At 39.3% G+C, this 72,089-nt stretch overlaps 2 protein-coding genes across 3 annotated transcripts; one reads left to right on the top strand and one right to left on the bottom strand.

Annotated features, from left to right (window-relative positions):
• Nucleotides 1-6,495: 6,495 nt before the first annotated feature.
• Nucleotides 6,496-22,108, bottom strand: map3k8 (mitogen-activated protein kinase kinase kinase 8). Its single transcript, XM_063003691.1, has 8 exons — nucleotides 22,054-22,108; nucleotides 20,171-20,501; nucleotides 18,783-18,953; nucleotides 17,462-17,723; nucleotides 14,862-14,968; nucleotides 12,584-12,736; nucleotides 8,774-9,020; nucleotides 6,496-8,679 (listed from the first exon to the last, which is right to left on the bottom strand). The coding sequence occupies exons 2-8, from the start codon at nucleotides 20,480-20,482 to the stop codon at nucleotides 8,552-8,554; spliced, it is 1,380 nt and encodes a 459-aa protein (XP_062859761.1). The 5' UTR covers nucleotides 20,483-20,501; nucleotides 22,054-22,108; the 3' UTR covers nucleotides 6,496-8,551.
• Nucleotides 22,109-31,269: 9,161 nt separating this feature from the next.
• Nucleotides 31,270-45,703, top strand: mtpap (mitochondrial poly(A) polymerase). 2 transcript variants are annotated; one of them, XM_063003689.1, is made up of 9 exons: nucleotides 31,270-31,423; nucleotides 33,286-33,452; nucleotides 34,311-34,544; nucleotides 34,980-35,204; nucleotides 36,158-36,366; nucleotides 37,924-38,150; nucleotides 40,685-40,777; nucleotides 41,348-41,421; nucleotides 44,307-45,703. In XM_063003689.1, the coding sequence occupies exons 1-9, from the start codon at nucleotides 31,270-31,272 to the stop codon at nucleotides 44,676-44,678; spliced, it is 1,755 nt and encodes a 584-aa protein (XP_062859759.1). In that variant the 3' UTR covers nucleotides 44,679-45,703. The 2 variants fall into 2 exon arrangements, with proteins under 2 accessions (XP_062859759.1, XP_062859760.1); XM_063003690.1 differs by lacking the exons at nucleotides 31,270-31,423; nucleotides 33,286-33,452 and adding an exon at nucleotides 33,713-34,035 and having other exon boundaries at nucleotides 44,307-45,700.
• The last annotated feature ends 26,386 nt before the right edge of the window (nucleotides 45,704-72,089 follow it).

Genomic DNA, 72,089 nt, shown 5'->3' with positions numbered 1-72,089 from the left:
TTACTGTCACACATTTAACCATAAAAACACATCAATGTAAACGATTGATGAAAACAAGAAGTCATTGTTCAGTCAGCTGCTAACTGTTATTTAAAATAAGAGCCACTGATCTTACACTTATTAGTGCTGTAGATTTTAACACACTAAGCATGCAGGCACAGAAACACCAGGGTACCAGGTTCCAAAAACGGGTGTGATGCTGAACTTTCTGCCTCAGTTTTCATAATTGTTTGGAAGAACTTATTCAAACAGGAAAACTACATAGTAATGCACTGGTTGGTTGCCATATGTGGATTAAGAAAGTATTCAGACCCCTTCCACAGGGGCCTCAATAAATGAAAATTAGCAGTTTACCACAACCCTGAACTTTTCTAGAGTTGGTCATCTAGCTAAATTGGGCATCCAGACAGGAAGGTCGTCGCGAAGGCAAGGAAGAACCCAATAAAGGAAGAGACTTCCAAGGAAAGGAAGACCCCAAAATATTAGAAAAGATAACCCAAGCAACCCAAAAAAAAGCAAATCCAGGAAGTCACAAAAGAACCCAGACAAACATTTAAAGAACTGCAGGTCTCACTTGCTTTAGTAAGAACCACATTTTAGCATAAGAGCATCAACATAGTGGTGGTAGTGTGTTTTGGACCTTAAATGGGCAGTTCATGGTCAAAAACTCAGATGTAGCCCAATTAAAACAAATCTGCAAAGAGCTGGTCAAAGTTCCTCCACAGCAGTGTAAAAGATTGTATGCTATCTCAAACGTTTGATTGCAGTTGTTACTGCGAAGGGTGGTACAACCAGAAGGACAATTACTTTTTCAAACGGGTGTAAATCTTTATTCTAAATGAATAGCACGATCATTTAAAAGCTGCATTTTGTGTTTTCTCATGTTGTCTTTATCTTATATTAAAATTTGGTAAGAAACGAAATGTTTAAATGTGACAAAGTTAGCAAAAATAGAATAAATAGATTGGGGCCAAATACTTTTTCACAGCTTAATCAGGTGTGCACAGAAACTATACCTGATTCATAGCATCCACTTTGTGGACTAGAACCTAAACTCGTTTTAACAAACAGTTTAATGACAAGTATTTCTGGGCGTATTCCCAACCCCATAATTAGCCTACAGCAGCCTGTTAATTATGAATGCAGTGCCATCTAATGCACTCAAAGGTCACTGGCTTTTATAATGACTGTTTGAATAGTAGAGTACAGGCGAAATAATGAAATTCCTTGCAATCTTGTTGAGAAACATTCTTAAATTGTAGGACAGTTTTTTGTAACTAGACCGCACTGTTTTGCAGACAGGTTTTATTGTAAGTGGAACTGACTGCCAAGGCCCCTTGGTATAATAAATTATAAAAACACTGTGTGCTTGATTCCACTAAACTTCAGAATATGTGGATAAAGTTTATAAAGGTTAAGGGAGACAGAACAGTTACACGAGAACTATGACTTTTACCTTATGTCAAGTTGTGACTAACTATACCTATTTTTCATCATGGTAAAACCATAACCTCTTCTTATTACATCAAAGATATTAAATTAACAATCCTCTGGAAATCCCTAAATCTTTAAGTGTTGACCTAATTTGTTTATATGCCAAACCTGACAGATGTTAAATGTCAGAAGTGACACATAATTAAATTGGTTTATCTTTAAATGAAGAAGTAGTGAGGTCAGGGAATACCTTACCAGGCTCACGTCCTTTTACAGTTACCATGACGCCAGCGGAAGACGATAGGGGAACCCACTTCCCTTTACGCTCTAGTCTACTAAATACGCAGCTCTCTCTTGGTCGCACTTTCTCACAAACATTCAAGGTACTTCTGAAAATGTAAATTAAGGTGTAAGTAAGACTTTTACTAAGGGGTATAAGTTTGGTTTGTCTTTAACTTATTAAATTTGCATATTTTTACATTTTATAAAAAAGAAAAAAAGTTGTTTTGTTAATGTGGGTTATCAACCATATCTCCACCTGTCATCTGTCTGTCACAGGTGCACAAGAGTGAGATTTTAGACAGACTTTATTAATCTCAAAGGAAATAGGCCTCAGTAGCTAGTTGCATAGATCAAAATTAATAGTACACACTATAAAGATTCACAGTACACAAACAAGTACCTGCATAATAACTACAACAGGGCCTATGGGTACATGCACTGATCAGCCATAACATTAAAACCACCTCCTTGTTTCTACACTCACTGTCCATTTTATCAGCTCCACTTACCATATAGAAGCACTTTGTAGTTCTACAATTACTGACTAGTCCATCTGTTTCTCTACATATCTTTTCAGCCTGCTTTCACCCTGTACTTCAATGGTCAGGACCCACACAGGATCACCACAGAGCAGGTATTATTTAGGTGGTGGATGAATCTCAGCATTGCAGTGACACTGACATGGTGGTGGTGTGTTAGTGTGTGTTGTGCTGGTATGAGTGGATCAGACACAGCAGCACTGCTGGATTTTTTAAATACCGTGTCCACTTACTGTCCACTCTATTAGACACTCCATCCTAGTTGGTCCACCTTGTAGATGTAAAGTCAGAGACGATCGTTCATCTATTGCTGCTGTTTGAGTTGGTCATCTTCTAGACCTTCATCAGTGGTCACAAGACGCTGCCAATGGGGCGCTGTTGGCTGGATATTTTTGGTTGGTGGACTATTCTCAGTTCAGCAGTGACAGTGAGGTGTTTAAAAACTCCATCAGCATTGATGTGTCTGATTCACTCAAACCAGCACAACACACACTAACACACCACCACCATGTCAGTGTCACTGCAGTGCTGAGAATGACCCACCATCGAAATAATACCTACTCTGTAGTGGTCCTGGGAGAGTTCTGACCATTGAAGAACAGCATGAAAGGGGCTAACAAAGCATGCAGAGAAACAGATGGACTACAGTCAGTAATTGTAGAACTACAAAGTGCTTCTATATGGTAAGTGAAGCTGATAAAATGGACAGTGAGTGTAAAAACAAGAAGGTGGTTTTAATGTTATGGCTAATTGGTGTATAAGGATGCAATTTGGAATACATTGTGAAGTAGGTATAAATTGTAAAGTGGGGGTGGCACAGTGGCTCAATGGGTAGCACTGTCACCTCACAGCAAAAAGGTCTTGGGTTCGATTCCCAGGTGGGGCAGTCCGGGTCCTTTCTGTGTGGAGTTTGCATGTTCTTCCTGTGTCTGCTTGGGTTTCCTCTGGGAGCTCCGGTTTCCTCCCACAGTCCAAAGACATGCAAGTGAGGTGAATTAGAGATACTAAATTGTCCATGACTGTGTTTGACATTAAACTTGTGAATCTTGTGTAACAAGTAGTTACATTCATGACAGAAACAGTAGTTAAAGTGTAAAAACATGACGTTAAAATCCTAATAAACAACTGTAAAGTGGTCTAATAATTAGTGGGTAAATACATTTACATAACAATATTAAATAGTAGTTTTAGTGCAATGTTAAAAAAAATTATAGAATTTAACATAAACACTTCACACTTGCACAGCAATGCACAGAACTGTTTGAAAACAACATAAACATCCATTTTGGCTGGTTTCACATTGCATGCAACTGCAGTAAACTTTATGTTGAGTTGTATATGGCATCAATACCTTGAAACACACTACAATGCCTTGCAAAAGTATTCGGCCCCCTTGAACTTTTCAACCTTTTGCCACATTTCAGGCTTCAAACATAACGATATGAAATTGTAATTTTTTGTGAAGAATCAACAACAAGTGGGACACAATCGTGAAGTGGAACGAAATTTATTGGATATTTTAAACTTTTTTTTAGAAATAAAAAACTAAAAAGTGGGGCGTGCAATATTATTCGGCCCCTTTACTTTCAGTGCAGCAAACTCACTCCAGAAGTTCAGTGAGGATCTCTGAATGATCCAATGTTGACCTAAATGACTGATGGTGATAAATAGAATCCACCTGTGTGTAATCAAGTCTCCGTATAAATGCACCTGCTCTGTGATAGTCTCAGAGTTCTGTTTAAAGCGCAGAGAGCATCATGAAGACCAAGGAACACACCAGGCAGGTCCGAGATACTGTTGTGGAGAAGTTTAAAGCCGGATTTGGATACAAAAAGATTTCCCAAGCTTTAAACATCTCAAGGAGCACTGTGCAAGCGATCATATTGAAATGGAAGCAGTATCAGACCACTGCAAATCTACCAACACCCGGCCGTCCCTCTAAACTTTCAGCTCAAACAAGGAGAAGACTGATCAGAGATGCAGCCAAGAGGCCCATAATCACTCTGAATGAACTGCAGAGATCTACAGCTGAGGTGGGAGACTCTGTCCATAGGACACAATCAGTCGTACACTGCACAAATCTGGCCTTTATGGAAGAATGGCAAGAAGAAAGCCATTTCTCAAAGATATCCATAAAAAGTCACCTGGGAGGCACACCAAACATGTGGAAGAAGGTGCTCTGGTCAGATGAAACCAAAATCGAACTTTTTGGCCACAATGCAAAACATTATGTTTGGCGTAAAAGCAACACAGCTCATCACCCTGAACACACCATCCCCACTGTCAAACATGGTGGTGGCAGCATCATGGTATGGGCCTGCTTTTCTTCAGCAGGGACAGGGAAGATGGTTAAAATTGATGGGAAGATGGATGGAGCCAAATACAGGACCATTCTGGAAGAAAACCTGTTGCAGTCTGCAAAAGACCTGAGACTGGGACGGAGATTTATCTTCCAACAAGACAATGAACCAAAACATAAAGCAAAATCTACAATGGAATGGTTCACAAATAAACGTATCCAGGTGTTAGAATGGCCAAGTCAAAGTCCAGACCTGAATCCCATCGAGAATCTGTGGAAAGAGCTGAAAACTGCTGTTCACAAACGCTCTCCATCCAACCTCACTGAGCTCGAGCTGTTTTGCAAGGAAGAATGGGCAAAAATTTCTGTCTCTCGATGTGCAAAACTGATAGAGACATACCCCAAGCGACTTGCAGCTGTAATCGCAGCAAAAGGTGGCGCTACAAAGTATTAACGCAAGGGGGCCGAATAATATTGCACGCCCCACTTTTCAGTTTTTTATTTCTAAAAAAAGTTTAAAATATCCAATAAATTTCGTTCCACTTCACGATTGTGTCCCACTTGTTGTTGATTCTTCACAAAAAATTACAATTTCATATCGTTATGTTTGAAGCCTGAAATGTGGCAAAAGGTTGAAAAGTTCAAGGGGGCCGAATACTTTTGCAAGGCACTGTATGTACTTTAGTTTACAGATCATTATCAGGTAGGATGCTTTATTAACTGCTAATAAGATAAGTGAATAAGTATATGTATGTTTGTTTTTAATTGTGCAAAAGTGGTCATTTGAGGCACCACAGTGGCTCAGTGGGTAGCATTGTCACCTGTTGATTATTTAAAATCTAGGACTGTGAGGACCATTCCAGAGATTAGGTTTGTGTGTTTTAAAGTAGTTGATGTTTTTGTAGTTATGGTAATGTGGACTATTGTACTGTTGTGGAACTCAGACCTTTTTCAGCCTTTTGCTGTCAGTGCAATTTATTCTTCCTCCCAAGGTACATTTTCTGTGGCTTGCCAAACAACCCCAAAGAATAATAAAACAGTGTTCAATGGGTAACAGAGAATGGGCTATAACCACAAAGTCCACCTGTATGGTAGGTGTAATTGTGAGTGTAGGTGTAAAAGTGATATGTAAGTGTATAAACCGATCAGCCATAACATTAAAACCACCTCCTTGTTTCTACACTCACTGTCCATTTTATCAGCACACTCCAAGGACCACTACAGAGCAGGTATTATTTGTGTGGTGGGTCAGTCTCAGCATTACAGTTACAATGACATGGTGGTGGTGTGTTAGTGTGTGTTGTGCTGGTATGAGTGGATCAGACACAGCAGCGCTGCTGGAGTTTTTAAATACCTTGTCCACTCTATTAGACACTCCTACCTAGTTGGTTCACCTTGTAGATGTAAAGTCAGAGATGATCGCTCATCTGTTGCTGCTGTTTGAGTTGGTCATCTTCTATAGCTTCATCTGTGGTCACAGGACGCTGCCCATGGGGCGCTGTTGGCTGGATATTTTTGGTTGGTGGACTATTCTCAGTCCAGCAATGACAGTGAGGTGTTTAAAACTCCATCACTACAGTCAGTAACTGTAGAACTACAAAGTGCTTCTATATGGTAAGAGAAGCCGATAAAATGGAGTGTGTGTAGAAACAAGGAGGTGGTTTTAATGTTATGGCTGATCGGTGTATATTCTACGTCTGTAGACAAACGTCTGTGGACATCCCTCTTAATTACTGGACTCAGGTATTTCACATATTGTATATAAATGAATTAAGATATTCAACTTTGTGAAAACACCTTTAAAATGTCCACTGCAGGCCAGGCTTTCTCTTTTCTTACACACAATCTGTACTCTTCCATTAAAATTAGTCTTGGCCATGGTGTACACAATAACCACATAACTGTTTACACATTGAAAAATAATGATACATGACAGTGCACTTCCAGAAATATATTTCATTTTATTTGAAGTAATAGAAAATAAACTGAACAATCATTTGCATAGCTGGTTAACCGAAACGTCGTTTCAGACAGAACAGTCAGGATTGTGTACATACCACTACAGCTGTGATGTATGGTTTAATCCTAAGTACATGATTTAATGTAATCTATTGCACTGCAACTACTTAAGAAATAAACATTCCACAGGAACAAAGTTGCATTTTCCACATCTGAAAAAAACAACAGTACCAAAAACACATATTAAATGTTTACAAATACCCATCACTTAGTTAAGCAAGTAATTGTTCCAAAGCTAACATTTTATAATCATATTTTTAAGACACGTAAACTTCACATTATAGGTGAAACCACAGCCATGGTTAGACAAAAAGTTGAAGCTGAATACAAAGCTGCAACCCTACATTTTTAGACATAAAAAATACAGGTATATATATGTTATTAATGCAAGATTTTCATTTAAGTTCACTTCTTAATCTTTAATGTAAACATATTAAAGTCTATGCCTCTACTGTGCATTATATTATAGTATACAGTACAGCTACTTTTGTAAAACTGTAAAAATGGTTAAATATAGATATTAGCACAGTTCTTTTTCTATTTCTTTTTAAAATGCATGATTACACACTGTAAGACATAAGAATAAAGTCAAATAAAGTATAAGAATATGGCGCCACTATAATAAATTAAGCTGCATTTTCCAGAAACACAGTTAAAAATTTATTAATGTTTTTACATGCTGAGAATATAAACTGAACTGATGGGTCAGCATTGTTACAGCTACATGTTACCAGTTGATAAAAAAAGCATGCATTACTGTACAGTAATACATAAAAAAAGCAGTCTGCACCCGCATGTGCTGCAGACAGAAAGTGACCCATGTGCCACAGATTAAAACCCAATTTACAACCTGAACCATATTAAAGCTAAGCTTTTGTTAACACTTAAGTATTTCTTACATTTTTTACATTTTTAAAACTACCTGCTTGTTTTCTAGTGTATGATCTATATATGTATAGTCTATAATTTCTTAATCATCTTTAATAAAACCAATGGATTTTATAACTCCACTGATGCTCTTGTTGGTTATATGCTGTGGTTTCACAGATAAACCTTCTGTATGGAGCATCATTTACATACAAATGTCTTTTTTACTTGGCCACACTTACAAAAGAAAAAACAGAAGTGAGTTCCTATACATTTTCCAGAGACAATAAGTCACTATTCTTCCTGTATGTGGGTAATAAATCAGGATTTAATTAGATAAACCACTAACATACTGATCTAAGTCTGTGCTATGATCTAGCAATAAACAAATGTCTATCTTTGCATTACATTATGTAGCATCATAAACTATTTTGTACACGTCTACATGAGTACATATATGAGCACTGCTTTGTTTATCTTTTACTGGCACAAAGGCAGTCTACAAGTACGTATCTTACTATGCAGTCACTGCATTTCCTATTAATGCTGCTAACCACTGCTGATGGAAACTCTAGTTTTTATATGAAACGGTTCTTTGGAGAACCATTAACATTTTCTCTTTTATTTGCCCACAAAAAGGCCTTTTCTTGTGGTTGCAGTGTAAAAATTAGTACATTTTTAACACAGTACTGTTATATGCAAAATGTTTTCTGCTTTATATTGCTTTACATCCTTTTCAGCCATTTAACTGTACCTAACTTAAAATATTTCTTATGATACCTTAATGTACAGTTTAAAGTCTCCTCATGCTGGGCTAATTCATCTCCTTTCTATATCTGACTTTCAAAAATAGACATGTGAACTCCAGCCTGTTAGCAACCAAATAAGGCTTTTCAATCCCTCCATGCCACTTGACAAATGACTGGACTGTCAGTGGTGATGAAATAAAGCACTTAATGTAGGTGCCCTGTTTTCATAAGAGTCCACATCACATGCAAATCACATGCACATCACATGCATCCTCAGGACTTTGCTTCCTCAAACGTCCCACGAGGCCTAAAAATGTAAGTGTGCACATAGATAAACATCTGGTTCCTTATTTGGCTTTGCTTTAACCATATTCGGTTGTCGGTGGCCCCCTGACAAAGTTATAGTAGCCAGCTAGAGCTCCAAGATCCACGTAGAGGGAACCTTTCCTCTTGCAAGGCCCGGAGTCTTCAGTATACAGTGAAGAGGAGTCTGAAATGACAGGAGAAAAGGTCAAGTCATGTTAATTAATTGTTTTACATGACATGTTTGTCAGGATTTGTTGGCATGTGTGGGTGATTGTTACCTTGTGTGCTGTCTGACATGTGACTTTGTTGGCGTAGAAGTGGGTGTGTTCCCTCTCCAAGAGCAGAGTCCAGACTCCAGCAGCGAGGCTGGTCTTCTCGTGAAGGGTGAAGGGCTTCCTCGTTCAGAAGCTCTGTGGCAGAGCTCCTACGCGATGGGACCCTCTCCAGAGCCCGCTCCAGGAGGCCTCGCATTGCGGGACTGCAGTCCTCAGATATGTCCTCCAAAGGAGGGGCCTGCTTATGGATCTACAGAGAGGAAGATTATGGTGGGTAAGAACATATGACTGATTTCATGGTCATTAAAATGTTGCAAGCACAAAGATTTTACTATTTATGATACCCTTATCTTTATACCAATATGCTACTTTGGATCAACCAATGTCATCCTGCCATCCCCTAATAGCTTCTAGCTAATTGCTAATAAATTACTACATACTTGTATGTATTTAGTATAAATAAAAAAATAATAAATAAGAACAGCACTGTAAATTGCCATATTTAAAAATATTGGTGTGTTCTTAATGTCTTTTTCATTATTATATACTATTATATGTATGTATTATTTTCTGCAAATACAATTCCCACTTTACAATGCAATGTGATCTATTATCAATAAATCTAATAAACTGCTGTACATTTGAATTATGTGCATGAAAAGTTGGACCAGGATGTAAGTAATACTGTAAATTATCAAGGTTAAATTTACATATAACATACTTAGCAAATATTTTTATCCAAAACAACTTACACAAGATTAGCTGCTGCATTAAATTTGTGTAAATGAGGGTTAAGGGTCTTGCTCAGGGGCTCAAAAGTGGCTGTCTGTCAGTTGACCTTCTGATTTCTAGCCTTAATCACTGAGCTACCATTGATATTGATAACACTGCTTGCTTGTATGATGTTCATTGGCAATTCCATATTTATAACTAACTCCATAGCTGATTATATTGCAATATCTGGCAATCAAGAAACAGAAAATTATGCCTTTTCACGTGAGACTGATACCGGCAAAAAAATGTAAAATAACAAAACTTTTGACAACCAATTCTGTGGAAATGTTTTTCAATTAAAGAGGATGCTGAATGGAAAAAGTACCATTTAGGTCATGGAAAGCAGAACTAGTCACACATGCACAAATACAATGACCCAGTGATACTGACTGAAGGAGGAACTCTGATTTTAAGCACTGACAAAATGCTTTATGAGTAAAAGTGAAGTTTGAACCTTTTCATATGTGGCATTTCGGTTTGTGTTATGTGGTTATAGTGTGACGGAGGTATGTAAGGCGAGATCTGACCACAATTCGGAAACAAAAATATATAAGCACAGTTTGAATGTACAGTGTATCACAAAAGTGAGTACACCCCTCACATTTCTGCAGATATTTAAGTATATCTTTTCATGGGACAACACTGACAAAATGACACTTTGACACAATGAAAAGTAGTCTGTGTGCAGCTTATATAACAGTGTAAATTTATTCTTCCCTCAAAATAACTCAATATACAGCCATTAATGTCTAAACCACCGGCAACAAAAGTGAGTACACCCCTTAGTGAAAGTTCCTGAAGTGTCAATATTTTGTGTGGCCACCATTATTTCCCAGAACTGCCTTAACTCTCCTGGGCATGGAGTTTACCAGAGCTTCACAGGTTGCCACTGGAATGCTTTTCCACTCCTCCATGACGACATCACGGAGCTGGCGGATATTCGAGACTTTGCACTCCTCCACCTTCCGCTTGAGGATGCCCCAAAGATGTTCGATTGGGTTTAGGTCTGGAGACATGCTTGGCCAGTCCATCACCTTTACCCTCAGCCTCTTCAATAAAGCAGTGGTCGTCTTAGAGGTGTGTTTGGGGTCATTATCATGCTGGAACACTGCCCTGCGACCCAGTTTCCGGAGGGAGGGGATCATGCTCTGCTCAGTATTTCACAGTACATATTGGAGTTCATGTGTCCCTCAATGAAATGTAACTCCCCAACACCTGCTGCACTCATGCAGCCCCAGACCATGGCATTCCCACCACCATGCTTGACTGTAGGCATGACACACTTATCTTTGTACTCCTCACCTGATTGCCGCCACACATGCTTGAGACCATCTGAACCAAACAAATTAATCTTGGTCTCATCAGACCATAGGACATGGTTCCAGTAATCCATGTCCTTTGTTGACATGTCTTCAGCAAACTGTTTGCGGGCTTTCTTGTGTAGAGACTTCAGAAGAGGCTTCCTTCTGGGGTGACAGCCATGCAGACCAATTTGATGTAGTGTGCGGCGTATGGTCTGAGCACTGACAGGCTGACCCCCCACCTTTTCAATCTCTGCAGCAATGCTGACAGCACTCCTGCGCCTATCTTTCAAAGACAGCAGTTGGATGTGACGCTGAGCACGTGCACTCAGCTTCTTTGGACGACCAATGCGAGGTCTGTTCTGAGTGGACCCTGCTCTTTTAAAACGCTGGATGATCTTGGCCACTGTGCTGCAGCTCAGTTTCAGGGTGTTGGCAATCTTCTTGTAGCCTTGGCCATCTTCATGTAGCGCAACAATTCGTCTTTTAAGATCCTCAGAGAGTTCTTTGCCATGAGGTGCCATGTTGGAACTTTCAGTGACCAGTATGAGAGAGTGTGAGAGCTGTACTACTAAATTGAACACACCTGCTCCCTATGCACACCTGAGACCTAGTAACACTAACAAATCACATGACATTTTGGAGGGAAAATGACAAGCAGTGCTCAATTTGGACATTTAGGGGTGTAGTCTCTTAGGGGTGTACTCACTTTTGTTGCCGGTGGTTTAGACATTAATGGCTGTATATTGAGTTATTTTGAGGGAAGAATACATTTACATTGTTATATAAGCTGCACACAGACTACTTTTCATTGTGTCAAAGTGTCATTTTGTCAGTGTTGTCCCATGAAAAGATATACTTAAATATCTGCAGAAATGTGAGGGGTGTACTCACTTTTGTGATACACTGTATATTTTACACAAAATATTGGACTATAGTGACACTTACATTTTACATTATGTATAACTGGATGTCATTATGTAGGTACAACCTTGCTCTTTAGTGGGACATATTTAAGTTATAAGGTGGCAAATACATTTCTGTCCTATATGACAGAGGACATTGGAGAAAGCTGTCCCATCTGTGCAGCCAACCATCACAAAGCCATGATGGAATGATGACATGACACAAAAATGCAAACCTCTAGAATCAACAGCTATGTGGCAAATCTTTGATCAGAGCTTTATGGATTATTTTATTATAAGTGACACCCAAACCTAAGATAACCATGTGCAATCCTAAGTATCCTCTTGGTTGGTGTAAAACCCACTGCATCTGGACTCTGAAGCAATTAAAAAACACATGCTTTGATTAAAGGTTTGGGCTGAGGTCCTTCATCTAGTGACATATTTTTTGTCTCAAACTTAGTGTAAATAGTTTGGAGAAGGCCCTACTTTGATATAGCAATGCTCCTGTAAAATTGTGGGCTATAAAGAAATTGTCTTCTGAATTTGAGATAAACTGGAACTGAGACAGTCAGGTCGTATAGCTCATTACAACTGCATGTTCTCACTAATGCTCTTGTGGGTGGCAGAATGTAAGTAAACCACTGCCCTGTTCAAAGTCTAGTAGAAAGCATTCCAGAGGAATCAGATCTGTTATTGCAGAACAGAGAGGACCAACTCAAAAATAAATTCTGTCATTTTTAATGTGACATTTGTGTCAGTTGTCCATAAACATGACCATGTGGTGTACAGTATGCATGTTGTTTGTATGTGTACTTAAGTAGTATACTTACTATGTACAGGTAAGAAGGGTATGATGAGCGTGGGTATCTCCTCACCCATGGAGGGCTTGCAGTCTGCATGTGAATAATACTAGTGCCCAGACTGTAGATATCAGTCTTTGTGGTATGTCCTCGACACAGGACCAGCTCTGGACTCATGTACATCTGAAGAGAACGAGAAAATGACACCATGATTGGGGCATGTACAGGAATGCATCTTGTAAAGTAGTGAAACAGTAAGGTGGGCCCCCCCGGTGGGTGGATCACAGGGGAACAACCAGAGAAATAAAATAAACAGAAGAACAAAATATTATAGCTGCATATCTGTCATTGTTATTACTCATAACCTTTGTTCATATGACTTTTTTACATTAAGAGTCTGGATGCAATAGATAAGGATGTTTAACAGTTTTTGTTGACTGACATACTTGGTAAAACAGACAAACCACTGAGAATTTCCAGTAGACCCATTACATACCCAGGGGAAGGACCACTAGTAGTGGAGTGGTGGAATATCAGTTATGATATTGTGATTGTAAATATGCCTAATATAACCCCCCTGTAACAGAAATACCTAAAAATACTTCACCATCACAGTTTAAATACAACTTGAATAATACTGTAAATATCAGCTTGCATGCTAAAAAAAAAAGCTTCATTTACTGACACGCTATGCAGTTTGAAGGGAATGTTTTGCAGATTCTTCTACAGAACAGAGGATGACATCAGCGTTTATAATTTAGTGTGTCATAAATGCTTCAAATGAAAAGCACAATTCCAAACAGACCACTGCTTTATACTCCCAGCCCAGCCTTCAAAACATAACATCCCTCAAACCAATGATGCACTTGTGGAGCAGATGGGGACTTTTAGGCTATTTGTCAACAGAGTCCAAATCATCTGCTCAGTGGACTTTCCAAGCAGGGTCAAACTACTAAGTGTGTGTGTGTCGTTCTGGGATTTTCCCACTAAGACATACAAGTAAAAAGTCATGTGAAGTACAGGAGTGTTTTTCAGAGTGTGTTTGTTCGACCTGTAGCAGCCTGCAGAAATAATGTTAATGTCTTTTAAATAAATACATGTCTCTGTGCCACTCAGGTGGCGCAGCGGTAAAACACGCTAGCACACCAGATGCTAGATTCTCTTCCGTTATGCTAAACATCTTTCTGTTGCACCACTTGGGAGCCAACAAAAACATTTATTTATAAATGCTATATAGTGTACATTTATTATACTTTATAAGTATGTGGACACCTCTGACCATGAGGTTGCCAGACATCCCATTGCAAAACCATGGGCATTTCTATAAAAGGCTTTCCACAAGATCTGTGGAAACTGGTGCCAATTCATTCAAAAGGGCATTCGTAAAATCTGTCCTACAATTACAATTACAATTCGTATGTACATACTGTATATCGAGCCATATAGTGTAGACAGAAAAAAATATATAGAAGATTTTATTTGAGTAGCTATGTCTAACATTCTGACTGTGTGTTAGCATGATTGTAAACAGGGAGTGAACCTGGAGGATGCAGGCACAGACATGTTTGAGTGCCTCTAGCTTCAGGTCTGTCATTAACATGTCTTTAAAACTAAACAGTGCATCCAACTGTATATATAAACTAATGTATTCCAGACATAACAATAACAGAATTGTGGGAAATATTTTCTAGCTGGTTTGGTTATGAGAGATCTAATGTATTGGTGAATGCACTGAACTGATCTGTTTGAGTCTCTAGTTACATATGAATCTCAGTGTTTTCAACATTTAAGTCGCAGACACTTGAGCTGGTTAATGGCGGCACAGTGGCATGTAGTGTCACATAGCATTATGACTCCTGAGGATCTCGGCTTGATCGTTGGTCACTGTCTCTGGGTAGTTTTGCGTATTCTCCCTGTAAGCACGTAGGCTTTTTCCAGGTACAAAAGGTAAATTAGCTGCTCTAAATTGTCCTTAATTTGACCTCACTCTTTTCTTAGTGTGAGTAATGCATGCTAGACAAATTAGTCACTAGTGTGCTGGCCAGTTTGCTGTATTGCTACATAGAAATAATACTTATGACATTTTTTCATAGTTGGCTGGTATTAAAAGAATCACTGAGAATACAGTAACGTATTTAAACACGTCTGTCTAAGTTGGTGTCCCAAATCACATACTGCAAACTACAAATAGAATACCAAAACTACTGGTCATAGGTATTTCAAAACGTTTTATTCTCTGTTGTAAGAAAATCTGATGGATTATGAATGTAATGTGATTTTAATTACTCAACATCAACCACAAATGTACCTCAGTTCCTCTAAGGTCTCTTGGAATGTACACATCCTCCGTCATCTGCACTGTTAGACCAAAGTCCACCATAACAGCTTTAGCAGACATCAGCACAATGTTACTGGCTGTATAGAAAAAAAGAAATATGAAAGAGGAAGATAAATAGGTAGTATGAGATTTAGGCAGTGTAGAATGTCAAGCATATAACAAATTTAATCTGGGAAACACATTCACCAGACTTAAGTCCAACAATACAGGCAAAATATGAGCACTCTGGTACTCTTTTAATCTATCTCTCTTTATTGTTTCTCTTTTCTTTGAATGTTTGTGTCTGGAATTTCCAGCTGTTTAAAGGTTAAGTTTCAGTTCTCAGTTCTGATTGGCTTTTAGCCTGACCTAAAGAGAAAAAAAAATGTTGGTCGTAGCCTTTCACTTCACTATGAGCAATTAAGGCTTCGCTTTTAGACCTTTTAAAAAGCAAAGCACCAACAAAACAAGAGCCAGGAAAAAATACCTTGCAGCTTCCTCCTAACGACCTAGATTTTATTTCCTGCCAGTGTGCTGACCAGCCTTTACCAGACACAGATGCAATCTTATTTACCTGAAGACAGATTTACCAGGTTTCCAGGGTGTTCATATCTGATCTAGGAACAGTCTGTGGTTTAAGACTTCTGTGCGTAAATGCACAAATTGCATGTACTGTATGTTGAGTAACAAAGGTTGTATTTGTACAAGGAGTAATTCATGACTGCACCTCCTACCATAAACTCTACCTTGTATTATAGTTCCTTAATTGGTAACAGAACAAAGCAGACTTTTTTCTGCAAAGCTTAAGGGGAAATTTTGCTGATGCATGTAACATTCTTAGCAAGTAAATTATGCTGAATTACAATGTGAAAAATCTATGGAATTCAGTCATTTTCCTTTCAGTGAATGTAAATCATTTTGAGAAATTTCTTTAGTTATAGGATTTTATAAAGTCACAAGAATATATATGTTATTGAAGGTTTTAAGGTTACCTTAAGGAAAGATATTGTTAGGATGTCAAATGGATCCAAAATATCTCAGAGCCATAGTTCAAATCAAAATATACTAACAATACATAGCAGAGAACTGACAAGTGGAGAAAAAAGGAGCCTGGTACATAAATAGAACAGCTCAGAATGAATGGAATTGGTGCAGTAAATGTCCCCCTTGCAAACACAAGCATAATGTCTGTGTTTCCACAACTTGCAATTTACCCTGCCTCTTCTTAAAAGGCCCTGGGTTCGATCCCCAGGTAGGGCGGTCCTGGTCCTTTCTGTGTGGAGTTTGCATGTTCTCCCTGTGTCCGCGTGGGTGTCATTCGGGTGCTCCGATTTCCTCCCATAGTCCAAAGACATGCAAGTTAGGTGAATTGGAGACACTAAATTGTCCAAAACTGTGTTCGATATAACCTTGTGATCTGATTAACCTTGTGTAATGAGTCGCTACCGTTTCCGTCATGAATGTAACCGGGGTGTGGAACATGACATTAAAATCCTAATAAACAAACAAACAAACACGCTTCTTATTAAAGCACACTGCATCTATAGTACAGATTGTAACTTCACATTCTGCAGTTCCTTGGTCTGTCTAAAATAAACTGGATAAAAACCACAAACACCAAGATAGATAAGACCCCAGATAAACTGGACTTATCAAAGATAATTTTGCTTTCTGGCTATATGAGGTCTCTAATTTTGTTACTCTTTGTTTCTGTAGTTTGTAGCTTCATTAACTCACTGACACTGTGCAACAAGTGAAAACTCAGGGCAGGAGATTTTTACAGATTTACAAATTTAGTGTTAGCTTTACATGCCTAGAAACTCACAGCTATCTCATATTCTATCACTGACTAAACTCTGTTATTACAATAAACTTTGGCTTACATAATGCTTTCTTTACATTCTCATTTATTTCATTTTCTTTTTATTTATTTATTATTTTTACTAATTTGACCCTAATTTATTGTATTTGAATATTGCTACCCAACAAGTTTAACTTACAAGTTTAACATGCAAATAATTACGATCTTTTAATTTGGCTTTTGATTTAGTATGCTTTTGGACAGCAGACAAATTGACGTCATGACCAGGGACAAGGACTGAAGAATGTGGTTAGCATTAGTATGTATTCAGTAACGTTGTTTTTCTCACAGGTGCGTCATGGATCGAAATACTAAGTGGCCTATCGCATCATGAAACAAAAAAGGAACCACCTTTTTGATGCTTTGTTTGCCACCTGGTAATACTTTTGCTTCAAGATGTGGTTTGTTGAGAGGAACAACAAAGCACAAAAAGACCAGTTAATGAGACGTATTTTGACATAGAATACTACAATAAATAATTTAAGTCTCCTAAAAACAATGCTTTTATTGCCACTCTAAATTTTAAACCACCGGTCTTTGGGACTAGGTGAAGACTACACCCCTACATAATGGATTTTATCCTGTTTGACCACTAGCCAGCGTACAGTCAACCAGCCAAACCCTGTTCTCCTGAGTCATGACACCTATCACACTAAACCAATTATACCTGCCTTATTTTTTTAGATATAGATATTACACCATGTGAAATGCTCACAGCACTTGGACTCACGTTTGATGTCATGGTGAATAATGTTGTGCGAGTGAAGGTACTCCAGTCCACGCAGAACCTGCTGTGTGACCCAAATGATCTCGAACTCTCTCATTGGTCCACAGCTTTCCAGCTTTTCCAGAACAGACCCTCCTTCTCCTGCCTCCATGAAGAGGTGCACAGTCTGGTCCCACAGCAGTGCCCCATACAGCTCAGCAATGTTTTCATGATGGAACCGAGCCTGGAACTCCACGTCTGCTGGTTTAAAGTACTCCAAATGGATCTGCAAATGAGAGGGGTAGTGCATTGCTTAAATAAACAGTAATTGGCATAGTCGTTGTGAAGATATTATGCAATTATGTGGTCTCCAGCATGAAGTAATATGCATGCAATAGTAGTCATACTTCCTGCTGGATATTAATGCTTTGCAAACACACATTCATGGTTTCAGGCATATCTGCAAATCTTTTTCAGGAAAACACACTGAGTGGGGCACTCCCAGAGTTCATGTAAAGAACCAGCCGTTCCAGTTTTGCATATACATTTGTCTTTTGTGAAACAAGTCGACAGTTGTGTGGTAGAGTGTAGTTAATTTGGTGGAAATAATAGTACTGAGCATTCTGTAAAATACTTGTTAATATAATTTTGCCATTCTCTGTACCTTAGTAGTATTTTTTTTATTAACACAGAAAAATGTCTATGTTTGTCATATGTTTATAGCTTATCATTTGCCCTAAATGCCCTCCTTACACTGTGTGTTTAAGCAAGGGGAGTTCCTGTCAAGTTTCCTTTCTCGGCTACTGTAGCAGGCTGAAACACTATCTCCCCAAAGACTTTTAGGGAAATAAGGTCCTTTCCTACCACACAGCCCTCTTTCATTTCAAGAAAATATTCTTTCACTGCTGCAATAACTATTTTTGCTGCAGATTTTTTCCTCCCAGACACTTTAATTTCCTGTTTCTTATATCCTCATGACACTTGTGAATGTCTCATGAATAAACACATGATCATACACATGAACAATGTGGCCAAACATGTCAGCCTATTTCAATGTAATGCTTAGATTTCTTTCCACTCTTTGCTGTTATACCTTTAACGACTTTTAATCCCATGTAACATTGTAAAACACTATAAACTGCACCACAAGGTGAAGAAAATGCATATTTGTAAGTATTAAGACATTTCAGTAATCGGTCACAACAGTTACAAACAACTGCAGCTTAACAGGATGTACAGCCATGAGCTGACGGGAAAAACCTGAGTGTCTTTGCCTGGAAGACAAGAACTGACGAATGTAGAATTTGGCAGACAGTGCTAATTTTCCTGGCAGTTCAGGACTCACTCGTTTGCATGCCATTCGCTTGCGTGTTTTGATGTCCTGAGCCAAGTGGACTTTCCCGAAGGAGCCCTTAGGAATGTGGCTCGAGCCTTGAGCCTTGTAGGTCAGCCTCCATGGAAAGAGGAGCACGTCCAAATCAATGCGATAACGCCCCTCCTTAACAATCATGTCGGTCTGCAAGTAGAGGAAAAAGACAGGCCACAAATTAGCTGACAGTAATAGAGTAATGCATTGCAATCCACATGCATAAGCTATACAACATTATTACTCTGGTACAAAAAGTGCTAACCAAACACCACCTTAAACACAATGTTGATTTAAAAACTGTTATACCTACATTTGCATAATTTGTCATTTTCTAAGTCATAATGCATATTAAATGCTTACAACGCACTCATTACCACACTGCACTATAATTAGTTAACGTCATAATGATATAGCATATAGGAAACCCTTGCAGTCAAGATTCCACGTAGGGTTGCCTGAGATTTTACAAAGCATTAACATAGCATCCATCCCCTTTTTTCTTGGTCTGTACCACCTGTCTCTTTCATTGGCCTATAGAGTGTTTTTGGAAAGTTTCGCCATTTTATAAGCCTAAACTAGACACAGAGATAGTCTATAAACCTAAGAATGTCGAGTTATTCGTCCTATTAGCTATGCACATTAAATTTTATTGGTAGTTAGTACCCTATGGGGTTAGGCTACAGTACAGAATCTATACACTTTATTGCAAGTAAGCATCAGTGTGAACACAGCAGATGGACCAACTGTCTGGAACTATGCGTGAGAGCCTTAGCTGCATTTCAATTACAAAATACATAGTATACAAAATAGCATAATTGTAATCTGTACACCTTATTTCAAAACAAATCGATCTCTTTCATTACTCTTTCCCAATTTTATAGCTTAACATTTCTCCTGTCTCATTGAACACAGTACACAGTACAGTATATATACATGTTTTTTTTTTGTGTCTGTGTGGTGGATGACCTTAAAGTTGAAGCGTATGGAGCATAAGCAGAACACTAACTCTACAAGCACTGTGAACTAATTTAAAATATAGTTCATGCTAACCTATTTCAGTGTACTGTGGCATTTTGTAAACACACTGGAAATTCTGCTTAAGGTCATTACTACAAAATGTCAAAGCCACCAAAACAGTGTACTATACAGTAATCAGTTTTGGGACTACATCACCACAATTTGGTGGTTTCCCAGTATACAGTCAACTTATTTAATAAACCAAATAATTACCAGGTTTAACAGGTAAACTGTGCTTAGCTTTGATTCTCAATTACTTGCAATGATGATCCTCACAAAAATTTCAAAACAAGTAATTACCTTAAGTGTCACTATTTTAAATGCATCATCATTTATGGCTAGCTTACCTTGTTCAGCAGCACTCCAATTTCTTCTCTTATCTCGGACAGTTTGGAGGCTGGTGTATTAGAAATCATGTTGATGAAGGCCAGCAGGTCTGTCACATTCCCGTACCTCACTTTCCCATTCTGAATGCCAGAACCATAGTCCCTTGAGGCCAAAACATCTGAGCAATCCAAGTTTTCATCCATTTTTTCCGGTGACAGACACTCTTCGTCGTCTCTCTGAGAGTAGATACGCTCCACTGCCTCAATGATGTCTTCGATATTCATGTGAGCCAGAAGCAGTTCTATACCCACATTGTCGTTCTGGAAATCCATTTTGGAAATGTAGATCAATCTGAAACAGAGAGCATCCTTACTCGCATACAGTTTGTAGAGGGGGAAGGTCTCCTCATTAGATCCTAGTATAATAAATGGCTTTTGGTGAAACCACTTCTTTTTATAAAATATGAAAAGGCTTTTTGCTAAGCCAAAGTTTTTTTCTGCAGTTTAGTAACTAATTTTTTTCAGCACATAGCCAAAACTCATGTAAAATGCCCCAGAAGTTCTTCAAACAGATCTTTAATTCACAGTAAGACAAAGGTTTGAACAAGAAAAAAGCCAAACACATCTAAGCGCACATAGTTACTGCTGAACTAAAGGTATATTCAGAGCCTGTTTGTTGTTTGTTTAACAAATGAGGGGATTTTTTACAAGGAAGGGAAGCCCAAACCAGATCAGCCCACACACACCTGAATCAAACTAACTGTAAATACCACCAATGTTATTGTGTGGAAGTAAATTAAACAAGCAACAGAACTGAAAAATATATTGGTTATCAGGTCACACTATAGTAAAAAAAAGTATATATTTTACTGTTTATAGCATTGTGGTTCAATTTGGCCCATTATTCTCGATACACTGTGCACTATATTGTTATTTTACAATATAGGGACATTAGAAAACAAAGGTGTATGCATTTTAAGGTGAACATGATCCAGTAAAATTGTCTGTTACTTGTTGGCTTCTGTATAAACATGTAAGGCAATCACTGGACTATACAGTTTTTATAACATTTCCAAATTATAATTTCTCCTGCTTTGTACTTAAGAGTCGGCATCATGAATTTAACAACCATCCTGTCATCAGCAGACCATGTTACCCTTTTAAATTGTTTAGGTCACGGTGTCGCCCCACAGCAAGAAAGTCCTGGGATCTATCCCCAGGTGGGGCGGTGGAGTTTGTATGTTCTCCCCATGTCTGCGTGGTTTCCTCTGGGAGCTCCAGTTTCCTCCCACAGTCCAAAGACGTGCAAGTGAGGTGAATTGGATATACAAAATCGTCCATGACTGTGTTTGACATTAAACTTGTGAACTGATTAAACTTGTCTAACGATTAACTACGGTTTATGTCATGAATGTAACCAAAGTGTGTAAAACATGACATTAAAATCCTAATAAATAAATAAATACATTGTTTAGGTAGTTCCTTATACCAAGCTGTACCTCTTGCGCCTTACATCTCAACCCTGTCATTGTTGTAAAGTTTGAAATGTTCACTTTTTTAACTTTATTTGGGTTTTTAACTTAATTTTTTGTTAAAAGTTAGGAAATGTTGTGCTCTTTCAGTGGTCAGTTTTGTGGCTGTACTTTCAGGGCATTTAAGAACTGTCCTGTTTTTGGAGCCACACGTCAGTTGCCTCATGTCAACCTCATAGAACTCATGTCCAAATGTTTCTCATTTCATTTATTTCTTCTATTTTGTCCACCACTTGTGGACAAATGTTTATTTGGTTTATTTGTACACTAACTTCCCCAAATAAAACACACTTAAATAAAAGAACACAGTGAAAGCTTACTGCAGTTCATTAAATAATCAATAATAACTTTAAATGTAAAAACGTCACTTACCTTGACAGCACTGTAGATCACATGGAAACGAGCGCTGTGAACTGATCCATAGTGTAAAATGGTAGGAGTGATACTAGTGCTGAGGTAAAAAGCCCCGTCATTTCTGTGCTTTCCTTCCACTGCCGCCCCCACGCTGCCTCCCCCACGCTGCCGCACTTTCGTTTCCCCTTTCAGACTCCTGTCAGCTTCTCTCTGAGCTCAGCTGCTGCACATGCGCACTACCACAGAGCTGCTCTCCACTGCCTGCTGTACACTCGCTGCCTATTATAGCAATACTGAGTACTACAAAGAGGAATGTGTGAGACGTTCTCAGCGTAAACAACTTTAACCCATACAAAAAACATCCAGTGATAAGAAAAGTAACGAAGATTACAAATACACTAAAACAGCTTACAAACAAGCAACACATAAATACATTTACATTTTCTGCATTAAGCAGAAAAGCGACTTACAGAAGTGTGACAGTTTACTGTCTGAGCAATTGAGGGTTAAGGGCCTTGCTCAAGGGCCCAACAGCAGCAACCTGGCAGTGGTGGGGCTTAAACTAGCAACCTTTTGATTACTAGTCCAGTACCTTAACCACTAAACTACAACTGCCTACAGCAAGAAGGTCCTGGGTTCAATCCCCAGGTGGGGCGGTCCGGGTCCTTTCTGTGTGGAGTTTGCATGTTCTCTCCATGTCTGCATGGGTTTACTCCATGTGCTCCGGTTTCTTCCCACAGTCCAAAGACATGCAGGTAAGGTGAATTGGAGATACTAAATTGTCCATGACTGGGTTTGATATAACCTTGTGAACTGATGAATTTTGTGTAATGAGTAACTACCGTTCCTGTCATGAGTGTAACCAAAAGTGTAAAACGTGACGCTAAAATACTAATAAACAAACAAACAAACCACTGCCTACAAATAAATAAATAAATAACAACAATAATAAAAAGTAATACTACTACAACTACTACTAATAATATTTTTTTCATTCATGTTAAATATAACATGCATGATTGGTTACATAATTATTTTAAACTATCTGTTTAATGCCAGTACCATTTTAAGCCCAATATGGACATCATCTAACATTTTTATATTTTGTATTTTAAGATGAAGTGGAATTGTATTTTTTCACAGTGAAAATTTGATTATATGTGTTCTAAGAATGTCATCATTCAACTATTTCTTTACGTTACTATTTATAACTTATTAAAGACAATCACAAATAAATTAACACTTTTAACCCATCTAAAATGTGTAAATATTAATTCATTTTCATGTTTTACCACCATTATCAGGGTCACAGTAGGTCCAGTTTCCCTAGAATCACCAGCCACAATTCAGTAACACACCTGTAAAAGAAACTTGTTCCTGATTTTGCCCATCCTCGTCTCTCCCAACAAGAATTACAGTACTGTATGTTCATCTCCGCCACCCCCAGCTCCCTCTCCTGTCTTTTTTAGAAGCATCAGATTCTTATTTTATTTATATATAGTTTATACAAAATAGTTTATCAGTCTAAAAACAGTATTGTATTTTTGTAAGTAAAAATAATGTTTAAGTTAATTAACAAATCACAAATTATTGATTTTATTGCATTTTACAAAATGTATTTTCTGGAATTTTCAATATACACTTCAGAGAAGGCTTAACTTTTACAGTATTTGCTGCCTTCCCTTTGACTTGTCCTATAGTGCATCTTGGTGCCGTCACTTTTTTTGGTAAATGATGCAAATACACGAACCTGGTCGTTTACATCTTGGAGAAAACAGGATTTATCAGACTAGTAGGCCTTCTTCCATAGCTCCAAAGTCCAGAACTAATGCCTGTGTGCATGGCTGGATTACTGACCGGGCCAGTGGGGCCAGCGCCCAGGGGCCCTTGAGGTCAGGGGGCCCAAAACATTTTGAGATGCCTATCAACATTTATGATACAATATATTTTTATTTCCGAGGGCCCTCCATTTTAAGGATCCTCTGACAATTAGGGACTTTGACCCCAGGGCCTCTTGGGGGCCCTAGCCATGCTTTTGGGGCCCCTAGCCATGCTTTTGGGGGCCCTAGCCATGCTTTTGGGCCCCTTATGAAAATGGATGAGGCGTTGTGGCACTGCTCTGACTTCGACTTCTGGCTATTAGGGGTCCTAGGAAAGAGGGGGGCATATTTTTAGAGGGCCCTGGTTATGAGAGCCCCTACCAGGGGGCGCTAGAGAAGAGCAGGGCATACCATTAGAGGGCCCTTGATCACGAGCCCTGCAACTCTTTGCCCAGGGGCCCAGACTATCCTTAATCCGTCCTTGCCTGTGTGCCATTTGTAGGTGCTTTCAACAATGGATAGAAGTTAGCATGACTATGCTGTCCCATACACAGAATGCTTTAATGCAATGTGTTTGCATAATGTGTTTGGTGGCACCTTCAGCTCATCACTACTTACAACAATCTGCAATTTGAGCCACAATATTCTTCTGTTGGTCCATCCCAGATGCCATAGCCTTCATGTCATCTGGCATGAACTGAGTCTTGGCCGCACAATGACCTGTCATGTCATCGGGTACTCACCACGCCTTCCTGTGAGCACCCCTTGCTCTTTTGGAGATACTTCAACCAAGTCATCAGCCCATATTTACTTGGCCCATAACAAATCAATCAGGCCTTTGTGGCTACCCATATGTGCTGTATTCAACATGTCCAAAATGTTTCAAAATTTTATTTATTTTTATATTGTTTTAGTTTATCATTATGCAATAGTTACATAGCCAGTATAACAGTTGTTTTAATAAGGTGGCCCATTTTCTTTACAAGGGGTAAAATGGGCAAGTGATTGTGCTGTGGTAATGCTCAGGCCAGGCTAAATAATCAACCAATGTCACATGTAGCAAGAAATTGAAATAAATGAATGCAACTAAATAGTACATTAAAACTGCATAATATGTATTTATAAAAATTTGCGCACACACCAATGCTGATATATATATATATATATATATATATACTGTATATATATATATATATATATATATATATATATATATATATATATATATATATACAGTACAGGCCAAAAGTTTGGACACACCAGCCAAAAGTTTGGACACACCTTCTCTTCAATGTTTTTTCTTGATTATTTTTATTTTCTACATTGTAGATTAATACTGAAGACATCCAAACTATGAAGAATTATGTAGTGAACCAAAAAGTGTTAAACAAACCAGAATATGTTTTATATTTTACCAACTCTACCTCTGCACAACCCAACTGATGGTCTCAAACACATTAAAAAAGCAACAAATTCCAAAAATTCACTCTAGACAAGGCACAAACATTCATTGAAAACCATTCCAGGTGGAAACCTAATAAAGCTGCTTGAGAAAATTTCAAAGAGTGTGCAAATCTGTCATTAAAGCAAAAGATGGCTACTTTGAAGAATCTAAAATATAAAACATATTCTGGTTTGTTTAACACTTTTTTGTTTACTACATAATTCCATATTGTTCCTTCATAGTTTGGACATCTTTAGTATTAATCTACAATGTAGAAAATTTAAAAAAAAATTAAGAAAAACCACAGGAATGAGAAGGTGTGTCCAAACTTTTGGCCTGTACTGTATATATATATACTGTATATATATATATATATATATATATATATATATATATATATATATATATATATATATATATATATACAGTATATATATATACAGTGTATCACAAAAGTGAGTACACCCCTCACATTTCTGCAGATATTTAAGTATATCTTTTCATGGGACAACACTGACAAAATGACACTTTGACACAATGAAAAGTAGTCTGTGTGCAGCTTATATAACAGTGTAAATTTATTCTTCCCTCAAAATAACTCAATATACAGCCATTAATGTCTAAACCACCGGCAACAAAAGTGAGTACACCCCTAAGAGACTACACCCCTAAATGTCCAAATTGAGCACTGCTTGTCATTTTCCCTCCAAAATGTCATGTGATTTGTTAGTGTTACTAGGTCTCAGGTGTGCATAGGGAGCAGGTGTGTTCAATTTAGTAGTACAGCTCTCACACTCTCTCATACTGGTCACTGAAAGTTCCAACATGGCACCTCATGGCAAAGAACTCTCTGAGGATCTTAAAAGATGAATTGTTGCGCTACATGAAGATGGCCAAGGCTACAAGAAGATTGCCAACACCCTGAAACTGAGCTGCAGCACAGTGGCCAAGATCATCCAGCGTTTTAAAAGAGCAGGGTCCACTCAGAACAGACCTCGCGTTGGTCGTCCAAAGAAGCTGAGTGCACGTGCTCAGCGTCACATCCAACTGCTGTCTTTGAAAGATAGGCGCAGGAGTGCTGTCAGCATTGCTGCAGAGATTGAAAAGGTGGGGGGTCAGCCTGTCAGTGCTCAGACCATACGCCGCACACTACATCAAATTGGTCTGCATGGCTGTCACCCCAGAAGGAAGCCTCTTCTGAAGTCTCTACACAAGAAAGCCCGCAAACAGTTTGCTGAAGACATGTCAACAAAGGACATGGATTACTGGAACCATGTCCTATGGTCTGATGAGACCAAGATTAATTTGTTTGGTTCAGATGGTCTCAAGCATGTGTGGCGGCAATCAGGTGAGGAGTACAAAGATAAGTGTGTCATGCCTACAGTCAAGCATGGTGGTGGGAATGCCATGGTCTGTGGCTGCATGAGTGCAGCAGGTGTTGGGGAGTTACATTTCATTGAGGGACACATGAACTCCAATATGTACTGTGAAATACTGAAGCAGAGCATGATCCCCTCCCTCCGGAAACTGGGTCGCAGGGCAGTGTTCCAGCATGATAATGACCCCAAACACACCTCTAAGACGACCACTGCTTTATTGAAGAGGCTGAGGGTAAAGGTGATGGACTGGCCAAGCATGTCTCCAGACCTAAACCCAATAGAACATCTTTGGGGCATCATCAAGCGGAAGGTGGAGGAGCGCAAAGTCTCGAATATCTGCCAGCTCCGTGATGTCGTCATGGAGGAGTGGAAAAGCATTTCAGTGGCAACCTGTGAAGCTCTGGTAAACTCCATGCCCAGGAGAGTTAAGGCAGTTCTGGGAAATAATGGTGGCCACACAAAATATTGACACTTCAGGAACTTTCACTAAGGGGTGTACTCACTTTTGTTGCCGGTGGTTTAGACATTAATGGCTGTATATTGAGTTATTTTGAGGGAAGAATAAATTTACACTGTTATATAAGCTGCACACAGACTACTTTTCATTGTGTCAAAGTGTCATTTTGTCAGTGTTGTCCCATGAAAAGATATACTTAAATATCTGCAGAAATGTGAGGGGTGTACTCACTTTTGTGATACACTGTATATACAGTATATATATACTGTATATATACACATCGATCAACCATAACATTAAAAACACCTCCTTGTTTTCACACTCACTGTCCATTTTATCAGCTCCACTTACCATATAGGATCACTTTGTAGTTCTACAATTACTGACTGTAGTCCACCTATTTCTATACCCCCCACAGGACCACCACAGAGCAGATATTATTTCGGTGGTGGATCATTCTCAGAACTATAGTGACACTGACATGGTGGTGGTGTGTTACTGTGTGTTGTGCTGGTATGAATGGATCAGACACAGCAGTGCTGCTGGAGTTTTTAAAATACCGTGTCCACTCACTGTCCACTCTATTAGACACTCCTACCTAGTCCACCTTGTAGATGTGAAGTCAGAGATCGTTTATCTATTGCTGCTGTTTGAGTTGGTCATCTTTAAGACCTTCATCAGTGGTCACAGGACGCTGCCTACGGGGCGCTGTTGGCTGGATATATTTTTGGTTGGTGGACTATTCTCAGTCCAGCAGTAACAGTGAGGTGTTTAAAAACTCCATCAGCGCTGCTGTGTCTGATCCACTCATAGCAGCACAAAACACACTAACACACCACCACCAGGTCAGTGTCACTGCAGTGCTAAGAATGATCCACCACCCAAATAATACCTGCTCTGTAGTGGTCCTGGAAGAGTCCTGACCATTGAAGAACAGGGTGAAAGGGGGCTAACAAAGCACGAGAGAAACAGATGGACTACAGTCAGTAATTGTAGATTAACTGTAAATTGCTTCTATATGGTAAGTGGAGCTGGTAAAATAGGAGGTGGTTTTAATGTTATGGCTGATCGGTATATATACAGTGTATCACAAAAGTGAGTACACCCCTCACATTTCTGCAGATATTTAAGTATATCTTTTCATGGGACAACACTGACAAAATGACACTTTGACACAATGAAAAGTAGTCTGTGTGCAGCTTATATAACAGTGTAAATTTATTCTTCCCTCAAAATAACTCAATATACAGACATTAATGTCTAAACCACTGGCAACAAAAGTGAGTACACCCCTTAGTGAAAGTTCCTGAAGTGTCAATATTTTGTGTGGCCACCATTATTTCCCAGAACTGCCTTAACTCTCCTGGGCATGGAGTTTACCAGAGCTTCACAGGTTGCCACTGGAATGCTTTTTCACTCCTCCATGACGACATCACGGAGCTGGCGGATATTCGAGACTTTGCGCTTCTCCACCTTCCGCTTGAGGATGTCCCAAAGATGTTCTATTGGGTTTAGGTCTGGAGACATACTTGGCCAGTCCATCACCTTTACCCTCAGCCTCTTCAATAAAGCAGTGGTCGTCTTAGAGGTGTGTTTGGGGTCATTATCATCCTGGAACACTGCCCTGCGACCCAGTTTCCGGAGGGAGGGGATCATGCTCTGCTTCAGTATTTCACAGTACATATTGGAGTTCATGTGTCCCTCAATGAAATGTAACTCCCCAACACCTGCTGCACTCATGCAGCCCCAGACCATGGCATTCCCACCACCATGCTTGACTGTAGGCATGACACACTTATCTTTGTACTCCTCACCTGATTGCCGCCACACATGCTTGAGACCATCTGAACCAAACAAATTAATCTTGGTCTCATCAGACCATAGGACATGGTTCCAGAAATCCATGTCCTTTGTTGACATGTCTTCAGCAAACTGTTTGCGGGCTTTCTTGTGTAGAGACTTCAGAAGAGGCTTCCTTCTGGGGTGACAGCCATGCAGACCAATTTGATGTAGTGTGCGGCGTATGGTCTGAGCACTGACAGGCTGACCCCCCACCTTTTCAATCTCTGCAGCAATGCTGACAGCACTCCTGCGCCTAGCTTTCAAAGACAGCAGTTGGATGTGACGCTGAGCACGTGCACTCAGCTTCTTTGGACGACCAACGCGAGGTCTGTTCTGAGTGGACCCTGCTCTTTTAAAACGCTGGATGATCTTGGCCACTGTGCTGCAGCTCAGTTTCAGGGTGTTGGCAATCTTCTTGTAGCCTTGGCCATCTTCATGTAGCGCAACAATTCGTCTTTTAAGATCCTCAGAGAGTTCTTTGCCATGAGGTGCCATGTTGGAACTTTCAGTGACCAGTATGAGAGAGTGTGAGAGCTGTAATACTAAATTGAACACAACTGCTCCCTATGCACACCTGAGACCTAGTAACACTAACAAATCACATGACATTTTGGAGGGAAAATGACAAGCAGTGCTCAATTTGGACATTTAGGGGTGTAGTCTCTTAGGGGTGTACTCACTTTTGTTGCCGGTGGTTTAGACATTAATGGCTGTATATTGAGTTTTTTTGAGGGAAGAATAAATTTACACTGTTATATAAGCTGCACACAGACTACTTTTCATTGTGTCAAAGTGTCATTTTGTCAGTGTTGTCCCATGAAAAGATATACTTAAATATCTGCAGAAATGTGAGGGGTGTACTCACTTTTGTGATACACTGTATATATAGTGTGGGAGGTTTCATGGCTAAATTGGACCAGTCTGGTGGCCAATCTTCATTAATTGCACATTGCACCAGTAAGAGCAGAGTGTGAAGGTTCAATTAGCAGGGTAAGAGCACAGTTTTGCTCAAAATATTGCAATGCACACAACATTATGGGTGACATACCAGAGTTCAAAAGAGGACAAATTGTTGGTGCACGTCTTGCTGGCGCATCTGTGACCAAGACAGCAAGTCTTTGTGATGTATCAAGAGCCACGGTATCCAGGGTAATGTCAGCATACCACCAAGAAGGACAAACCACATCCAACAGGATTAACTGTGGACGCAAGAGGAAGCTGTCTGAAAGGGATGTTCGGGTGCTAACCCGGATTGTATCCAAAAAACATAAAACCACGGCTGCCCAAATCACGGCAGAATTAAATGTGCACCTCAACTCTCCTGTTTCCACCAGAACTGTCCGTCGGGAGCTCCACAGGGTCAATATACACGGCCGGGCTGCTATAGCCAAACCTTTGGTCACTCGTGCCAATGCCAAACGTCGGTTTCAATGGTGCAAGGAGCGCAAATCTTGGGCTGTGGACAATGTGAAACATGTATTGTTCTCTGATGAGTCCACCTTTACTGTTTTCCCCACATCCGGGAGAGTTACGGTGTGGAGAAGCCCCAAAGAAGCGTACCACCCAGACTGTTGCATGCCCAGAGTGAAGAATGGGGGTGGATCAGTGATGGTTTGGGCTGCCATATCATGGCATTCCCTTGGCCCAGTACTTGTGCTAGATGGGCGCGTCACTGCCAAGGACTACCGAACCATTCTGGAGGACCATGTGCATCCAATGGTTCAAACATTGTATCCTGAAGGCGGTCCCGTGTATCAGGATGACAATGCACCAATACACACAGCAAGACTGGTGAAAGATTGGTTTGATGAACATGAAAGTGAAGTTGAACATCTCCCATGGCCTGCACAGTCACCAGATCTAAATATTATTGAGCCACTTTGGGGTGTTTTGGAGAAGCGAGTCAGGAAACGTTTTCCTCCACCAGCATCACGTAGTGACCTGGCCACTATCCTGCAAGAAGAATGGCTTAAAATCCCTCTGACCACTGTGCAGGACTTGTATATGTCATTTCCAAGACGAATTGACGCTGTATTGGCCGCAAAAGGAGGCCCTACACCATACTAATAAATTATTGTGGTCTAAAACCAGGTGTTTCAGTTTCATTGTCCAACCCCTGTATATACACATTAACATTGACATTTATTAAATAACACATGAACATGAGTTGTACTAAGCGCTGCTTTTCTTAGTGGAGCAACATGGGAACAAATTTCCGTTCGCAAACTCGAAATTTTACCTCCTCGGCTTCCGTAGTATAGGCACTGCACATGCGTTATAGTCAGTGCAGCAATGGCGGTGTGCTTGGGAGTGTGTAGGTTACATTTTAAGGCAGCAGAGAGAATTGTCAAACTGCCTTCTAATTCACATTTACAAGCTCGGAGTATAATTAGCAAGAGAAACGCAGTGACTAATGCAAAACCAATTAAAAATACTCCTCAAACAGGTATGTAGGAGATGTTTTATTTGCGTTATTGACCAAACACACCAGCTGATCTGCTGACTGAAACTCTCTGACTAAATGAGTTCAGTTAAAATCAGCTACAAAATACTTAATGTACTGAATAATCTGGTATGACTGGGAAGAGAAGTAAACAAATATAAGTCAGTGTTTTAAAACCCTGGGCCAGAATAGTTTTGATGTACCAGGTTGTTTATAAAACTGTACATCCATTTTTAATGACAAGGGTTTAGTGATTTACACTTTTATTCATATTGATTTTTTAGTAAACATGTCATAGAGTTTCTCTTTATAAATAATAAGCACCAAATGCAGAGAGTAAATTGCTGTAGATTTACTTAAGAGCAAGGCAAGCAGTGTTTTTGCCAATCTGTGATCACTGGGCACTAACAAATGTAAAATTCATGTGTGATTTACTTTTGACACCAGGCTGGACATGGTAGGAAAAAGTATAATAAACATTGTAGCCTTTCTTTGTCAATTTTATTTTGGGGGGAAAAAAATGTCAAATGTCCAAATGTAACATTTGTTGCTAAAGTTGGGGAGTGGGGACAGACAGACAGACAGACATATTTGTCATATTCTCTGCAACTGCTGCACTCCATAAACCAACTTCTAAACAAGATATAATTTACATTATTTATTTATTTGGAGTTTGACGTCATGTTTTACACACCTTGGTTACATTCGTGGTTACATTCATGCCAGAAACGGTAGTTACTTGTTACACAAGGTTCATCTGTTCACAAGTTTAATGTCAAACACAGTCATGGATGACTTTGTATCTCCAATTCACCTCACTTCCATTTTTTTTGGACTGTGGGAGGAAACCGGAGCTCCCGAAGGAAACCCATGCAGACACGGGGAGAACATGCAAACTCCACACAGAAAGGACCCGGCCTGCCCCACCTGGGGATACTATAAAAGCTGCTTCCAGGGTTCAAAATTTTTTGACATTGAAGTAAAAGTCACGTATTACCCAAAGTCCTGCTGCAAATTGTAATTCTGGTTAATGTAGATTTTCAGGCATTTCAAAAGTTTTAAATACTTAGTAGAATTTCTTTGATCCACAGCCAGACATGTTTTGTTATACTTATAATGAAATCCAGCAGTTTGTTGCCAGGCATGCTTATTTTACCCAATTAGGAAGGCGGCACAGTGGCTAAATGGGTAGCACTGTCGCCTCACAGCAAGAAGGTCCTGTGTTCGATCCCCAGGTGGGGCGGTCCTGGTCCTTTCTGTGTGGAGTTTGCATGTTCTCCCAGTGTCTGCGTGGGTTTCCTCCGGGAGTTCCGGTTTCCTCCCATAGTCCAAAGACATGCAAGTGAGGTGAATTGGAGACACTAAATTGTCCAGGACTGTGTTTGATATAACCTTGTGTACTGATAAATCTTGTGTAATGAGTAACTACCGTTCCTGTCATGAATGTAACCAAAGTGTAAAACATGACGTTAAAATCCTACTAAACAAACAAACAAATTACCCCATTAGGATAACAAAATTATCCTAATGGGGTAAAACTAGTTTAATAAATCTTGTTTTCCTCAAGATGTGAATTCCCAGGCACGTGTATTTGCATCATTTACCAATGAAAGAGGTGACACGAAAATGCACTATAAGACAAGTCACCTCACGTTGTACAGAATTTGAAGGACCGGCTGGTAATGTCCTGGTACCAGATTTAACAACATATAAGACAACCAATTTTTACCCTATCAGGATTAGGATAACAAAGTAAAAACAACGAAGGCACAGTTTCATAATTATTTTGCCATAGTAACACAGCATGTAATGGTTCCTTGAACAAGTTGCTGTTTATTCTATTGTTTCAATCTCTTTTTTTTTAGATGCAGCTGTTGAAAATGAAACATTTTACAATCTTCAAGAAGGAGGACGAAAACGAGCCGAGAACTCTGTCCTTATTAGCTGCCCTGCGAATGTCAACCAGAAAAAGTTCTTAGACTACATCTTCAAATATGGTGAAGTTAGGAATCACTTCTTCTATCAGACATATGTAAGTATCAGTATGGCTGTGCATACTGTAGTTTGTTCTCTGTTTTTGCATTTTGAAATTATGTATCAGTAATAAGGGGTGGGTAATATGTCGAAAGATTATATAACAATTCCTGAAGGCAGTTTTACAGTACACAATGTGTATCAACATTTAGCTATTTATTTATGTTTTTTTTTATTTATGTTATTCATTTAGCTATTCTAGTTATGTTTTAATGAGTTATTCTGGGGCGGCACGGTGGCTCAGTGGGTAGCATTGTCACCTCACAGCAAGAAGGTCCTGAGTTCGATCCCCAGGCAGGGGCGTCCAGGTCCTTTCTGTGTGGAGTTTGCATGTTCTCCCCGTGTCTGTGTGGGTTTCCTCCCACAGTCCAAAAACATGCGGTCAGGTTAATTGGAGACACTAAATTGACCTATAGGTGTGTGTGTCTGTGTGTGTCTGTGTGTGTCTGTATGTGTGTCTGTATGTGTGTCTGTATGTGTGTCTGCCCTCCGATGGACTGCCGCCCTGTCCAGGGTGTTACATGACCAGTATTTACACTGATGAGCCAAACGGGTAGGACCATCCTTCAAAAATGTGCAAGGTAATGCTTATGTCATAACAATTCTGCATCTCACTGTCGGGGATATATTAAATCTTGGGCTGATGGTAGTTACTCGTACACATGCTGGTTGCAGGAGATATGAGCAGCATACAGACCTCAGTGACTTTAACCAGGGCCATATCATGTCTCAGAAACAGCAGAGAGTGGTGGCCGTGGTGAGAATGCACCGTGTTTTTGGAGAGTGGTTTTGAAAGGGTTAGCTGTTAATAAAAAAAATCTGATGTTCCCTTAATTTTTCCTTTTTAATTCTTCAGGGTACCTATGCTGTGGTGGAATTCTCTAATAGAGACAGCATTGCAGGACTGAAGGAAGCCTGTACCATCCCAAGTATCCAACATGAAGCTGCTGTGCCTTTCAAATCTCGTCTGCTCTCACTGAAATGGATGGGGCCTGGAAGCCAGTCAAATGCATCAGCACCGCTAAAGGGCAAAGAACATTCACCACTTCCCATCAATGAACTAATTCAATTGCTCTCAAAACAGCAAAGTGTAAGTTATAATTATAACATATTTGAGATTTTAATTCGAAATCAGATTACACTTATGCCATGAATAACTGGGTAAATTGGTATTGCATCAAATAGCATATGTAATGTATAATTGAGTCACTTGATTTTACCTGGGTCTGTTAGATGTTAAGCATTATCATCCTTTTTTTTTTCCTGTGTACTCTGTTTTCCTCCCACCCTCCAAAATGCTACTCAAATTTACCTCTATAGTAGGAGGGAGGGAGGATGCGTATTTCTGACGAGGCTTAAGGCCTAATTAGAATAAAGTGGTTATTAAAGATGAGTTAATAAACAAACATATCAGAACTGGTGCAGCTGTTCATGTAATTGGTGTTACACAAAGTGGTTAGCAGCAGTTTCCTGTTTAACATAAATGTGTAGTTTAACTGTGTTCATATCATAACTTGTGTTCTAGATAGATCAGCAACTGCACTGTCTGACCGAAGCCTATCAACTGACCGAGGACAACATCAGTCTTCGTTTTTTGGTCTGTTCTCTGCTCAGAGACATCGCTGCTGCTTATTTTCCAGAATGCACTATCCGGCCTTTTGGCTCCACTGTAAACAGCTTTGGAAAACTGGGTTGTGATTTGGACATGTTCCTGGATCTGGATGGCATCAGCGGCCAGAACCAGAAGAAGGTCAGTTGCTATTAAGACTATTTAAATATCTAATATTTGAAGAGAATGTTGTAAGACTGTATGATTTGTTTGTGTGAAAGAGGGATTTACTGTTTCTGTAATTAGTCACTGAAAATGCAAACTGGCTTTTAATCACCTAGTGTGGTTACTGTCTATATTTCTGAAACATCTAACCCAAATAATTAACTATTGATTAAGACCTTTAATAAGCTGAACCTGGTGTTATACATACAAGTATGCAGTTTAAACCTTTTATTTAAACATACCAAGAGAAAAATGTCTAATAAAATATGGGTAAAAAACATAATACACATCCATTAGCTTATGATGTCAAAATGGTGTTGGCCGACATTCTAGAGGACTGAGGTCTGGGATTGGCTCACTGGTCTGCCCAACAAAAGTGATCAGTCACAAAAACTACACAGAAAATGTCACAGAAAATGTATAAAATAATAAAAACCAAAAGAAAATCATGTTAATATAAATGTATAAATGACCTCATTAAAAGGCAGAATGTTTTTATGCAAGACTTGAGTGGTTTATGTTGGAATGTTAGACCTTTCCTGATTATGGCTGATGGCCATTATGCAACTATGCAAATCGATTATTGGATCATATGATTTCTACTTCTGTTGTTATGTTGGACTGAGAATCCACCACAACACTGAACGCTTGACAGCAGACATAGTCACAATTCATTTGGCCATTTTGAAGAGAAACCTGTCCATATGGAATTATTAGCTGGAAATATTGAGAAAGTTGTCAGATCATACCATAATATTTTTAAGTGTGGTGCTCTTTAAATTGTTGTAATAGGTCTTTGATACAAAAGGTATTCTAATGACAGGCCTGGCATGTATTTCATATTTGTAACTCACATACCAACTCTGTCTTTATATTTGTATACTATAGTCCATTGCTCTTAAACACCATTGTCTTGTCTAATCTACCAGGGTTCAGGTTTCTCCCTTGAGTACCAAGTGAAGCATGGCACGTCTGAACGGACCGTCACCCAGAGTGTCCTCTCTGTTATCGGGGAGTGTGTGGACCAGTTCGGCCCAGGTTGCGTGGGTGTACAGAAAATTCTTAATGCTCGATGTCCGCTTGTCCGATTTGCTCACCAGCCGTCGGGATTCCAGTGCGACCTTACTGCAAATAACAGGTAAAGCAGTCAAATCTCAAATCATAAAATCATATTGTTTGCCTTCAGAGCCACGGTTCTCCATCTGTGGTTTAGAGACCCCCAGCGGTCTGTGATATACTAATGTGTTCATTTTAATAAACACATTATTAAAAGTATAAAACTAAACATTGCTACTTTAATTAGGCCCAACATTTGAATTAAATGGCTAAAATATCAGCAGGTAATTGGTAGTTCCACTCATCCTGTATCAGCTATCAGCCAATACAATGCTGATGTTGTCTAAAATCCTGTTCCTCACCCTTTGATATGGGCATTAGGATTACTAATTACGTTTAATTCATTGCCAATACTGACATCATATGCATGTTTTTCCAATTAGGTAACGTTGTAATAATTGACTGCATTTTAAGGATTTCTGAAGATGGTAAAACAGAAATACAAATATAGAAGATTTTATATTTCATGTGCTTTTCAGTTCAGGCTTGTTTTTGCTTGCTGGAGAGTATCTGTGAAAAAGCCATAGGAGTGAAAATAAGAAGTGAGAGTGAGTCTATGTAAATATATACCATGTGTGAACCACAGTGAAAACAACACTCGAAACAAAATGAAGCAGAGAGAGAAAATGAAGGGTATTGAGAAATAGGCTGAAAGTAAATGTGAGAAAAGGACTTCTCAGGAAGAGCAGAAAAGAATGTAAAGTGTTATATGTATCCCTGATTTTCACTTTCAGTTCTCACACAGTTCTCACACTCTCAACAAGAATATAGAAAGATGTGGTGTAACTGCTTATGTTAGAAACCATAGGAAAGAGCTATTCATTTAGTCTACAGTGAGGGCCAGATTACAAAAATAATGCCAGGGTAGTGAAAGTAAAAACATATTATAAGAAATTTGAAACAATAGTTTTTAACTGTAATTTTCTCGTACAATAAAAATCTCACCCATCTTAAACCTTTAAGACCCTCTTTGAAATTTTTTTATTGCTGTTTAATTTAAAGGATGGGGTCAGTGTCTTTTGACTGCCACCTGTTGGATATAGTGCAGTTTGGTTTTATTAGCTTTCCACAACATGGAGTATTTTTTAGGGATGTAATGATATACTCTACCCACGATGCGATGCAAGTCACGATACTGGGTTCCCGAGTTTTTTTTTTTTTTTTAACTGAAATTGAAGACAAATTATGACAAAGTTTCCTTTTATTATTTATTTTAAAAAAAGAAAATAAAATTCTGTATTTGTGATTATCGTTTATTTATCTAAATAATGAATGCCCTTTTATTTCTGAGGTAAGTACAAACTGTGCGAAACAATTTTGAATTAAGCCCAATTTGGCTGAAACCCCCCCGAATCTGGCAATCAGGCACATAGCGCCAGTAACGTCAACCAGGCGAGGTGTATAGCGCCCTCTGCTGTTTAAAGTGAATGTTGATTTATTTGAATCGTGGAATTTTTGAATTGTTATTAACTGTCTTGTGGTGTATCGTTACATCCCTAGTATTTATTCTTTCCTTACAATCACAGTTTTTTGTAGTAGCACTGCTTGAGGGGTTAATTTTGCACATGTGTTTGTACAGGGTGGCGATGAAGAGCTCTGAGCTGCTGTTTGTCTATGGAAAGTTGGATCCCCGTGTGAGATATCTGGTGTTCGCGGTAAGGTGCTGGGCACGAGTTCATGGCATCACCAGCAGCATTCCTGGAGCATGGATCACCAATTTTTCCCTCACTGTGCTGGTGCTGTTCTTTCTTCAGCGCAGGACACCACCTATACTGCCCACTCTGGACCAGCTTAGAGATCTTGCAGGTATTTAGTTTAACACCGACTGTATTGTATTCTTTGTATTTGTATATTACATAGTACTACTATATTACTTTGCTTTATTGTTTATATTCTCACACGTAATGTATTCAGCCTCGAAATTACTGACCTGATTGGTCATGCTTTGGAATAAATCTGACTGGAAAAGGTTTCAACTGTATACATTAATGAATATTGTTTCATCAAGGGTCATGGTTAAAGGCTGGTCAGCGCCTCTCCTACCTCTCAAAAATATTCAGAAGAGGAATGTGAGAATGTGTTGCCCTGCTATGGCTTGGCCAGGGAGCATTTTTGCCTTACTCCCGATGTTTTTAGGTGGTGTTGAAACCACCATTATCCAGAAGACTATCTAAAATAAGTTTAAATCCACACAAAAATGGTTTGGAATGGTCGTAACCCTCAATTGCTTGCATTATAGTTGGCTACAGTAATAAGTTGCTTTGAATGAAGGCATCTGCTAAATGCCATACAGGGCTCTAGACTAACGTTTTGCACTGGTGCGCCTAACTTTTTTTCTTAGGTGCACCAGCACAAAAGTTAGGTGCACCCAAATTTTCGACCGCATCGCATTTAACACCGCAGTTTTACAGGTTCACTTTTTTTTTTTTAAATCACTGTCCATACAGGCAATATTGACTTGTAAATAACTAACAATCTGGTCAACATGGCCTCGTCTGATGATCTGTTTGCTGCTGCCTGCCACTAAAAGGCAGTGGGGAGAGGGGACACTTGGGCAGTGCATTTATCGCCACATGTAATGTTTTATAGATGCATTGGGCTTTTTCAGCCTTTCAATTCGAAATGTATTAGAACCAGTCACAAATATACTATTGCCGGCCAATGTCTTCCCATGCTCTTTACAGTTAATTATAGTATTATAGACTAATTATAGCACACTTATAAAAATTATAAAAATAATAATAGAGTAAATGTGTGTGTATATCTATTTACAGTATATGTGTGTATATTTAAAATTATATGTTTATGTTTGTGTGTGTGTGTGTATGGGGCTCTAGAGTGTTAGAGTGTAATCTTAAATGCAGTGCATTATACAGTATTATCGGTTTTACTGTATCTTTTACACAGATTCCCAAAATCGCTTGCGGTGCACTCACTGCGTATTTTGACTACATGTATTGTAATATATTTTGGTCTTTTAGTTATTTTTATATTTTACTTAACGAAAACATTGTCGTGTTTTTACTTTCACTATCGCGGCACTTTACCGCTAGCATTAGCCCCTTGCTACTGTAGAGGGTCGGCTCACCTAGCCGCTGTCCGGTGGGGATGCTGCGGGTCTTTTGCTGTGCGGTGGTGGAGGTGTGGGAATAAAGACACACGACAGGGTCGAGTCACTTTAACTGTATAGTCAGGACTTCAGTGAGCGTTACGACACTTTACACCGCCGAGCTCCAGAACCCGAACTTCCATTCTGGAACATCCGGCAAGTCTCATATACAAAACTAAACTTACTGCAGAACGTCCGAACGCACGTGTATAAACCTGGTGCTGCATTCTGATTGGCTGAGCTGAATGTCGCTCACATATCACCGCTACAATATTGTCCCGCCCTTCACCATCTCTGATTGGTTTAGACCATGATATTGGCCTAATGTGTGTCTGTTGTTTTTTTGTCCATCGGACGCCTGGTCGCACCGGTGCGACCTGAGATTTTTTTTAGTCGCACCATTGAGAAAATAGGTCGCATGTGCGACCAAATTGGTCGCACTCTAGAGCCCTGCCATAAATGTAAAAGGTCAAATATCACCAGAAAACCAAAAGTCAGGTCTGTCTTGACTTAGAAGCTGCGTGAACATGGGTTACACTATCCACAGTCAAACATACATACAGATCAAGTAACCTACACTAGATGTAGGGATGTGGTAGCCTAGTGGTTAAGGTACTGGACTAGTAATCTGAACTTTTCTGGTTCAAGCCCCATCACTGCCAGGTTGCTGCTGCCCTAGAGCACAGTCCTTAACCCTCAATTGCTCAGACTGTATACTATCACAGTTCCGTAATTCGCTTTGGATAAAGCCGTCTGCTAAATGCCGAAAATGTAATTGCAGAATAGGCCATTACAGACTGACACACCAGCATCTAATAAGACAAGACCCCACACTAGACAAAGACTGTCAGACACCCTTCACTATAATATATAAGCTGTCAGAATACATATTAAAATAAATCTTCATTTAAGATATTTTAGACACTAAGTAACAAACACAAAACATCGTTCCTGCTGTGAATATGGCATATTAAAAACAAATAAATAAACAATCCACGGTCAATCAAGCTTTACATCACTGCAAGCTTAGAAGCTGCTGCAAGGGACAGAGAGTCCTGATCTACATTTGGATAATGATCTACATCTTTTAAATGTCACCACTGCCAGGACAGTGCGTCTTACAGGTGTATGTAAACTTTTGACCTCACATGATGCTTTATTTGGCCAACCAGTGTCAATCTAGTCCTAATCATAACCTCACTTTTGTTTTGTCTTTGTATGTGCTTTCTAGGTCCTTCAGATAAGTGCATTATTGAAGGAAACGACTGCATGATTGTGACTGATCTAAACAAGATTGACCTACAGAACAACACAGACTCACTTGGTGAGTAGAAATGATGCACCTACTGGTATCACTACAACAGCTTGATTAGTGGTAGTGCTTTGTGTTCTGATTGATTAATTTTCACTTCCTTTTCTGTTCTACTGTGTTAAATGCAAACAACTGTCAAGGCCGTGTAATTACAGGAATTTTTAATTGCATTATTTTTCCTAAAGATTTTTTATATGAAACCAAGCCAGATAAACTGGAACAATTATGTCATTGTGTCTGTATTAAATGTAAAAAACTAAGCTATATATTTTCCCATCTGCTTTTTCACTGGTAAATAATTCCCCTGTTTGGATATACAATATTTAGTACGAGTTCCCCACCTGCATAATACAGTGATGCAGCTAGTCCTGTTTCATAAGGAAAATAATGCCAGTTTTTAAAGCTTTGAAGTCAAACAGCCTTCAAAGCAGTTAAAAATAGCCAATTGTAAGTGTGTTTGTCTGTATAATGTAAAAGTCTTAATGTCTATGTAATGAAAGTCTTATTAGTAATGATTCTGCTTTGGGTTAACGAAATACAAACATAATTCTTAATAATTATGCTGATTCAATTTTTTTACAGAAAAGCTGCTGCAAGAGTTTTTCGAATTTTACGGCAATTTTGCCTTCAGCACAAACTCCATCAACATCAGAAAGGTCTGTTAAAAACATTGCATGTACCACACATTTCTGCTTATTTCTCTCTTCACTTAGGAATATGAGACGTACAAATGCACTCTTATTAACTCTAATGCCTTATACATACAGTTATTAGCTAAAATAGCTTTTTTATTTTATTTTATCTGTTTGGTTTTTCCTTACAATGAGGTACCATGCTGCTGTAAATGTAACCTCTTCTGCCTGGTCCACCTGCAGGTAGTGGATGATTTATTAAGAGCTTAGGGTAGGGGGTGCATGATAGTCAACGGCTGTCTTCGGTCAGTATGGAAGTGGTGCAAGTCACAGAAGAGTTGCAGTCAGGAAGTGTAAGTGACTAGATTGTGAGAAAAACAAAAATAGAAAAAATTAACTACAGTTAAAAAGCAGTACTAATATTTTGTTGGTTGTTAGCAAATCATGGCCAAACAAAGTATGATTTTGTATCTTTTGTTGTTGTGTGTATTGGGGTTTAATCTTGTCATGTTATGACCAGGGAAACGATACTTATTTAACATAGCTGGCTCGTGTGCATCTAGTCTTTTTATACTATGACACTGGAGTTTCTGATTATGATTGGTCTCAGGGTGTTGTTAAAATTTCTCAGTTAGCATGGCTTTAATGTAAATGTTTATAAAGAAGTGCAAACTGAGATGTATATCAGAAAATATTACAAAAAAATTATTAAATTGTATTTATGCATTATTTTTATACAAACACAGCTAATAAACTGGGACTTGTTTGACCAGTGCTTTAGTAAATGTTACTAAATGTAGCCAAACAGATTATAAATCTGGTTTTGGCGGAGCTCCAAGCTTGTACCCACCTAATGCATCTAGCTGAGTCCAGAGCCAAAAGCAAAGATATTCACAATGGTCCAAGCTTTATAGCATTATAGTAATGTGGCCTTGTGGTGGCATGCAGACATTAGCCAGGTAAATGATTACTATTACATAGATTTATGTTTTTCGGCATGAACAGAGTAAAATAGAAAGGTTAGTGCTAGTGAGGGATGCACTGCTGTTTTAACAAGCATAAAGGCTGTTCTACATCATTGTCGTTTATACATGTAACTGTATAAGGTTAAAAATAATATAAGTAATGCAATGGTTTTATTAAAAATATATAAATATAACAAATATATTGAAAAAAATGACATTGGGGTCACAACACATTATTTGTGACTTTATTATTATGTAGGAAATATGCTTTATTTCTTATATATTTTACTGTCTCAAGTTGATTTGTTAAGAATATCAATCACAGGTCTAGATCAATGCACCTGTTATCTATTATAAATGATAGTTGAGCTCTGGCTATATTTAGCTTCACTTTTGCTGTAGCTGTTGTACCGCAAAGCAAAAAATAAGTAGAATATATGACATGGGTTTTAACATCAATTTTAATTTGGTTAGTCTGCACAAAATAGAGTAGAAGGCAGCAGTGTTTTAGAGAGTCCTGACAGAGCAGATCAATCATAGCCACACTGGTTGCTTGTGTTGTGGAGAGCAGAAGCACAGCTGCACAAAACTGAAGATAAGCGCTTTGTCATTGTGTTATGTATTTGCAACTAAGCAAGAGTTAAAACATGTAAATGCTGGCAAATGGTAAAGGTGGGGTAAAACACAATAAACTGGCACACTTTAGCATCAGCTTTTCCTTTTTTATAATAAGATTTTTAGTTGGGAGTTATGTTAGAGGCTTGTTTGGTAAATTTCTATTTAGGACATTTTCTAGCCCCTCATCTCATCCAAGTTTTATACTGTGGTTGCTTTAGTTACATACGAACCTCTGTAAGGTGATGCATTCAGGTTGCTTTTAATTTTGTCACCTTGACTATAGGTGATGTATTTTGAAAATAATTTGAATTGCAACAATAATTTTGAGGATAAAAGGAAATAAAATTAACCAAAGAAAGCAAATAATCCATTTTATAAAAATACTACAAGTCTATATCTTACACCCCAATTGAAATTCCTGATCAAGTCCTAAGTCTTTTTATTTAGATTTTTTAGTTTCTTTCTTTATGCTGCTCTTTAGTCATATTGATTTCTCGTGTTCTTGTATGTCATGTCCTTTTGGTTGTCCGTGGCCTTGCATCCATTAATTCCAAGCTTTGTGCTCTCCACACTTGATAAAAGGAATGTTAAAATGTCGTGTTTTGCTTCTTGATTGTGAGAGCAGAATGTGATTGTAGGTTTTATATTATTGTTATTAATATAACCGACATAGTGATGTGCAATGATTCATTTGTGGAAGGGCGGCACGGTGGCTAAGTGGGTAGCACTGTCGCTTCACGGCAAGAAGGTCCTGGGTTCGATCCCCAGGTGGGGCAGTCCGGGTCCTTTCTGTGTGGAGTTTGCATGTTCTCCCCGTGTCTGCGTGGGTTTTCTCCTGGTGCTCCGGTTTCCTCCCACAGTCCAAAGACATGCAAGTGAGGTGAATTGGAGATACTAAATTGTCCATGACTGTGTTTGATATAACCTTGTGTGAACTGATAAACCTTGTGTAATGAGTAACTACCGTTTCTGTCATGAATGTAACCAAAAGTGTAAAACATGACGTTAAAATCCTAATAAACAAAAAATGTATGTGTGTGTGTCCTGTCATGGGTTTGCAACCTGTCCTGTGTGTTTCCGGCCTTTTGTCCAATGTACCAGACCCACCGTGACCCTGACCAGGATAAAGCGGTGATAAAACACAAAACAAAATAATCATTTGACCTTTAGGCGGTCCTGTTACAGATGATAACTGCAAACCTGCCGACCAATCAGAAACGATTATTTTTTTAATTTAGCTATGGTTAAAAAATAATCTCATGTACTGGCCACTTTAATTTAACAGATTGCTTAACCTGTGCTAACATTTTTAAATATATTTTTCAGGGACGAGAGCAGAACAAACCTGAGTCGTCCCCCCTGCACATCCAGAACCCATTTGAAACCAGTCTGAATGTTAGCAAAAACGTCAATGGAACACAACTAGAGAGGTTTGTGGCGCTGTGTCGTGAGAGCGCTTGGCTCCTGGAACAAAAAGATGTGCTAAAACGAGGTGCTGGCAGTTCATCAGACATAATTCCTCCTTGGGGACTAGCTGCCCTTCTGTTGCCTTCGGTTGCTGAGTCAGCTGGGGTGAAGGGTCGCCGGAAGAAGAAACGTGAGCCGGCCAGTGAGAGGATAAAAACATTGCTGGAGTCACTAAAAAGCAACCCTGGAGGAGCAGGTTCGAAACAGAGTCATGTTAATAACCGCCGCTAGGGGGCAGCATGTTTCCAACCGTACCGAATCTGCCGGAGTGCTTCACGACTGGGTTTAACAAACTCGACGGGTGTAGTTAAGTGGAACTGTGGTAAGTCTAATTTGAGGAGAAGTTCCGTGACTACCTGCCTGTTGTTTTACCACAGTCTGCCCACTGTAAACCACAGTAATCAAACTGCATCACATCCACAAAACACAGTTTGCATCTCACTGTAAGTAAACTGTGTCTCCAGTTTCAAGTTCCTGTAAACAGGGAATCCATAAGTTCAGAAATGGTCACCATTCATGTGCTTCAAATATATGGAAGAAAACCAACATTTTTTTTTATTATTCCCTTTTTAGCGTTTCCAATTGCCCCATTGCATCATGCTTCCTCTCCACCAATGCCGATCCCTGCTCTGATTGAGGAGAACGAAGCAACCCACGCCACCTCCGACGCGTGGGCAGCATGCCGTATGCATTTTATCACCTGCACTTTGACGAATGCAGTGCAGCTTAGCTGCGTGTACGGAGAGACACACCCTAAGAGCACTCTTTTCTCATCTCTGTGCAGGCGCCATCAATCAGCCAGCAGAGGTCGTAATTGCACCAGTCATGAGAGAGAGAGAGACCCCATCCGGCTTAGTCCCGCCCATATGAACAACGGGCCAGTCGTTGTTCATGTGGCCGCTCAGCCTCAGCCGGCGAGGCAGAGCTGATATTCGATACGATGTATTCGAGATCCCAGCTCTGGTTCCAGCGTGTGTTTTTACCGCTGCGACACCTGAGCGGCCCGAAAACCAACATTTATAATGTATTAACAATTACTGTGGAAAAACATTTCACACATTTCGCTCTCCTTAAACAATTTTATACTGAAAGTCTAAGTCTACATTTATATTCTTAGCAGAATTTACCTCATATCATGCGCTAAATTACTATTAGCTTGTTAAGTATAGTGCACAGCTAGTTAACAGTCTATCTTCACGTGAGCAAAATTTCTATTATTGATAAATGTGTGTAAAGTATTAAATTATTAATTCTTAATAAACCATTCATTTCTAACATGAGCATTTGATCGCATACTAAATATTTTATTGTAATAGCTTACACAACAGCATTTGTGCTAAATTCAAATGGTCTGCCTTAAACTTGCGCTAATACATACCAAGTCAAAGTTCTAATTACACCCAGTATTAGTGATTCTATTTGGTATAGAACTATATATTTTGGACCATTTTAATAGCCATTAATGCTTGGTCGTGCACTAAATAAACAAACTATAATTCAAAATCATTTTTGTACATCCAAATATATGTAAAGAAGAAAATTGTTTCTGACCAGAGGTGAAGTTCTAATCCTGGACTGAAGTGTTGTGCCATTGTTCTACCACTTTTATTATTAAATAAGGGTATTTCTTTATATTATATTTAATAAGTGGTTAATACATTACCAGCTAAGTTAGTTTCCATTTGGGTGTATTAATACTTAAAAACCTTGTTTAGATCGGAAACTATTCGCAACTAATTACTGTATAATTTCTACAGGTATAAAAACTACACAGGTAATCAATTGAAAAAGCATTTTATAGTCTTGGTTTTGCTTTAAAATTAGCGTTACATTAGCGTTACATAGTAACATACACCGACTAGGCATAACATTATGACCACTGACAGGTGAAGTGAATAACACTGATTATCTCTTCATCACGGCACCTGTTAGTGGGTGGGATATATTAGACAGCAAGTGAACATTTTATCCTCAAAGTTGATGTGTTAGAAGCAGGAAAAAGGGCAAGCGTAAGGATTTGAGTTAGTTTGACAAGGGCCAAATTGTGATGGCTAGACGACTGGGTCAGAGCATCTCCAAAACTGCAGCTCTTGTGGTGTGTTCCTGGTGTGCAGGGGTCAGTATCTATCAAAAGTGGTCTAGATAAGGAACGGGTAAACCGGCGACAGGGTCATGGGCCGCCAAGGCTCATTGATGCACGTGGGGAGCGAGGGCTGGCCCGTGTGGTCCGATCCAACAGACGAGCTACTGTAGCTCAGATTGCTGAAGAAGTTAATGCTGGTTCTGATAGAAAGGTGTCAGAATACACAGTGTATCACAGTTGCAGGGCTGTTTTGGCAGCAAAAGGGGGACCAACACAATATTAGGATATTGTATATATAAATGGGCATTTGCAGCCTAGCCATGCTGGACTAGTAATCAAAAGGTTGCTGGTTTAAGCCCCACCACTACCAGGTTGTCACTGATAGGCACTTAAGCAAGGCTCTTAACCTTATGTGTGCTAAATCCTAAAAATGTAAATGTTCATGAATTTACCAACTACCTTCAGAATTTTATGTGAATTTTTTTGTTCAAATAATAATTTTTTGGCCTTTAATAGTTTATACAATATAAATGCGTTTGATAAAACCTAGAAGAACTGAAATATTCTTTAACCAGGAGGATGATACTCTGGTCAGTCATTTAGTTATTTAGTGTTGTTGATGATACACAGCCAACTTTAGCCATCAGGTCTATATGAAACTCCAATCACAGATCTTTGTCCACAATGCGTGTATATGTATGTATATATACTGTATGTATATATATATATATATATATATACAGGTAGTAGGAAGACCAAGACTAAATAAACGGCTTTATATTTCCACAGTGCAGGGTAATTGTGGAGGCAGAGGGTGAGGTCAATAAGCAGTAATGGACGGAGACGACGAAAAAATAGTCCCCTGTGTAGCCCTGCTTAAGCGTGGGAGTGCGCCTCAGCCATCTGCTTTTCCGCTCCGCACCCGCTAAGATCAGAGGTCAAGAAATAAAGTTGAAAAAATCCTTCAGCCCCTCTCATCTGCAGAGCCATAAGAGCAGAGAGGGAGTGCGCTAGTTGTTGATTTTAACACTGACTGAGAAATGGCTTTGCACTTCAACTGAACTGGAAGGTGTGATGTATACTGAGGTCTCTGGGAAAACGTTAAAAAGCGACAAGTGATAAATTGTTCATGCTTTTTCATCAGTGAGACACCATCTAGATAGTTCCCTGTTAAAAGCTTTTTGGAATTATGTGGATTTTATCAATGATAATTACGTAGAACGTGTGATCTTAATCCAAATCATGAAGTACAAACGCATCCTGACTATACATATAACTCACAAACAATTGCACTTTTAATGACTGTTGAACACATTGATTTTTTTCCACACAGGAATTTTGGCCCACTCATCTTTGCAGAATTATTTTAATTTGGCCACATTAAATGGTTTTTGAACAAAAACTATCTGCTTAAGGTCTTGCCACCACATCTCCATTGGATTCACATCAAGATTTTGACTCAGCCACTCCCAAACCTTAATTTTTTTAGTTCTGAGCCATTCAGAGGTGTACCTGTTTGTGTGCGTTGGATCATTGTCATGCTGCATAACTCGACTGCTTGAGCTTTAGGTCACTATTGGGTGAGCAGAATTTATGGTTCTATCAATTATCACAAGTCATCAAGGTGCTGTGAAAGCAAAGCAGCTCCAAACTATCACACTATCATGTTTGACTGTTGGTATGTTGTTCCTAAGGTGGTATCCGACCGTAGCTTTACGCCAGATGTAACAGGACCCATGTCTTCCAAACATTTGCACATGTATCACTACACAGGTTATTCCAGATGTACATCCGAGTTCTTTTGTGACCTCATGGAGGAGTTGTTTGTTCTTTGTGAAATTTTTGATAGGCCGGCCACTCCTGGAAAGGCTTATCACTGTTACAAGTAGGGCTAATTCGATACTACTTTTTTATGTCCGATACCGATACTGCAAATTGAGTATCTGCCGATACCAATACCAATCAGATACCACCATTTCTCCTCTCAAACAACTAAGCAGTAATAATACATGTCTCAATGCACCATGGTTAGACTAGCTATCTAAATAACAGTGCTCACAATATTCTAAAGGAATAAAAACAGAACCTACAACATCACACTTCTGAAAAACTGCTGTTTTTATTTTAACTTTTACACACAGAACATTTAGCAGCATTTTTGGCTTGTTTAACTGCACCGTACAAACATTTAAAATAAAATTTAAAGTGCAACTTTATCTGTATTTAACAAATAAATTATAATTTTAATATAAAATTCTAGATCTCAAGTCTACACCTTGAAGAGGCAGCGAAAAAATTATAAAATAAATAATTAAAATATTATTTATAAGCAATAAAAATGAAACAATTAAATAATAAAAAATAAACAAATGTACTTATCTTGTCCCGACTTGGAGATATTGCACATCCTCAACGATTAATCCATTAATGTTGTGAAATAAAACAAACTACACCATTTCCCATTTAGCCACAGATGTCCTCTGCAGGGTTTTTTAATAAGCGGCTTTGGTTTTTAATCATCTAAAAACGTGACAGAACTTTAGAGGAAAATCTAAACCAAACACTGCGTCAATTCTAATTGGTCCATCGCGTTTGATTGACATCCACATCTTCCATTTGTAGACCCTTTTAATGACATGCCGTAAAACAGTGTTTTTAGATGTGGCAGTAGTAGATGATGTTTAAAATGCTAAAAGTTTAAGTAGATCAGTGTGTTTTCATTTATGAATAGCCTTATTTACATTAAGTGTTATTTACATTAAGCAACAGTTTCGGTTCGGATTACACGTTTTTTTCCTTCCGATATCCGATCCAGTGATTTGGGCCAATATCGGACCGATACCGATACAGAGTATCAGATCGGTGCCAGCCCTAGTTACAAGTTTACTCATTTTGTGTATAATTGCTCTCACTGTGGATCCCTAGAGTCCCAGAGCCTTGGCAATCACTTTGTAACCTTTTCCAGACTGGTAGATTTTAACTACTTTGTTTTGCAGCTGCGTTTGAATCTTTTTAGACCATCATGTGCTACTTTTTGACGGCTTCTAGCCTCCCTCACATTGCTAGACAGGTTCTGTGTAATTAATGTTTAGACTCAACAAGTCTGGCAGTAATCACACCTGGGTTTGGTTAGTGAAATTGAACCCATTTTTATTTAAGTTAGGTTAACTGGTTAATTTATATAAATCAGGTAGACAGGAAAAAGGGAAGTATGTTCAGGGATGCAATAGGGGCAGGTAGGGGTGAACAAGATTTTTCCTTCAATAAATGAAATCATAATTAAAAAAGCCTTTTGTGTTTATTTGGGTTAACTTTATCTAATATTAAAAGTAGTTTAATGATCTGAAACATGTACAGTGTATCACAAAAGTGAGTACACCCCTCACATTTCTGCAAATATTTTATTATATCTTTTCATGGGACAACACTATAGAACTAAAACTTGGATATAACTTAGAGTAGTCAGTGTACAGCTTGTATAGCAGTGTAGATTTACTGTCTTCTGAAAATAACTCAACACACAGCCATTAATGTCTAAATGGCTGGCAACATAAGTGAGTACACCCCACAGTGAACATGTCCAAATTGTGCCCAAAGTGTCAATATTTTGTGTGACCACCATTATTATCCAGCACTGCCTTAACCCTCCTGGGCATGGAATTCACCAGAGCTGCACAGGTTGCTACTGGAATCCTCTTCCACTCCTCCATGATGACATCACGGAGCTGGTGGATGTTAGACACCTTGAACTCCTCCACCTTCCACTTGAGGATGCGCCACAGGTGCTCAATTGGGTTTAGTCCATCACCTTTACCTTCAGCTTCCTCAGCAAGGCAGTTGTCATCTTGGAGGTTGTGTTTGGGGTCGTTATCCTGTTGGAAAACTGCCATGAGGCCCAGTTTTCGAAGGGAGGGGATCATGCTCTGTTTCAGAATGTCACAGTACATGTTGGAATTCATGTTTCCCTCAATGAACTGCAGCTCCCCAGTGCCAGCAACACTCATGCAGCCCAAGACCATGATGCTACCACCACCATGCTTGACTGTAGGCAAGATACAGTTGTCTTGGTACTTCTCACCAGGGCGCCGCCACACATGCTGGACACCATCTGAGCCAAACAAGTTTATCTTGGTCTCGTCAGACCACAGGGCATTCCAGTAATCCATGTTCTTGGACTGCTTGTCTTCAGCAAACTGTTTGCGGGCTTTCTTGTGCGTCAGCTTCCTTCTGGGATGACGACCATGCAGACCGAGTTGATGCAGTGTGCGGCGTATGGTCTGAGCACTGACAGGCTGACCTCCCACGTCTTCAACCTCTGCAGCAATGCTGGCAGCACTCATGTGTCTATTTTTTAAAGCCAACCTCTGGATATGACGCCGAACACGTGGACTCAACTTCTTTGGTCGACCCTGGCGAAGCCTGTTCCGAGTGGAACCTGTCCTGGAAAACCGCTGTATGACCTTGGCCACCATGCTGTAGCTCAGTTTCAGGGTGTTAGCAATCTTCTTATAGCCCAGGCCATCTTTGCGGAGAGCAACAATTCTATTTCTCACATCCTCAGAGAGTTCTTTGCCATGAGGTGCCATGTTGAATATCCAGTGGCCAGTATGAGAGAATTGCACCCAAAACACCAAATTTAACAGCCCTGCTCCCCATTTACACCTGGGACCTTGACACATGACACCAGGGAGGGACAACGACACATTTGGGCACAATTTGGACATGTTCACTGTGGGGTGTACTCACTTATGTTGCCAGCTATTTAGACATTAATGGCTGTGTGTTGAGTTATTTTCAGAAGACAGTAAATCTACACTGCTATACAAGCTGTACACTGACTACTCTAAGTTATATCCAAGTTTCATGTCTATAGTGTTGTCCCATGAAAAGATATAATGAAATATTTGAAGAAATGTGAGGGGTGTACTCACTTTTGTGATACACTGTAAGTGTGACAAATGCAATGCAATAAATGAAATTTGGAAGATGGCAAATACTTTTTCACAGCACTGTATGAATGTGCTGGGCAGAATGTGTTTTTATTATAATGACTTGGCTGAAGATGTGACCCATTTTTATGAAGTTAATGCAGAAATATGAATATTTCCAAACAGAACTCCAACTGAAGAGCTTTGTTTAAGCGATAATGCTGTCTGTTAAATGTAGAGCCAAATCTTTCCAGTAAGTAGAGAATTTAGTGGTTGTTTTGAAGTATCTTCTCAAAAAGTTAATATGCAGCATAATGTGACTAAAAGCATACGCGATCCATTATACTGTATAAAAAAACAGAACCAGTCCTGAACTAAGTCCATACAACTTATGGTCAAAACACAAACCCTGTGTTTAATACAGCTGACCATATTTACCACAGCATGCACTGTCTATTGTGATTGAGTCACTAAGATCACTAGTCTGTGCCTTTTGAACTATCTACTTAGAGGTAAAAGGTCACTAGACAGGGCTTAGGAAAACGCTATTGTATTTCCTTTTCTGTTTAATTTTGGGGACGTTCTAAACATTTGTCATGACCTGGATCCTTGGCTTTTAGGCAGCCAGTCTAATCAAGTAGTCCCTCTTGTTGGACTTTAAAGAGATTCCTTTCTCTTTTCTTGGCTTTAACTCTTTCCTGAGCCTGAAGGAATGTAGAAAGGTGGCTTGAGGGTTTTAAAAAAATATGAAGGATTTGCAGGAACAACAGTTTGTAATGAAAATAGACTTTGCTTTTCTGGTTTAAATTTTTTCAGCTTTTTACAAGCACTTTGAAGGGTTTTGCTGATAAAGTTCTCTTCTCTGGAAGCTTTTATATGAATAGTCACAACTTTTAGTTTGTTTTACTGTTTACTTTGATTTGTAATACTATCTGTATAGTTCTAGAGTAGTATAGAACTATCTGTAGTTCTATACGCCATATTTTTATTTTTGTTCTCATTTAAGTCCAGTGCAGATGTTAAGTTGTGGTGTCCTCAGTATTTTACTATGAAATTCATGTTCAGAACTATTAAATACACAACAACAACTTTACTTAAGTTTTAGTTTAAGAATGGTTCAAAATGTATAAAGAACTGCATTTTATATCATTTTTTTAGTTAAACACTTCATACTAGATTCGACATTGAATCACATTTCCATGCTTTTCCCCTCCCACCTCTATTTAATCTCTTTTTAAACATCCAGTAACTCCATCCAAGAATGCCAATATAAACTACACCAATCTGCCATAACAATAAAACCACTCCCTTGTTTCTACACTCGCTGTCCACTCTGTTAGACACTCCTAGTTGGTCCACCTTGTAGATGTAAAGTCAGAGACGATCGCTCATCTATTGCTGCTGTTTGAGTTGGTCATCTTTAAGACCTTCACCAGTGGTCACAGGATGCTGCCCACGGGGCACTGTTGGCTGGATGTTTTTGGTTGGTGGGCTATTCTCAGTCTAGCAGTGACAGTGAGGTGTTTAAAAACCTCTATCAGCTCTGCTGTGTCTTATCCACTCATACCAGCACAACACACACTAACACACCAACACCATGTCAGTGTCACTGCAGTGCTGAGAACCATCCACCACCTACATAACACCTGCTCTGTAGTGGTCCTGGGAGAGTCCTGGCCATTGAAAACAGCATGAAAGGGGGCTAACAAAGCATGCAGAGAAACAGATGGACTACAGTCAGTAATTGCAGACTACAAAATGCTTCTATATGGTGAGTGGAGCTGATGAAATGGACAGTGAGTGTAGAAACAAGGAGGTGGTTTTAATGTTATGGCTGATCAGTGTATGTTCTAGCCTAAACTTGAACGTGTGAGGCACAGCAGAAGTTTTGAAATATCTTCCACAAATGTTCAGTGCACTTCAAATGCTGTTTTTATTTTGTTGAATGCTTTTAGTCAAACACGTTTAAAAGTATTAAGTTCAACAATGCTACAATTTGATTTGACTTGGATCGGATAATTGTAGCAACCTTTTGTCAGCTCAAGTATGCCATTGGTTAGTTTAAACTACATTCTTTCTACTTATTGCATTTAGATATTATGATGCTTTTTAATGACCTGGAAGAGTTTTCAAAGACCTTTTTACTTGGGATAAGCCAGCTAGTTGCAGTTAGCTGAATAATGTTTTATAAATGTTTTCTTTGTTGGTTTGACCTGAACACATAAGTATTGTTACAGCACTGGACCTCTCTGTGTACTACAACAAGTGCCATTCTTTAGGCTGCTTACATTAGTCAGGTATCATGGAGCCTGGCACAAACGTCATACCTCTGGTGTAATAGTGACGTACTTTGGATATAATGTTTTGTCATTCGGTCTGTCTGATAGCAGCAAGCAAGCAATGACGTCAACATGGCTTCTGGGAAGGTTTTTCTACCACACAAGCAGACCTTTCTTTCTTTAAATGCCATCTGTGTTTAGTCTCGAATGAATACTGGAAAGACTAATTGCACACTGGCTACATGTTGAGAAACTTATAGTATCCTGGCATGATGATGGTCCATACAGGCTTTATGATCAGACATAAGTTGGCACTGTGAGCTGCTACTTAGTTTAGACATCTGATTAGAGCTTTCTTTTGTTACACACTGCTTTTTAAATGTTTTAACTTTTCACAACAACAAGAGGGAAGAAACCGCTTGCTTACCCCTTATCTAGTAGAGTGCACATTATGGATCATTTAGGGAGAAAAGCCTTTCATTTTTAAAAAATTTAAAAACTCTAATGGTAGGACATTAATCTTATGAAACACGTTAGACTGCCAACTTGGTACCTCGATTAATAATAAATCTCTGTGTGAAAAATAAAGACCAGTTGTTTCCACTGAGATCTAATCATAGTGAAGGACATCTGATTAAATAGGCATGACCTTATAAAAACAAAAAGACCTTAAAGCTTAGTGGTGTGTTAGTGTGTGTTGTGCTGGTATGAGTGGATCAGACACAGCAGCGCTGCTGGAGTAATACTGTGTCCACTTACTGTCCACTCTATTAGACACTCCTACCTTGTTGGTCCATCTTGTAGATGTAACGATTTAAATCTATCAAAGTTCTATGAGGGTTCTTCAGAAAGTTTCCACACTTTTTTTTTTTTAAACTCTATTTATTAAGAATTTCCAAAACAAATGACATCACTTTTCTACATAGTCACCTTCCTTTGTGAAGGTCGTACCATTTTAATGCCATCAGCAAGAAATGTTTTTGGTTAAGTGTGTAGCCACTGATGCACCGCTGCTTTCACGTCATCATCACATTAAAAACTTCTTCCCCTTAAAGCTTCTTTGAGCTTTCCAAAAAGGTAGAAATCAGATGGTGCTAAATCTGGACTATAAGCTCTCTGAGTCTCTCATGCACGACCAATTACTACTCCTCCCACCCTCACCGTTTCCAAGCAAAATACAAAAGTGCAGAAACTTTTTGAAGATCCCTTATATACAGTGTATCACAAAAGTGAGTACACCCCTCACATTTCTGCAAATATTTTATTATATGTTTTCATTGGACGACACTATAGAAATAAAACTTGGATATAACTTAGAGTAGTCAGTGTACAACTTGTATAGCAGTGTAGATTTACTGTCTTCTGAAAATAACTCAACACACAGCCATTAATGTCTAAATGGCTGGCAACATAAGTGAGTACACCCCACAGTGAACATGTCCAAATTGTGCCCAAAGTGTCAATATTTTGTGTGACCACCATTATTATCCAGCACTGCCTTAACCCTCCTGGGCATGGAATTCACCAGAGCTGCACAGGTTGCTACTGGAATCCTCTTCCACTCCTCCATGATGACATCACGGAGCTGGTGGATGTTAGACACCTTGAACTGCTCCACCTTCCACTTGAGGATGCGCCACAGGTGCTCAATTGGGTTTAGTCCATCACCTTTACCTTCAGCTTCCTTAGCAAGGCAGTTGTCATCTTGGAGGTTGTGTTTGGGGTCGTTATCCTGTTGGAAAACTGCCTTGAGGCCCAGTTTTCGAAGGGAGGGGATCATGCTCTGTTTCAGAATGTCACAGTACATGTTGGAATTCATGTTTCCCTCAATGAACTGCAGCTCCCCAGTGCCAGCAGCACTCATGCAGCCCAAGACCATGATGCTACCACCACCATGCTTGACTGTAGGCAAGATACAGTTGTCTTGGTACTTCTCACCAGGGCGCCGCCACACATGCTGGACACCATCTGAGCCAAACAAGTTTATCTTGGTCTCGTCAGACCACAGGGCATTCCAGTAATCCATGTTCTTGGACTGCTTGTCTTCAGCAAACTGTTTGCGGGCTTTCTTGTGCGTCAGCTTCCTTCTGGGACGACGACCATGCAGACCGAGTTGATGCAGTGTGCGGCGTATGGTCTGAGCACTGACAGGCTGACCTCCCACGTCTTCAACCTCTGCAGCAATGCTGGCAGCACTCATGTGTCTATTTTTTAAAGCCAACCTCTGGATATGACGCCGAACACGTGGACTCAACTTCTTTGGTCGACCCTGGCGAAGCCTGTTCCGAGTGGAACCTGTCCTGGAAAACCGCTGTATGACCTTGGCCACCATGCTGTAGCTCAGTTTCAGGGTGTTAGCAATCTTCTTATAGCCCAGGCCATCTTTGTGGAGAGCAACAATTCTATTTCTCACATCCTCAGAGAGTTCTTTGCCATGAGGTGCCATGTTGAATATCCAGTGGCCAGTATGAGAGAATTGTACCCAAAACACCAAATTTAACAGCCCTGCTCCCCATTTACACCTGGGACCTTGACACATGACACCAGGGAGGGACAACGACACATTTGGGCACAATTTGGACATGTTCACTGTGGGGTGTACTCACTTATGTTGCCAGCCATTTAGACATTAATGGCTGTGTGTTGAGTTATTTTCAGAAGACAGTAAATCTACACTGCTATACAAGCTGTACACTGACTACTCTAAGTTATATCCAAGTCTCATGTCTATAGTGTTGTCCCATGAAAAGATATAATGAAATATTTGCAGAAATGTGAGGGGTGTACTCACTTTTGTGATACACTGTATGTCAGAAAGCTTATACTGGAAATGACATTTGTGTGTCAACAGTGGTATTACCTAAATGATATTGCCAAAACAACAGGAGTGATTTAAACTTAAGAATACTGATGTCAGGCAAATTGGGCCACACATTAACTTGACTTTTTTGGCAAATACTTAATGATGATGAACATGTTTCAATCAAATGTTAAGAAAGATAAGTACTTTTAAAATGTTAACATTCTTATATTTAAAAAAATACAACAATTTAATCAGTCAGTTTTCTAACTTTGTTGGTCTTTAATGTGTAAGAGTCTGATTAAAAATTCAGCTGATCTAATGATAATGATAAATGTGACTGGAAGGGCCCAGAGGCTAAAACCTACTTACTTGTGCTGGATCAGTGTTTCATACAGCAAACCTAGTATTTTGGCACTTCGCTCTGTTGACACAATGCACATGTTTTGATGTGGCTTGTGGCACAACTGATTGACCACATGGCATACATGTCTAAACCAAAATTGTTGCTTTTTTCCCTTTTATCAGACTTGACTTTGATGGTCAGGACTATGGAAAGACCATTCAAAAACCTAAATGTGATTGGAAGGGCCCCGAGACTAATGCTAACCAAAAAAAAACATAAGACATTAGAAATGACAACAGAGTAAAAAGCCAGACTTTATTATGCTTAAGATTTTTGTGTTTAATACTACTTTAGCCCACGACTGTGCCTGCTTTTGAAGAACTAATCTAAAGCTGAGTGTGGTTTGTGTGTGTTGGGGTTAGTGTGTATGAGCTAGGCTGCCAGGTTCAAGAAGTGATGAGTTTAAGTCTTCCTAAAACCATGCTTTATGTGTTACTGCCAGCCTTGTACTCATAAAAACAAATAATATGGGCAGTAGTTCACATGTAGAAATGTTTACTGTGTGCTGTCTTTCTTTTTTCCTCTTCTACTTGCTCTAATGCTACGACTGCAGCAGCAGATCGAACATTAACACGACCCTTATAAGCCTCTCATGTTACTTCAGTGGTTGAGGATCTGTAAGTAATGACACCCATTCCCGGCACCATAAAAATTTGGGATTTGTCTCTGCTAGAGCCATTAGAGTAGTAGTATGAGTAGCTCTTCTCGTCCCTCCCTTCACTAGTGAAAGACATGATTGTGAGCTCTAATTTCAGCTTTCACGCTCAGAAGGTTTCTCTCTGAACTTTAAAAGGCATGAAGATCTTTCCCTCCTGTGTTTTGCACCTGTAGCATTTAATCTTGGCTGTCAGTTTTTATACAGGATCCAGCATCCATATACAAGAGTTTCAATCAAAGAATAACTGCAGTGCAAAAGCAACAGTTTTCACTGTATTATGCTAAGCATTTACATTTTTGGCATTTAGCAGAAGCTTTTATCCAAAGCGACTTACAGTACTGTGACAGTATACAGTCTAAGCAATTGATGGTTAAGGGCCTTGCTCAAGGGCCCAACAGTGGCAACCTGGCAGTGGTGAGGCTTGAACCAGCGACCTTCTAATTACTGGACCAGTACCTTAACCACTAGGCTACAACTGCCCATAAGCACTATAGGCATTATTTATTAATCCTGTTCCCAAAAGTTGATAGAATATTCAAGTTACACCATTTTAAAACATTCCACAATAAGCATGTGAATCTGAAACAGGTGAGGATTTCGTGATTGGGCATTAAATAAGGATCCACCAAAGGCTCAGTGTTTTCAAGCAAAGATGGGTCATGGCTCACCACTTTGTGCAGATTTCTCAGCACAAGATTTGCAAATAATTAAGTATTCCATCATCTATCTAAAAGTTTTATTGAATCTGGAAAAAACATCAGTTGGTGTAGGGCATGGCTGGAAACCACTATTATATCTGTGTGATCTTTGAATCCCTAGATGGCATTGCGTGAGAAACAGTCATGCTACTGAGATAAATACACTGATCAGCCATAACATTAAAACCACCTTGTATCTATTATTACTGTCCATTTCATCAGCTCCACTTACCATATAGGAGCACTTTGTAGTTCTACAATTACTGACTGTAGTCCATCTGTTTCTCTACATACCTTTTTAACCTGCTTTCACCCTGTTCTTCAATGGTCAGGACCCCCACAGAGCAAGTATTATTTAGGTGGTGGATCATTCTCAAGGTACAATTGATGCAGTGGTGTATATTGTGAATTTCGAGAGATTCTTTGATAATGCCATTAAGGGTTGACAATGTAGAAAAGTGATGTAATTTGTTCTTAAAATTCTTAATGAATAGTTTAAAAAGTGCAGAAACTTTTTGAAGAACCCTTGTATGAATTGCAGGTGATGCTAAATCCACTGACTCCCCCAGTAGCACTCAATTATAACAAGTTCTCAGTTTAATGTGGAAATTTATGTTTATCTGTTAGTATTTGGTAATATTTTCAATGTGGGACAGAGCTACTTTACTCCAAATTTTCATTTGATCTCAGGTTGGTTTATTTAAGAGTCAAAAATGCCATAAATTTCAGCTGGTTTTGTTCAACCACCTCACCAATCATTTTCTAAAGCATTTTGTAAGTTTCTGTTTGAAGTGGAAGTATAAACAAACCAAAAAATATACCTAAAAATATCTTAAGGCAGTTGTTGCTTTATGACACAAATTATGCTTTGGTGAATACATCTGATGTATACTGAACATTTAGTAAATGTGATTTTGGCTCTTCGTTTAATTCTCTGTGGTCACATTAGCTTTGTGTTCTGTATGTGATGTACTTTTGCTGGTTGGAACATGTGGTGTTATCTGGCTTGTCCTGTATTAAACTTGTTGATAAGGGAGAGGACAGTTTTAACTCCTATTGTTTCGGTCAGCACGGATGCATACGTGGGTAGACAAACACAAAGCAAGCTCTGTCAGGTCTGGCCTTCATCACTGATCCTCCCTACTCTCCCACTACAGTTATGTAAAGCTCCAGCATTGTCTGTGTGGGGGTCGTCTTCAGTCCAGCTACAGTGAAAACACTATCACAAATAATTTTTGGTTCACATCAGCACATCCTTTCCTCATTTTCATTCAGTGCTTGTTATCTAGCTGGTCATTCATGTGAATGGAAACTCATTTGCTTTGAAATGATTGCACCTCACATGTGGCATAACATTTGCATTCATGAGACGCTATTAGTAATAGTGATCGTTTGATGTTTGCTGGGTTGAAAAGTGTGTGAGGGAAAGCTCCTGCTATCAAATATTGTACAGTTCAAATGTTTGAGGGTAAAAATCTGTGTTTTGTTTTTTCTTGTATTTAAGTGCCATTAAGTCAAATTTGACTCCTGCCAACCAAATAGATAGTGTTTCTCTAGAACATTCTGCCTTCTGTTTGGGTCTTCAGGCTTCTTAATTCCAGTTTGTTGTTTCTCTAACTGTCCATTTGTTTTGCTGGCCATTCTCTTCCTCTTTTACCTTTTGCTCTTCCAAAGCAATAGTGTCTTTTCCACTGAACTTGTTCTTCTCATAATGTGTCCAAATATGAGATTTAAGTTTGGTTATCTGGGCTTTCGAGTGAAAGATTAGATTTGATTTGGTCGAATAGGGATTGAATTTATTAGTCCTTGGCGTTCAAGGTACACTTGAATGTCTTCATCAGCACCAAAGTGAATATTCTTTCCTGTCCTGCTATTTAATGTCATGGTTTTACATCGATACGCAACTACAGAGAATACCATAGTTTGAACAATTCTGATGTTTGTTTATCTTTACATCTGAAGATGTTTTCCAGTTTCTTCATTCTTGTTCTGCCAAGTGCCAGTTGAATTTTCTGACTGCTGGATCCTTTGCGGTAAATAATTGATTCAAGCTGTCACCACTTTGACATCTTCATCAGTGGAAAAGTTATAGATCTTTCCTGCTGTCATGCCTTTTTTCCCTCTTTATAATAAGCAGAAGTCCCATCTTATAAGGGCCTTCAGGTCTTCCTGATTTTCTGCCATGAGTGTTGTCAGCTACAAATTGAAGGTTATTGATGTTTCTCCCACCAATCTTAAATCCTTGATCATCTTCCTCCAGTCCACCTTCTTTCATTAATTGCTCTGCAAACATGTTGAACAGGAGTGTTGACAGAATGCAGCCTTGTCTATCACATTTAACAATGTGGAACAAGTCAGTTTGGCCATTTTCTGTCAAGACTGAGGCTTGCTGATCAGTGTAGACATTCTGCCTTTGGACACTAAGACACTTTTCAGCTTCCTGAGGACATTTGTAATATATCTTGTTCCTCTGCTTTTTCTAAATCCTGCTTGCACATCTGGCAGTTCTCTTTCAATGTAAAGCTTTTGTCCATTGAATAATTTTCAGCATAATATTACTGCCGTGTGATATGAGGGAGATTCTATGATGGTTTTTGCATGCCTTCCTGCCTTTTTAACCTGACCGCTTCCAATCTGCTGGCCATTGAGTGGTTTTCCAGATTTGTTGACATACAGTGTATCACAAAAGTGAGTACACCCCTCACATTTCTGCAAATATTTCATTATATCTTTTCATGGGACAAGACTATAGAAATAAAACTTGGATATAACTTAGAGTAGTCAGTGTACAACTTGTATAGCAGTGTAGATTTACTGTCTTCTGAAAATAACTCAACACACAGCCATTAATGTCTAAATGGCTGGCAACATAAGTGAGTACACCCCACAGTGAACATGTCCAAATTGTGCCCAAAGTGTCAATATTTTGTGTGACCACCATTATTATCCAGCACTGCCTTAACCCTCCTGGGCATGGAATTCACCAGAGCTGCACAGGTTGCTACTGGAATCCTCTTCCACTCCTCCATGATGACATCACGGAGCTGGTGGATGTTAGACACCTTGAACTCCTCCACCTTCCACTTGAGGATGCGCCACAGGTGCTCAATTGGGTTTAGTCCATCACCTTTACCTTCAGCTTCCTCAGCAAGGCAGTTGTCATCTTGGAGGTTGTGTTTGGGGTCGTTATCCTGTTGGAAAACTGCCATGAGGCCCAGTTTTCGAAGGGAGGGGATCATGCTCTGTTTCAGAATGTCACAGTACATGTTGGAATTCATGTTTCCCTCAATGAACTGCAGCTCCCCAGTGCCAGCAACACTCATGCAGCCCAAGACCATGATGCTACCACCACTATGCTTGACTGTAGGCAAGATACAGTTGTCTTGGTACTTCTCACCAGGGCGCCACCACACATGCTGGACACCATCTGAGCCAAACAAGTTTATCTTGGTCTCGTCAGACCACAGGGCATTCCAGTAATCCATGTTCTTGGACTGCTTGTTTTCAGCAAACTGTTTGCTGGCTTTCTTGTGCGTCAGCTTCCTTCTGGGATGACGACCATGCAGACCGAGTTGATGCAGTGTGCGGCGTATGGTCTGAGCACTGACAGGCTGACCTCCCACGTCTTCAACCTCTGCAGCAATGTTGGCAGCACTCATGTGTCTATTTTTTAAAGCCAACCTCTGGATATGACGCCGAACACGTGGACTCAACTTCTTTGGTCGACCCTGGCGAAGCCTGTTCCGAGTGAAACCTGTCCTGGAAAACCGCTGTATGACCTTGGCCACCATGCTGTAGCTCAGTTTCAGGGTGTTAGCAATCTTCTTATAGCCCAGGCCATCTTTGTGGAGAGCAACAATTCTATTTCTCACATCCTCAGAGAGTTCTTTGCCATGAGGTGCCATGTTTAATATCCAGTGGCCAGTATGAGAGAATTGTACCCAAAACACCAAATTTAACAGCCCTGCTCCCCATTTACACCTGGGACCTTGACACATGACACCAGGGAGGGACAACGACACATTTGGGCACAATTTGGACATGTTCACTGTGGGGTGTACTCACTTATGTTGCCAGCTATTTAGACATTAATGGCTGTGTGTTGAGTTATTTTCAGAAGACAGTAAATCTACACTGCTATACAAGCTGTACACTGACTACTCTAAGTTATATCCAAGTTTCATGTCTATAGTGTTGTCCCATGAAAAGATATAATGAAATATTTGCAGAAATGTGAGGGGTGTACTCACTTTTGTGATACACTGTAATTTTGTCATTATTTTAAATTCCCAAAATGTTATTTAACTCTGGTCTATTTTGTTTTATTATTAATTATTAATAACTATTGTTGGTGACTCAGATGACTCATTAACAGGAATAGTTTGACTGCACCCATTTAAAAAAAAATGAAACAGTAGGTTTTAGGGTCAGGAAGGGCGGCTCGGTGGGTAGCACTGTCGCCTCACAGCAAGAAGGTCCTGGGTTTGATTCCCAAGTGGAGCAGTCTGGGTCCTTTCTGTGCAGACTTTGCATGTTTTCCCCCATGTCTACATTGTTTTTTTCTGGGAGCTCCGGTTTCCTCCCAGAGTCTAAAAACATGCAAGTGAGGTGAATTGGAGATTCACCATGACTGTGTTTGACATTAAAAACTTGAACTGATCAATCTTGTGTAACCAGTAACTACCTGTCCTGTCATGAATATAACCGTGTAAAACATGACGTTAAAATCCCATTAAATAAATAAATATTCAGGGTCTGAAAAAAACAGGTATCCGTTACATTGGCATGGGTCTGGGGACTGCTATGCAAGAAAGAAGCCCCAAATTTTGGGTAGTTTGTGTAGTTTATGTATAATTGCAAAGACAAAGCAATGGATAAAATGTATTGGCAAATATTCCATGCTAATGCTTACAGTTTGGATGTCATTATAAAGAGTCAAACAACCTAAAACCTTTTAACTAGTATAGTAGTAATATCATGGTTATTAAATCTATGACTTTTGGGTTCTTTGGCTAATGCATCGATTGATCCTTGTTACTGTTTGAGTTTGGTTTGTTTACTCTGTAGGATTCTTCCAGGTACTTTATTTTTCCTCCATCTCCAAAACATCCGGACTTGCTAAACATGAATGTGTTATGTAAATGAGTGAGGGTGTGATGTACTGTGAAATGTGTTCTTGAACTGCACCTAGTACTTTAATGATGTGGCTCTACCCTCATTACGACCTTGATATGCTACAAAAAAAATGTTGACTGAAGCGAATTCCATTGCATATTCCTACCCTGCATTCACTATTCTTGGGAGCCAATAACTGAATGGTTGATTGAGTAGGAGGGCAAATGAGCAAGTGGGGGCTACTAAGGTCACATAAACAATGGAGTCTTTAGTGCTGACAAGAACTAAATAAGAATCACACTGGCAGTGGAGAGCAGAAATGTAATTTAATATCAATTAAAATAGCAAGCAGCATCTGAGTAGCAATCAAAAGCAGATCCTGTTTTGAGTCCTGGTGGTTTATGGATTTGTCTTTATCCAGATATGTTTTATTTATTTATTCTTTTTGAGGGCAGTTGTAGCCTAGTGGTTAGGGTGCTGGACTAGCAATCAAAAAATCACTGTTTCAGGCCCCACCACTGCCAGGTTTGTCATTGTTGGGCCCTTGAACAAGGCCCTTAATTCTCAATTCCTTAGACAATTTACTGTCACAGTACTATAAGTCACTTTGGATAAAGGCGTCTGCTAAATGCCAAAAATGTAAATGTATTTATTTTTTTGGGGAGTGTACTTGTCAGTGTTCACTCAGTGCTGGTCCCAAGCCCTGATAATGTAGGGAGGGTTGTATTAGGAAGGGCACTGGTGTAAAAACTGTGCCAAATCAGATATACAAACCATAAAGTGGACACCTAAATAGAGGAACACCCATGAGTATTTCTCTGGCCCTTCCCTCTCCCCCATTGTCCTTATGCCAACAAAGCCAGTGAATAGTCTGGCAGATAAGGTTAAGGTAGCCTAGCAGTTAAGGTACTGGACTAGTAAGCAGAAGGTTGCTGGTTCAAACCCCACCACTGCCATGTTGCCACTGTTGGGTCCTTGAGCAAGGCCCTTAACTCTTAGTTGCTCAGACTATATACTGTATGTCCCTCTGGATAAAAGCATCTGTTAAATGCCTAAAACGTAAATGTAAAATAAATGATTTACTGTGGCGTCCCCTAAATTCGGGGGCAGCCAAAAAAAATTACCATAATTATTTTTGTTTGTGCATACTATTTTGTTTATATACACCTTACAAGCTCAAGTTCAAATTATAAATGCATTATGTTTAAATTAAATACAGGCAGTGGTAGCTAAACAGTTAATATACTATTAATTTGAAGACTTCTGGTTTATGACTGACCACTGTGCAGTTACTACTGTTGGACTCTTGGTTATATAACAGATTGGTTTGCAGTGTAACACTTACCTTGCCCTTAAACCTTAATGTCAAATGTTTATAACTTGCCATATGAGTTAAATATTTTACATTTTCTGTTGATTTGCAATTACAAGTCCATATTTGGTCAGTTAGGGTTAATACAGCTTTAAGTTTGTTGATTAGTCTCTTCCATTTTGTAAATATTTCCCCTTAAACTGCTTTCATTCCAAGTGTACAACATTCACTAAATAACTCTTATAGGAACTGCAGAATAAGAAAATGGCCCAATATTCTAAGTTTGAATAAATAAACAAGCGTATGGCTGGCCACTTGATCAAAGGCCCACCCGTGCTGTCGACCTCTGTGAGGTCAAAGATCACCCTATAAACACACAGCCCCAGGTTAAAGCTGTGCAGTTGTTTTCTTCCAGTGCTCCTCTGAGGTTTTGCCTTAAGGGTGTTCTTCCGTTTCCTTTTACCATAAAGAGCTAACACTTCAAGAGATACAGCAGTGTCTGAAAATCCTCTAAATACTATTTTTGCCATTTAGCATCAGGAAGAGAAGCTAAATCCAATAAGCTGGTTATGGCCACAAACCACAACGTTGCTGCCTTGTTGCCAGTGGCTTATTCAGCTCAAGTAGAGTGATGCTGACATTATTTGACATTTCTCTTGGTGCTTGTCATTTTAGGCTTGAAACTCTGGCCTTTGTTTTGAGCCTTTGCTAATGTCATTGCTATTGCCATCCATCCCATCATAATCATGGTTTGCTTTGTTTAATACAGTTACACATTTAATGCCATTTTAAGTCTGTTTGAAGCAGCAGACCCCTTTGTGCACAAATAAAAATAGATACATAAATAAATAATGGACCCCATATATTTCTTTAATGAAAACAATTATTCAGATGTTAAGGGCAGTAGGCAAATACCTATAAATGCTTTGTATATATTTTGTTTTCTTCTTTTACAAGTCCCTCCACAAGATATTGGCACAGCTTATGCTAAGTTCACACTACACGACTTTCCAAATTGTCAGGTCGCTGTACAGTTCACACTTCACAACTGGATCTCTTGCAATCGGGAGTCATTTAAGTCGGCGATAGGTGATTACACACTACACGATCTATCACCGGGAGGAATTGCAGGCGAGTCTATCTGGTCTCCCAAACTATGTTTTGTCACGAAAACACACAAGTGATGAGGGGTTTAACAATACCATGTCAAAAATGCACGTCAACAATAAGCGAGCGATCAAAGTTGTTTGTGCGCTGATGTGCAGCGTAAAAGCAAGGAGGAAAAATTAATGAATGTGGGTGGATTTGGCTATGCGACCAGCAGGGATTGTCTGTTCTGTAGTGAGTTGGAGGTAAATAAATATTATTTGCAATGCAACATTTGTGTTATGGATTGGCTTGGCGATAAGATCACAGACTTGTGTGTGTGTGTGTGCCGATGTATTCTGATAGAAACTATAAAATGTCCACATTTTTACAACTCCCCTTGAGGTTTAATTCTGTATCTGGCGTTCTCATTGGCTGTAGTTCGACACAGCACTCACTGCCACTCGCAACCTGCTCGCACCGCCTTTCACACTACACGATTTTGAGTCGCCGACTGGTTCAGATATTTAACATGCTAGATATTTTTCTCGGGTCACCGAGCGGATCAGGTTGTTGAACAGTTCACACATAGCGATCGAGAGCCGAGTTTCGAGCCCCGAGCAAACGCTGAGTTGCTTCCGAACTGCCACATCTAGCGGCGACCAGTCGGCGAGCGAAAATCATGGCAAAAATCATGTAGTATGAATTAGGCATTACTTTGCCTCATAGACGGTGTACTTGATGTGTTACTTTTAAAATCAAGTGAAATTCATTTACCTAACTGAACTTGAGTTCTTTAATGGTAAATCCAAAACAAACTATAACAAATAACAATAAGGTTATTTTAAAATTCAACTTGTGATGCCAAATTAGTTTATCTGTATTAATATAAGAAGCAAGTCTTTCTTTCAGTGTACAGTTATGACAATTAGAATGCACACTTTACCTTTTGGTAGTTTGAGATATTTCTGTATGTTGGCACAGGCACTCATTTTCTCCCCATTTTCCTCCCGATTTAGCACACTCAATTTTCTGTCTTCCGCTGCTACCCCAGATTGCATCCGAGGAGAGCACGTTGCTGTACACACCTCTTTCGACACGTGTACAGCCCTCCTCTTCTCGCCCCTGCATTCTGCACAGGCGTCTCTTGCGCCAATCAGGGTCCTTACACAGTGTATGAAGACCCACCAACTCACACATAGTCCGGCCCCCACCCTGCAGATATGGTGGCCAATTAGTATCTGCTGCAGGTGCTGCCAATTATGCCCGCTAGATGGCGCCCAGCCAACCGGAGGCAACACAGAGTTTCGAACCGAGGAGCTCAGAAACTCGGTGCTGGTGTGCAAGCGGAATATCCCGCTGCGCCACCTGGGTGTCCTTCTCACTCAAGCTTTAATAAGTCCTGTGTACTGCTTACTGTCATATATCATGTTTCTTAAGGCCTATTTTCAACAATTATTGTTTTATTAAAAATTTAGACCTCCCAACTCTTTACAGACCCCCAGCGGTCCCTGAACCACACTTTGTTGTAAAATGTCTTTTAGAAAAAGAAAAACTTGGTCCTTACCCAGAAACAAGTATCTAGTTGTTTGGTCTCAGTAGTTTCAGACATGGATGAGATAGTGAGCAGCAGCCGTGTGCAGTAAATTCTTCCCCTTTATACAGTTTTCAAAGCTGATTTAATGGTAATTCTACCAGTTTCCTTTCCTAATCTGTGGGTCAAGTGGAACAGTGAAGATTTATTAGGACATTTGCTAAAGAAAGAGCCTTTCTTTGTTTCTGTTTTTACATGAATAGGGGTCATCTGTGGTGTAGCACAAGCAGTTTTGATATCTACAGCTAGCTTATAGATCTGGGACTAATTTTCTACTTAAGTTTATTTTGAACCTGTAGTTTTATGGTGTTTGATGGTCCAAACATTTAATCAGTGGCACAATCAGTTTGATTAAACAAATCCATGGCTCATTACAATTATCAAGCCTATGGCTAAATCCAGTTCTTATTTTTCAAAAGATAAAAAGTTCATGCTGGGTGTTTTCAGATGTTTCACGGTTACAGCACTTTCTCTCCAGCTGCTGTGAGATCTTCCTGTTTAGTACTTTTGGTAACCAAAATTCATGACACATGTGTAGTATTAGAAAAATGACAGCTGAATGACCAAATAAAATATAATTATTAACAGTCATGCATGGTGGCTAATGGGTAGCACTGTCGCCTCACAGCAAGAAGGCCATGGGTTCGATCCCCAGGTGGGTTGGTCCGGGTCCTTTCTGTGTGGAGTTTGCATGTTCTCCCCATGTCTGCGTGGGTTTACTCCGGGTGCTCTGGTTTCCTCCCACAGTCCAAAGACATGCAAGTGAGGTGAATTGGAGATACTAAATTGTCCATGACTGTGTTTAATATAACCTTGTGAACTGATGAACCTTGTGTAATGAGTAACTACCGTTTCCTGTCATGAATGTAACCAAAAGTGTAAAACATGACATTACAATCCTAATAAACAAACAAACAGTCATCACTTGTTTCATAAACTATAAGAGATGTTTGCTATTTAAATTCATTTTATTGGAATTTCATTGGAAAATTTAGTTGTTTTCGACACCGAATTTTTAAGTCTTATAATGCGAACATTGTCATATTATATTGATTTTTGTTAGTTGGTCTCTGATTGAATTGGCCTATTTTAAGCAAATAAAAATAACTAGTTGATCAAAAAAAGAATGAAATAAAATACAGTTTTTTTTTGCCCCTTTTCTGATTGCCCTTATTGCGTATTTGTGACTCTAGTTGATTTCAGATCATTAAACAAACAATATTACACAAAGGAAACGTACATACATATTTTACACAACATAACTTACTTTATTTAGGAAAGCTGTCAAACATCTAAATTACCTCAACTTAAATTAATTACTGTAACAAAATGCTTTGTGTGATGTGGTAATATTCTCTCATGTTACTATGGGGGAGTTTAAGCCCACTCCACTTTTATAAACCGCTCATTTTAAATATGTTCTGCTTCTTTCATGTTTTACCACAGCATCTCTGTTGGGTTCAAATCAGGACTTAAGAATTTAAGTGACAATTTTATTTCTTTTTAGCCAATCAGATGTGAACTTGATTTGGTATTTTTGGCTCACTGTCCTTCTACACAACCTAATTGTGCCTTAGTTCTATAGAAAGAGGCCCTTCAATTACCCCAAAATGTTGTAATGGAATAGTATTCATTGTATCCTGAGTAATATTAAACTGTCAGGGTCTTGGCACAGCGCAGCAGCAAAATACCATCACACTACCACAACTATGCTTGACTGTTAATAAGAAAAAGACTGGAATAATATTTGTAGTACTAAAAGGCTGTATTTGCTTTTTGACAGTAATAAGAAGCTTTGTGAGGAAGACATAGTTTCTATTTCAATTTGACTGTCATTTTGCCATCACTTTGGTTCAGTAGAGTCTTTGAGCTTTGAAGCAGAACTATTGTTCCTTATGCTAAGTTCACACTACACGACTTTCAAGTTGTTCAGATTGCTGTACAGTTCACATTACACAACCGGATCTCTTGTAATCGGGAGTCTTTTATGTCACTGTTGTTTTCACACTACACGGCTGATCGGCGATAGGGGGTCACACACTACACCATCTATCACCGGGAGGAATCTCAGACAAGTCTATCTGGTCTCCCAAACCACGTTTTGTCATGAAAACACAGACGAGAAGTGACTAGGGGTTTAATGATTATGTCCAAAGATGTCAGAATGAAGCAAGCGATCAAAGTTGTTTGTGCGCTGATGTGCAGCGTAAAAGCAAGGAGGAAAAAATAATTGAATCTGGGCAAAGGAGTGGGTTTGGCTTCACGGTCAGCAGGGATTGTCTGTCGGTTTGACGTGGAAATCACAAATACTGTAAAGCTTGTGTGTGCCGATGTATTTTGATATAAACTATATTATGCCACTGTTTCACAAAGTAACAACTCCTTCCCTAGGGTTTCCCTTCTGTGTTTTGCATTCATAACAATTACAACCTGATCGCAACACCTTTTACACTACATGATTTTGAGTCACCAACTGATCCAGATATTTAACATGCTAGATATTTTTCTTGAGTCTGCAAGCGCTTGGTGAGCCTCTCGGACCAAGTTGTTTAACAGTTCACACATAGCGATCGAGAGCCGATCGAGAGCCCCAAGCGAACAGCGAGTTTCTTCCAAGCTGCCACATCTAACGTTGACCTGTTGGCAAGCAAAAATCAGGGCAAAAATCATGTAGTGTAAACTAGGCATTATACATGTATCTGAGAACATGAAATGGCCTTCAGCAAACTAATGGCACAGTGTTAAAACCATATAAAATTTTTTATGTTATTGGTTTTATATATCTATTAGCAATGGGTGTGTCATGAACTTTATGAATAGGTGGAGTGTTCACATATTTAGGCCATAAAGTGTACATCACCCCCCAAAAAGCTCCAAAGGATTCCTCCTACCTTTGGGTAGCTTAATGGTAAAAAAAAAAAAAAAAAGACTAGTGCAATTCTTTCTGGTTTTGGATTTGTAGCTCTATCGTACCCCAGTGTTCACCCACATTTCTTACTCTATGAACTAGAAGCTAATTTAATTGGTGTATTTGGTCTTGAGTATTTAGACTTAGTTTGTCTGGGGTGTGTCCTTCTACACATCTGTGTTTAGGTAGCCAGCGGGGATGAGACGTTATAAAAGGAGGCTGGAAGTGATCCAGTAGTTCATTTCCAATACCTTTGGCAGCAGGTTCTAATTCCACTATGGTATGCCAGGTTAGGCTGTAGAAAAGAGTGCTGTGTTTACTTTTTATTACACTGGCATTTGGGGTATTCACATCTGCTCTCAAGACTTACTATCGCCCCTGTGCAGACCACTAGATGGGGAATAAACCAGTGAGTACACTGAGATGCAAGTGATATACAAAGTAAACAGCAAACCCTACACACTACTCCATTCCTTTTGGATTCCTTTGATTAACAATACATCTCTTATTTTCACCTCGTTTTTGACAACAGCTTTCATTTTTTCTTTCTTTTACACTCCTCTCATCTCTGGGTTTATATATTATGTTCTCTCATCTTTCTTGAACGCTCTCCTCATCCTTCTGCTATTTTATGCTTGCTTCACTGTCAAACCTTGGCTCAAGATTCCACACATGCCTTTAATTTAAGAGGGAGCGAACCCAGGAGTGCAGCTAGCTTACAGCTTAGGAATTTTCCACCCTCACCCTGATCGCCACACATGCGTGCTGATGGAGGGAGGGAAAGTGAGGTGTGAAGCTACTGCCCCCCACCCAGTTCCTGGTTCTACCCTCCAGCTCTGACATGACTAACACGGCCTGTTTACTTAAGCAATATCGGATTCAAGAGAAAAGAGGTGATTATAAAGGAGCTATTGAGTGAGTGTAGAAGAGTAGTTGAGATGGAGTAATGAAGAGATGAGAAACGATAGTGAATTACTGAATCAGAAATTGCTCAATGAATTGCTTTTTTTTATCCAAAAAGTATTTTTTACCAAACTATAGATTATCGAGCCATATATAGCTTAATAGAGAATGGTCTTGTAAATTTCCTGTAATAGCATTGTACAAACAATTATGGATCCAACTAAGAGATTGTGTCTGAATTAAACAGGGTGATAAATCATAAATGTTTTCTCAATACAAAAGCTATCTGGAAAGTGCTGGAAATAATGCACTACCTTTCCTCCAACTGTGATTGACCATCTAGGATTTCTAAATCTAACTGGAATTTATTTATTTAATTAGATAGTCAAATTTCATGGAAAGACCAAAAAGAAGAAAACTATGAGGGTTCTTCGAAAAGTTTCTGCACTTTTTTAAACTCTATTTATTAAGAATTTCAAAAACAAATTACTTTAGTTTCCCACACAGTCATCTTCCGACGCATTTTTCTGAGCGTCGTATCAACTTTTTAATGCCATCAGCATTAATGTTTTTGGTTGAGCGTGTAGCCACTGATGCACTGCTGCTTTCACATCACCACATAAAAATCTTCTTCCCCTTAAAGCTTCTTTGAGCAGTCCGAAAAGGTGGAAATCAGATGGTGCTAAATCCAGACTATAAGCTCTCTCGCAGTCTCTCATACACGACCAATCACTACTTCTCCCACCCTCACCGTTTCCAACCAAAATATAAAAGTGCGGAAGATCCTTTGTATATCCACTTAATAATTAAATTTTTAAAACTAGTAAAGAAATGGTTCTTAGAATTTAATCCTCATTGGCTTTGTGATTGAA

Source organism: Trichomycterus rosablanca, chromosome 10 (assembly GCF_030014385.1).
Source record: "Trichomycterus rosablanca isolate fTriRos1 chromosome 10, fTriRos1.hap1, whole genome shotgun sequence".
NCBI classification, from domain to species: domain Eukaryota; kingdom Metazoa; phylum Chordata; class Actinopteri; order Siluriformes; family Trichomycteridae; genus Trichomycterus; species Trichomycterus rosablanca.
This window is presented reverse-complemented; position numbering and strand designations above follow the sequence as displayed.

Coding starts and splice junctions, on each gene's coding strand:
- mtpap (XM_063003689.1), top strand. CDS start 31,270: ATGGCGGTGTGCTTGGGAGTGTGTAGGTTACATTTTAAGGCAGCAGAG. Junction 33,453..34,310: donor ACTTCTTCTATCAGACATAT/GTAAGTATCAGT, acceptor TTAATTCTTCAG/GGTACCTATGCTGTGGTGGA. Junction 35,205..36,157: donor GCGGCCAGAACCAGAAGAAG/GTCAGTTGCTAT, acceptor CTAATCTACCAG/GGTTCAGGTTTCTCCCTTGA.
- map3k8 (XM_063003691.1), bottom strand. CDS start 20,482: ATGGATTTCCAGAACGACAATGTGGGTATAGAACTGCTTCTGGCTCAC. Junction 14,969..17,461: donor TATTCACCATGACATCAAAC/GTGAGTCCAAGT, acceptor TTTTCTATACAG/CCAGTAACATTGTGCTGATG. Junction 8,680..8,773: donor CATGTCAGACAGCACACAAG/GTAACAATCACC, acceptor CTGTCATTTCAG/ACTCCTCTTCACTGTATACT.